At 34.1% G+C, this 72,089-nt stretch overlaps 7 pseudogenes; 4 read left to right on the top strand and 3 right to left on the bottom strand.

Moving 5' to 3' along the window:
* The first annotated feature begins 31,076 nt into the window (after nt 1-31,076).
* Nucleotides 31,077-41,493, top strand: LOC145989126 (cytochrome c oxidase subunit 2 pseudogene; annotated as a pseudogene).
* LOC145988911 (cytochrome c oxidase subunit 3 pseudogene) lies at nt 32,743-41,493 on the top strand (annotated as a pseudogene).
* On the bottom strand, nt 34,355-37,494 carry LOC145988909 (NADH-ubiquinone oxidoreductase chain 4 pseudogene; annotated as a pseudogene).
* Nucleotides 39,658-40,607, bottom strand: LOC145988910 (NADH-ubiquinone oxidoreductase chain 1 pseudogene; annotated as a pseudogene).
* A 4,867-nt stretch (nt 41,494-46,360) lies between the features above and the next one.
* On the top strand, nt 46,361-47,051 carry LOC145989125 (cytochrome c oxidase subunit 2 pseudogene; annotated as a pseudogene).
* Nucleotides 47,052-48,026: 975 nt separating this feature from the next.
* On the top strand, nt 48,027-48,815 carry LOC145988912 (cytochrome c oxidase subunit 3 pseudogene; annotated as a pseudogene).
* Nucleotides 48,816-49,638: 823 nt separating this feature from the next.
* Nucleotides 49,639-53,116, bottom strand: LOC145988908 (NADH-ubiquinone oxidoreductase chain 4 pseudogene; annotated as a pseudogene).
* Nucleotides 53,117-72,089: the final 18,973 nt, after the last annotated feature.

Genomic DNA, 72,089 nt, shown 5'->3' with positions numbered 1-72,089 from the left:
AGTTGTATGTTCTTATTGAAAAAAATACAACAATTTATCAGCAATGCAAGATAGTAATAGTCGTAATAGTAATATAAAATCCCTTGTATTGTATTATGTATTTCTTTTAATATTTCGAAAGCAGAAGAGAACATACAAAGATAGCTGTAGTTAATTCAAACACGAAGTGCATAAAGTAAGAAGAGTAATTGAAATAATTGAAAACATTTTACAATTACGTTTGAAGCGAATGCTGCATTGACTGTAGAATTCACTTTATATGACAGTACTTGAACAAATTTATATATTTTATCGGTGACGTTAGCAGATTTTCTTCATAAATTTGTAGAATTTCAGTGAACATCTTGTAAATATTTATAAATATTAGCGCTCTCTAACGATCCTCAATCTTTTATCCTACAAGTGAATAAACATGTAATTCTGCACCCTTATTTTTACTGAGTTTTAATATCGCGATTTTGAAAGAAAAATTGTCAGAAGAATCCTGGATACACAATAGAAGACATATTTGTTATTTTTATAGTAGTTAAATATTAAATACAATTTTGTAGCGCATCTAATTTATTTGCATGTCATGTCACCACACAATGTCCTGTTTCATAGTTCCTTATGGATTTGGTCTATTCTGGTTTTCAGTTCTGCAGCTGATGTAGAATCTTTGGAAGTATGAGTAACATTTTCAAGTAACAGTAACTGTAAAGTACTTACGTTATGAAATTAGTAATTGTAACTCAGTTATTTTTCCACCTGACTAGTAAGTTGTACAATTACTTTACTGCATGGATAGAAATATTAACTTGAACCAAATGTTCTCCTCAAAGAATGGGTAAATTGACGATTATTAAAACCGGCCCCCGTGGCGGAGTGGTTAGCACATCGCGCCACGACGCCAGGGGTCCCGGGTTCGAATCCTGGCCTGGACATGGATGTTCGTGAGTGTCCATTCATCAATTTCATCATATCCACTCATCTCCATCATCGTAAACTAGCCAAAAGTGGCACAAAAAACGAAGTAAAATAAAGCAAATCAATCAATTGATGATTATTAAAATCTCGAGACCATGAGGACAATTTTGTATTTCTTTCGTCAAAAGCCAGGATGAATCCCAAGTTTATTTGTATTGGAACTCTTACCATATAAGATTACATACATAATCTCCAACAATTCTCATGGACACACAGTAATTTTATAGTTCAACAAAAATTCTAAAAAATATTTGGTTTGCTCAACAAAATGAAATGAAATGTTAATCGTCATTGCTTTGTAACAGAAGTTTACTGTGAATTTTATTGCCTCAATGTTTGTACATGAAATGTAAGAAATAAGTTATAATTTCATGAAACTTAATGCTTAGCCTTTAGTGGTCATCGGTGGTGAAAAGGACATCGCGCTTGGAACTCATGATCCGAACAACGTCTTACGAGATGAAACAAATCTAGAGTAAAATAACTGTAATAATAACTATGTCAAGTACTTTCTAAAGAACAGTAATAACAGTAATTATATGCGAATTACTTTCTCAAGTGATTAACTAGGAGTTACTTTTAAAGAGTAACTATTCAAACACTGCTGATATATCATCGAGTTCAGCAACATATTGGTATGAATTGCGAGGGAAGTTGAGCCTTCCCCTTGGCAAAGTGGTAACGTAATCGCCTTGTAATACAGGAGTCCCAGGTTCGATAGACGGTGAGTGTACAGTGATCGTCAAATAAAAATGGGACAACTAGATCCTGAAAGTCTCCCTTCTCTGCAATGCGTCTTGTGTGTTGTCTAAATCTATGGCGATGAGTGAATTGTAATAGCAAATTTTCATTGGCAAGTTCTGTCACTGCCGTTGAGTTAGGGATACAGGTATTTCAGAATATAGGTGTCCCATTTTTATTGCCGGTGACTGTATATAGTGGTTTGGATCCCACTTTAAACTGTAGGTCCAGTCCCAATTAGCCTTTCTGTGTATAAAGAAGATTTAAAAAACGTATTTCGAGGGAAGATACAATACAGTAATAACTTAAATACCATTAGAATAGAAGTTCAATAGCTTACAAAATAATTGTTTACAGGGACTACTAAAACTAGATTTTCGGGATATATAAAATCATATTTACGTTGTTGTTTCAATGCATATTTATTATTTTCCTTTATCGTACCCTGCAAAACATTATTGCGTTCTCTGAGAGCAGTGTTGGCGATTGGGTTCCAAAACTGGGAGAGGGCAAGGACACTTTAATTTCCATTGGTAAATGAGGTTTTGTATAGTATTGGGGTAAAAGTGGGGGCCATTTGCCCCTCCCTCTAATTGCCGCCACTGTCTGAGAGATATGCTTTTTGCAAATCATCATCGCATTCAGGAAGAAATTTATTTTCTTAGGATTTTTGAAAATACCTCTAAAAATTTAAACTTGCAAGAATATCAATGAATGCGTACCAATGCTTGACAGGCAAGACAAGTAAGTCACACCCCTGGCACTGTTTTTTTCTCCTGTTTCCCCTAATATACAATTTACAATTGATGGCCACTTGCTATCAGTAGTGTTGCCCACGAGACGAGACGAGACGAGACTTTGGTCTGTCCCGTCCCGTCTCGTGAAAATGCTGTCTCGTCTCGTGTCTCGTCTCGAAAATATTCGTTTGTCCCGTCTCGTGTCCCGTCTCGAAGGGTTCTGTCTCGTCTCGTCTCGTCTCGTCCCGTCTCGTCTCGTAAAAGTGATCCGGGATATCATGCCAACAAAAGTCAAAAGTAGCAGAAACACGAAATATTTTTCCGGAAAGTGGGATAAAGCTCCAAATATTTTACCCATTGCGTGGTGAGAATAAATAAGGTTCGTTAATCATGAGGACATTAATATTAAAAATGCAGTTTGTTGGTTACTGATTGCTAGGAGTAGTTATGTTCCCGGATATAGTCCGATAAATCAATTGATTGGAAAAGATCGATCAAAGATCAATTGATGATAAAGGGCTGTGGACAAGCAAGCATTGTTTGTTTTTGGAGAGAGTCCAGAAATGGGCAGGGTTTGAGATATGGGGATGGATTTTGATTGGTTTTGGGGTATGGGGAGATGATGGCGTGGGATGGTGAGTGAGAGTGTTGTCCGAGAAAGGTGAAAGGTTACAGATGAGCGGTTGGAATGACGAAATCAGGATGTGAGTGTGGGACTGTTGGGTGATATGGAAGTGGGGTAGAACAAAGGAGGTATTGTGGACGGTGTAAAGGTTAGAGATAAAGTTCGTTGTATGTTTCCGGGAGATGTTTTTGCGTGTTTATCGATAGTGGCGTCATTGTATGTGTGGTCGGTATAGGGTAACGACCGTATAGGGTAACGACCGATGGAGGGAGAAGTGAAAAAGGAAAAAGTTGTGGAGAAACAGGGAGTAAATAAAGTAAATAGAAAAAAAGTACAATTTGCGGAAGGGGATAGTGTGTATAGTATTCCGGGGAGGGAAGAGGATAGGAGGGGTACGTGGGCGTTGGACGCTTTGCGCGAGAGGATGCGCAGAGAAAATAGGTGCGTGATAAACAGGGAGGATGAGGTATATAAGGACGATTGATCTGTTTATGTTTACATCACAGTGAGCACCCTGTGTGACCACCGTCTTCTTCCAGAGATCCAGAGACTACCTTTCAGAGTCGATTTCGAAGTGATTTACCAGGTATATAACGGTATCCGGAGGTAAGTATAAAATGGGTATAGTATCGTGGATGATGAAATTTATTGGAGGAATGATCGGGATGACTTCATCTCCTGATCGATCAGAGAAACCGGTAACTAGACAGAATTCTCGTCCGTTACCGACTCCTCCACAATCACCACGATCATCGATACGGTCAGGAATGTTATCGAAAAAAAAGACATATGTGAATGTCCCTAAATATTTTACGGAGAATGAATTTCGAAAGTTGTGGGAAGAAAAGAACGCTGCCCAACACGGGTACGAAAAAATTAAACGTTATAGAAAGAACAGTATCGATGATGCTGGTGAATTGTCGAGGAAGAGAAAACGTGATATGTATAATGTAAAGTGTAATCCTATGTATGGGTATACAGAGTGTTCTCCCGAAAAGACTGTGTATCAGACATATCCTGTAACAGTTAATAGATCAAAGAAATTTAAAAGTTGTAAATCGGAAATATTTGGACATCAGAATACAAAATTGATTATTTTTGACGCCCCTGTAAGGTTCAGAGAATCCTTTTTAATTACCGTCTACAATCAAAATTTAGTGTCTGAAACGTTTTTGGAAGTTGAAACTAACGGTTTTCCGATCAGTATGCGTTTTATTAATAATCGCAGAGCCGGTTTATGTGAGACACACTATCTGTTCGAAAGAGCACCTGTATACGGGCATTTGTCGTACGGTATATGGACGAGTCGTGTAGCTAGTGAAATAGCGACACACGGATACAATGCAGGACCTTTTATTTTAGTATCAGGGCTTTCCTCATTGGATTGCATCTGTATAGAAACAGAATCGGAATTAAATTCGGAGTATTTAGATACATCTGAGTTACATGCTCCTCCACGTTGCCGGGCAACAAAATACATCATCATGGCAAATGAAAGACTGAATTGCGACCGTACCGATGTCGAATTGACACGGTACGAAAATTTGGAAGATCTGCTGAATAACGAAATTCCTCAATTATATAGGGTCGGCTGCCACGGTAAGTATATGATGGTAGATCATTGCGATGTTGCAACGTTAATGCAGATATTTCGGAGAGAGTACCGAGAATCTGTATTAACACTGGGGGAGATATTCCGGTGGTTCCGATACAGTGTGTCCCCTGAGGACCTGATAGGTGAAATATTAGGAGTAAAAGGCCCTACATTGGATCTGGAAGAATTATCGGATTATTGTTACAATCCATTACGACGAGATGATGTAAGAAATAAATATTTTTTTATTTCTAGCCTTCACAAAGTAGAAGAAAAATTTACCAGAACTTTGACCCCACCTCACCGTGAATTCCCTAACATCATCGAGGAGACCGATACATCAGAAGTGGAAGACGTGTAAAAATAAAAGGTAAGAAAAAATATTACCTATATTTATTGATAGATTATAAATCGCCGTCCTCTTCATCCGTGACATCTATAATTGAAGGCGTAACAGGAGGAGACGGTGACGCCACAGCAGGAGAAGGTGGCGTAGCAACAGGGGACGGTGGCGTAGCAACACGAGGGACCGGCACAACGGCGGGAGGAACAGGCACAGCGGCAGGAGGGGGTGGCACAGCAGCAGGAGGAGGTGGTGCAACAGCACCATTCCGGACGAGTTCCAGGAGAGGCTCCGGCACCAACCCGAAGAACTGAACGCCTCGTTCTTCGTGAATACGACGGAGCCTGAAAAAAAAGAAGGGAGTTAGAATAATAATATTTCATATTCACACATAAATCGGAAATTGTATAGATAGGGGTGATGATGTAATAGATATAATTGAAAAAATATATTACCTTTCCTGGATCTCGCTGATCTCTGCCTCCAACTCTCTCCTAAACTCTTCCCGCCTGGCTATGAATCCGTTGTTCGCGGTAACGGCACGTTGGAGTGTTTCCACCAAACGGTGTCCGATACCCTCTAATTCAGCGCCTAAACGGTCACCAGTTGTCTGCGCCTCCACATCGACTCCTGCCACTCTATCCGTGTACCGGCGAAATGCCCTCTGCATGTTTTGGATTTCTTCCTGCACATCGGCGTTAGCCATATACAGAAGGAAGGCCTCTAAAAGAGCCAACCCCCGATTGTTCTAAAACAAAAATGTATAACTGTAATCAAGGTGTACGTGCGATATATCTAACATATTTTCTTTATATTTTCAGATATGGCATCCCTACCATTTGAATTCAATGTATTGCATGGGAATCTTAAAGATGCAGAACATTCCGGGGAACGAAGGAATCTGTGGAGCAAGGTCCAAGCTCGCCAAGTGGAGAGACAGATCGCATGCTACATAGATTTCTGCGAGGAGAACGGGTTAGCAGAGAACCTGATGAAGAACCTGGAGGAGGTCTGCCGTGATATGGAAGTCCAAATCGACACGCTCACTAAAATGTTTAGTTACATATCAGAAAAAAAGAACACGTCCCCAGTATTTGGGGATTTTTTGGAAAATGTAAAACAGGCACAGTATGTGCCATCTCATTTATCCCTTCGTGTATGTTTCGAAATGATGGAGGTTTTCAAAAATATTAGAAAACAAAAAACTGAGGAGACAAAAAAGAACGATGAAAAGGAGATGGAGAGTAAAATGTCAGAACTTCTAAAGAAAAGAAAATTGGACAAATAAATACTAACACCACTAATACACTAACACTTTTGTCCGATTTTCGTTTGTCTACACCCGAAAAATTAAATGAGAAAGTGTATAGGTGATTTAGTAAATGAAATGTATATATTTTAAAATATAACTAGATGGATATGAAATGTTTGTAATAAAATATAATCAGAAAATATGTTATTTTTATATTAATATGAAATACCTGTATGTTAATTACGTTTTTCTCATAATACATTGGTGACATAGCTGTTTTATAATCAGAGTTCCGGATCTGCTATTCCATAAAAATGGTTCGAATCCGATTTTACTATGGTGACATGTCTCATAATTAAGGTCCCGGGTTCGACACCTGGTAAAAATACACAGTAATTCGAACTCTTGATTTTGATTGGTTGTTTAAAGTCCACTTTATGCACATTAAGGCTAATCGGAACTAGACCTACAGTTTAAAGTGGGATCCGAAATGTGCCTCCACCGGGAATCGAATCCGGGATCCTTGATTACAAGACGACGACGTTACCACTGTGTCATCGGGGAGGTCTAACAATTCGAACCCCGGTGTAAACTGGAGGTCTAGTTGTGATTAGTCTCTTTACATAAAATAAGTTAGAAACAGGCAAACATGCAAATTACTTACCAAGTTTCCGTTCTCCATTTCTGTTCTGTTGCAGACGGTAAAATGTGAAGAAAGACTGCTATAAATATTCCATATATTGACGGTATAGTTTGATCCAAATTTTGTAACATCCTCCGTGTATCATTTAAAGGTTAGCGGTCAAATTATAATTGGGAATCAGGAAACATATTTTACAAGTCGTTTTGACATTCTAAAGGTTATAGAGGTCACGTAGCAATTAGTGGGAAACATATTTCACAAGCTGTTTTGACGTTCTCTGACGGTATCTCTATGTATCATTCTAAAAGGTTAGAGGTTACGCAGCAATTGGCAGTCTCGAGAAGGTTCTTTGTCACATTTGAGAGTATTGAGAAATAATGAAGGAGTCGATAAACTCTCGAGTATTTTTCATTCTCCGGTGTTTATAAATTCTGTGTTTCAATATCTCGGTAGACGTAGTAATGTTTAAAAGTTAAGGATGAAATTGTAATCAACAGTTTTGAGATGAGGGTTAAAGGTTTACAAGAAGAATAAACCCTAAGGAGGTTATTTGCGGTCGATCTTTTACGAAACTACACAGAACAGACACTTTAAAAATATGGAACCTTGTGTGAAATGATGTTTATTGAAAACCAGGGCCGGCCCGGGCCCCCTAGGAAATGATGAATAACGATTCCTGAAGTTATCACTGCATGTTAAAACCAGGGCCGGTCCGGACCCTTGGGAAATGGTGAATAACCATTGTAACGTTATTTCTGTATGCATATCGAAAACCAGGGCCGGCCCGGGCCCCCTAGGAAATGATGAATAACGATTGTTGAAGTTATCACTGCATGTTAAAACCAGGGCCGGTCCGGACCCTTGGGAAATGGTGAATAACCATCGTAACGTTATTTCTGTATGCATATCGAAAACCAGGGCCGGCCCGGGCCCCTAGGAAATGATGAATAACGATTGTTGAAGTTATCACTGCATGTTAAAACCGGGGCCGGTCCGGACCCTTGGGAAATGGTGAATAACCATCGTAACGTTATTTCTGTATGTATATCGAAAACCAGGGCCGGCCCGGACCCTCTAGGAAATGATAAATAACGATTCCTGAAGTTATCACTGCATGTTAAAACCAGGGCCGGTCCGGACCCTTGGGAAATGGTGAATAACCATCGTAACGTTATTTCTGTATGTATATCAAAAACCAGGGCCGGCCCGGGCCCTCTAGGAAATGATGAATAACGATTCCTGAAGTTATCACTGCATGTTAAAACCAGGGCCGGTCCGGACCCTTGGGAAATGGTGAATAACCATCGTAACGTTATTTCTGTATGTATATCGAAAACCAGGGCCGGCCCGGACCCCCTAGGAAATGATGAACAACGTTTGGTGAAGTTATCACTGTATGTTAAAACCAGGGCCGGTCCGGACCCTTGGGAAATGGTGAATAACCATCGTAACGTTATTTCTGTATGTATATCGAAAACCAGGGCCGGCCCGGACCCCCTAGGAAATGATGAACAACGTTTGGTGAAGTTATCACTGTATGTTAAAACCAGGGCCGGCCCGGGCCCTTTGGAAAATGGTGAATGACCTTTGACCCCGACCTTTGACCTTTTTTTTTTTTTTTTTGGAATTTTTGGCAAATTTCCAAATCGTTATATCTCCGTGCCTATTTGAGATAGAAGGATGATCGATAGGTCGTTGAACTCGGAATAAAGTCCTCTTTCTATTGGAAAAGGTTTCATCATTCTAGGATCAACAGTTTCCTACTTCCTTTATTACCAATCGAAGACTCCCCTTCCGAACACTCTACTAAAAGGTCTCGATGTGCAGATTCCAAATCTGTAACGGTTTTCAGGCTAACTCGATCAGCAACACGACTATGCCCCTTTGAAATGTTTAGGTTTTCTGAAATTTTGCCAAGTTTTAGGTTATCAGGCAATTCGACCTCTACAATTGTTGTTCTATTTTATTACAAATATCTTTTCATTATCGAAGACTTTAACCTTGTTTATAGATAAGAACCAGGAAACCGTTACACATTTCTAGAAAGTTTACAATACAACCAGGAAACCGTTAGATAAATCATTAAAACAAAAGGGGTCGTAGATACCGGAAAGATTGTTACTCATTTCCTGGAAACCTATAAATCAGACAGTAAAACCGTTAAAATCAGTATTGTGATGCTGAGGTATATAACATAGACACCCTCTTTCGTGAGTAGTTTCTGGAATACTATTATCCTCCTATCATGGACTTACAGTTATCTGCTGACGAATTGTTAGTGTTATATCGTAACGGGTATTACAAAACAGCTGACCAGTTACGAAAACTGCTGGCGTACATCGCACAAAGGATAATTGAAGGAGAGAGTGTCTCTTTAGTTGAAGAGTATGATCAATTACTACGGGCAGTAACAACAACAACAACAACAACAACACCCGAACTTTTCGGAAAAGGAGTATCATCGCCACCGAATATTCACACATCCGATACTGCATCATCTCAAAGAACTTCAAGGAATGCCGTATCCAGACCAGACCCGGAACCTCTACCTGGACCGTCTTGGAGAGAGGACCCCTTACCGACAGTTGAACAGTCACCTCAGAATATTTCTGAATCACATAGAAGAGGTAAGAAAAGAAAACGTGATACAATACCTCGTGAACACATAGGAAATATATTGTTACACAATATTCAGGAACGTGAATACCCTAAATTTCGTTCCAAGGGACAACGTGTGGAATTCAGTTTCTCACATCCTCCAGAAAATGTTGACCCTCATAGTTGGATTCGTCAAGGTGTTGAAAACCTTCTCACCTATGTGAAAAAGAATGCTAAGGACGGAGATAAAATAGGTTTAACATTATCTAACATATCCGACCCAAATGTAAAAGATATTTATATCGGATGGCATAGAAGTGATCAGTTACATAGTGATATGGTATGGACTGTTATGCATAAAATACTACAAAGTGCAAAAACATTTTCAAGTACAGACCGTCTAATTTTACGGGCTGACCGTGTTGATATACCTGTCGGAGGAGGAGGAGACGGTAAGCGTGCCTATTGTTTACCAAATTATATCCTAAGTACACTGAAGAGAAGTGTTGTCAGTGTACCAAATAGAAAACAACCTCTTTGTTTAGCTGAAGCTTTGGTTATAGGGAAAGCCTATGTAGATAAAGATCCATCGTATACACAATACAGAAAAAATAGAAATCTTCTTAGACCTGTTTTTGAACTAATGCGAAAGGCAGGTGTAAATCTAACAGACAATACGTGTGTCGGAAGTGGAATTCCTGAACTCAAAAAATTTCAGCAAGTTCTTACAGAATATAAAATCACTGTGTACAATAACCTTCGTGATGTTAAAGATATTCTTTTTGAAGGAGAGGTCGAGAATGTCTCCAAATACATATATCTTCTATACGACAGTACTCGGCAGCATTACGATGTTATTGTGAACCGTGTTGGAGCTTTTGCAGCAAAACAGGAATGCCAGGGATGTAACGAACTTATATTTTGTAAACCACATATTCATCAGTGCAAACAAATGTGTTCCATGTGCCGCGCAATCCCTCCATGCGTACCTGAAACAGGAGTTTATAAAACATGTCAAACATGTCACAGGATTTTCAAAAATGAGAAATGTTTTACAAATCATGTTTCTACACTATTTCGAAACGGTACAGTATGTAGTGAAATCCAACAGTGTCCTCGATGTTTTAGAATTGTTCTCACAAATAATTCGTATGAGAAAGTACATAGGTGTAACATGAAATACTGTACTGTCTGTAACTGTGTGAAACCTATAAATCATATGTGTTACATGTCCATTCCAAAAGCTAAACAGAATTCGAAATTTCTATTTGTGTTTTATGATTTCGAATGTTATACTGATATTCCGTACTGTGATAAAGAAAAAACTTTTCTTCATGTTCCGAATCTAATTGTGGTACAAACAGCCTGCCATGCATGTCATAACGAAGAGGATTTAACAGTTTCGTGTTCTGTCTGTGGTACAAGACAGTTTATATTCTGGGATGATCCTGTAGAAACATTTCTCTCCTATCTCGAACTGCAACATAAGTTTTCCAATATAACTATTTGTGCACACAATGCACGAGGTTATGATTGCACGTTTATATTGAGAAAAATGTTGGAAAAAGGGATGAAACCTCGTATAATCTTGGATGGAACCAAAATCATCAGTATGACGTACCAAAATCTCTACTTTATCGACAGTCTTAATTATGTTCAAACGAATCTTGCAGGATTTTCAAAACTGTTCGGTCTTCCAGTGCAGAAAGGATATTATCCGCATTTGTGGAACACATACAAAAATCGAAATTACATAGGACCTACACCTCCTCCTTCTGCATACGGATATGAATATATGAAAACAATTGAAGATCAGACAAATTTCATGTCTTGGTATGATACTGAATGCAAAAAAATATGCCTTTCAACAACAAAACAGAACTACTCCAATATTGTATTAAAGATGTTACTCTGTTAAGACAAGGATGTCTGAAACTGAGACAGAATTTTCTGGATATATGTAAAATAGATATTTTTAGGAATTGTATCACTATAGCATCAGCGTGTTCATTAATTTACAGACATAAATTTATGCCCGCTGACACTATAGGAATAATTCCTAAAGGAGGTTACCATCATGCAGATAAAATGTCAAAATTTGCGTTGAAATGGTTGACCTATGTTGAAGAACAAAATCACATAATACTTCTCCACGGCGGACGTACTCGTGAAAAATATGTTTTAGGAGGACGTTATAAAGTAGATGGATATCACGAGGAGACAAATACAGTGTACGAAGCGCTTGGTTGCTTCTGGCACGGCTGCAGACGATGCATATCAACAAACAGGGATATGTATCCTAAAGATATCACGGAAGATGAAAACACCCAGGAAAATGACGGTCAAACCAATAGTGACATGCTAAACACTGCAGCTTTTAGATACGAAACAACATGTCGTAAACTTGCAGCTTTACGTTCTGAAGGTTACCATGTTGTCACAATGTGGGAATGCGATTTTGATAGAATATTAAAAACTGATCCTGTACTCGATAGACATCTATCTACACACCCTATTGTCTGCTGTATTCCTTTAAATCCGAGAGATGCCTTATATGGCGGAAGAGTTGAAACAGTCAGAACTTATTACAGAATCAAGGAAAATGAGAAATTACAATACAACGATTTTACAAGTTTGTACCCTTATGTGAACAAATATTGTACCTATCCTGTAAGGCATCCTACCATATTTTTAGGAAATTCTATTCCTCCAGTCGATGAAGTTTTAAACATGGAAGGACTTGTTAAATGTACAATTCTACCCCCTACAACCCTTCTCCACCCTGTTTTACCCTCCAAAATAAATGGAAAACTGATGTTTGTATTATGTAAAGAATGTGCTATCACACTAAAATGTGAAGGTATTTGTGAACATTCAGATGAACAGCGTGCACTTTCAGGAACTTGGGTTATCGCAGAAGTACGTAAAGCTTGCAGTTTAGGTTACAGAATGTTGGAGATGTCGGAAGTGTGGAAATATGAAACATCTATGTACAATCCTGTTACACAAACTGGAGGACTGTTTGCTGAGTATGTCAACACATTTTTGAAAATAAAACAGGAAGCCAGTGGGTGGCCTACTTGGTGTCAAAACAGAATGGATAAAGAAAAATACCTACAGGACTATTTTGATAAAGAGGGGATTCTATTGGAGGAAGACAATATTGAGATCAATCCTGGAAAACGTACTTTGGCTAAACTCTGTCTTAATTCTTTATGGGGCAAATTTTGTCAACGAGATAACCTTTCCCAAACATCTATTATCAAGGAGTCGAAAGATTTCCTCGATAAAATGACCGATCCTAATATAATTATCGGAGGAGTTATATTTATCAATCAGGATACTGTTATAGTAAACTGGAAATATGTTGAAGAGGCAATCACCCTGAATAGAAAAGTAAACGTTCCTATTGCAGCTTTTACATGTCATGCTCGTTTGAAACTGTATGAACGTCTTGAAAAATTGGATGACAGGGTATGTTATTGTGACACAGATTCGGTGATTTACATAGATAGTCCTGAAATGGAATATCATCCCCGAACAGGTGATAAATTAGGGGATCTCACCAATGAATTAAGTGATTTCGGTCCCGATGCAATTTGTGAAGAGTTTGTCTCAACAGGACCAAAAAGTTACAGTATGAAAATTAAAAAACCTCTTTCTGAACCCCAATATATCTGTAAAGTTAAAGGGATCACTTTAAACACTTCCACATCAAAATTGGTCAACTTTGATACTATGTGTGATATGATGAACAATGAAAAATCTGACGTTACAGTAGAAAATATCTTTAGAATTAGAAGAACAAAACAGTTTCAAGTTATCAGTACAAATGAAAAGAAATTGTTTCAGCCAGTATTAATGAAACGTTTTTTTGACCACCAACATTTATCATTTCCTTTCGGATACCGTACAGATTAGGTTATAAATATGTCTGTAATTCTAATCTGTAATAGGTATTGTAATAGGTTTTAGGTCCAAAGTTCAAATTTTTGTTTCAGTATTTTTTATATTGTATACTTGTATTATATAATCTTGTACAAAATAAATATAAAATGTAGTAATAGTCTGGTAAACCGTCATTTTCTTTCAAGTTCCTGGATACAAATCTGTAAATTTTTGCTTAATATAAAATGTTTCCTAAACTTATCCATCCTTTTACAATGATGGTTTGTGGAGCATCAGGAAGTGGAAAAACTACTTTTGTAACAAAACTTGTCAATTCTATTTTTTCTTTTGTCGAAAAACCTGTTACAAAAATAGTGTGGTGTTACGATCAGGAAAATAGTATCCCAAAAAATATTGGTGATGTGGAATATCATAAAGGAATTGTTAATTGGCAATCATGGAACGGAAAAACTCCTACCCTTATAGTGCTAGATGATCTTATGATGGTTGCTGAAGGAGAAAAAGTTGCAGATCTTTTTACGAAAGGTAGTCACCACAAAAATATTTCAGTTGTTTTTATAACACAGAATCTTTTTCACCAAGGAAAAAATTGTAGAGATATTTCTTTGAACGTAAAACATTTTGTTATATTTAAAAATCCACGAGATATGAACCAATTTACTGTTTTTGCACGACAACTTCAACCTCATCGCATGAAAGAACTTGAAAAAGTATATATAGATGCAACAATAGAACCTCACAGTTATTTGTATATTGATCTTTCCCAGTCAACACCGGATCCTTTACGTTATCAAACAGATATTTTTAATACAGATCATTCAACCATATATCTTCCTCAGGAATGCCTGAAACCTCGAGATGAAGAAAACGAGGAAGAGACGTACCAACTTACGTTCTAAACAGAATATTTCTTTTAAAACACATTCACCTTTTTTGCACATATTGAAAAATTCCCCAACAAAAGTTCGTAAAACATTATTGAAAAGTGCTCCCAAAAAAACAATCCGTTTTATCAGTGAATGTTGTCTGAATGTTTTAAAAGGCAATATAAAACTTCGGCCGTCTGTAAAGCATCGTCTCACACCTTACAAAACTGTTTTACGTAGACTTGTAAAACCTAAGGTAAATATCGAGAAACGAAGAAAAATTCTTGTTCAAAGAGGACGGTTTCTACCCCTACTTTTAGGATCTCTACTATCAGGTCTTCTCGGAACTCTCATTCCACATTAATAATGACACCTGTTTACAAAAAAATGATTGTTCTTTCACCAGAACAATTGAGACGTATTCGCGGTTCCGAACAGTCTATAAATCAAAAATTATCTGTTCTGGATAAAAAAATGAACGAAATTTTTAAAATGAAAAATATACCAGATGACCAAAAATGGCGTCTTTATAGAAAAGAATTGGATGAGTATTTATGGTTGAGTCGAAAATCGAAAGAACCATTAGAGATTCCTATTATCCAGGATAATGGTGATTCTAGTATTTCACCAGGATCAACATATTTTCCTCCAAACCTGGTAGAAACATTACCACGTAATACAAGACAGCAGTTAGAAAATATTATTGATGAGTATCAATCTACAGCCCAACGTCTAATCGAAAAAGATCAGGAAAAAACGCTTCCGGAACCGAGATCTTTAAATTTTTCATCGTCATCATCACCAACGGAGATTCCTGGTCCGTCTCGTAAACGAAAACCTGCGAAAAAAAAGAAGAAAAATGTTGTCTTACGTGTTTCCAGAAAAACTTCACCATTTTTGAGAACACCTGATGCATACAAACTCGTTCCTTTAAGAAAAAGTCGTAGACAGAGAGACCAATCATGGGAGTCCCTAAAGTAAAACATGATAAAATTCTTGCTAGAATATATTACGATCCTCAACACAGAGCCTCATTTTCATCTGTGGATCGTTTATGGAAAGCTGTACGAGATAGGAATATATCTCGTGATACAGTAAAAAATTGGTTAATGCACCAGGAAACATACACTCTCCACAAAAGTGCACGAAAAAGGATTCCTCGAAACCATTACAATGTATGGAACATAGATATGCTCTGGGAAGCCGATCTTAACGATATGACATCGATACAAAAACATAACGACGGATTTAAATATCTCCTAACAGTGATTGATGTATTTTCAAAATATGCTTATGCATTACCCCTAAAAAATAAAACAAGTAATTCTGTAACCGAAGCTTTCAGAACCATTTTTGAACAAAGCAAAAGAAAACCTGTCACATTACAGACAGATCAAGGAACAGAATTTACGAATTCTGTGTTCCAGAATTTTCTGAAAAATGAACAAGTAGACTTTTCGATCGCGATTAACCACCCTGTAAAAGCAAGTATAGTGGAACGTTTTAACCGAACGTTAAAAGAACGAATGTGGAAATATTTTACAGCAAAACAGACAAGACGTTACATAGATATTTTACCTCAACTTCTTGAAGGTTACAATACTGCGATCCATCGTTCCATAGGAATGGCACCTCAAGATGTAAACGAAACTAATGTTTACACAGTGTGGAAACATCTCAATAGACACAACAACCGTATCTCACACACAATTTCAGATTTGAAAGTTGGGGACATTGTGCGAATTTCTGTTGTTAAAGGACATTTCGAAAAAGGATACGAACAATCGTGGTCTCGAGAACTTTTTAAGATTCATTCCGTCGTTCAACGACAGCCTGTACCTGTTTACATATTGGACGACTTAAATGGTGAACCTGTAAAAGGAACATTTTACAAACAGGAGGTTCAGAAAGTATATTCGAATCCTGACGAAGAGTATAAAATTGATAAAATTTTAAAAACACGAGGTAAAGGTAAAAATTTAGAATACCTTGTTCGTTGGCTGGGTTATCCCTCCAGTTTTGATTCGTGGATCAAGGCATCATCGCTAAAACCGATAGCAAACAACTAAACCTCAATATATATCGAAATATATCATCATTTCGAATCAGTGAGTTCTTCTTGTTCAGTCAGAATGGATGATAATTTCTATATCTACCTCCCATCGTCTTCATCAGAAAAATATTTTTCAAACAACACATTAACTCATTTTACTGTAAAATTGGCAAAACGTATCGATCTACCTCCAGATTTGTGGGAAGTCGGTTTAGCAGAATTATGTCATTCAACTCTTTATGATAACGTTCTGGAAACAGATTCAGGACAACTAACATTTCCTGTTCGAACATACACAAATGTTGACGACTTGATTTCGTCGATCGTAACTTCCCTTCCCGATAATCGAGAAATACGAAAATCTGTGCTTTACAAATTCTGGCATCTTCTGGCTGACCCGCAATGGAGTTCATTCGAGTCATCTGTTTCTACAGATAACACACTATATATTAACGATCAACCGTTTTATTTTCCTGCAGCTACTTATACAATAGATGATCTTATTTTTTTCCTGAAAACCAACCCTGCAAATGTAGCTATTCCTACTCATCTTCGATTCTATTTTAAAGCTGCCGTATATAAACACTTGTCCGAAACAGGAATGCTCGACCCTGAACCCGATGCCTCTGTAGACAATACAATAACACCAATAGATTTAACAGACGACTATGCTAAATTTCGATATGATATATTAAAATCTATCTACTCTTCGCACGTAATATCTAATAACATTGTCGATAAAAATCCTTACATATTTGTATATTCAGATATTGTAAAACAACAGTTGGTCGGTGAAGAAATGATACGTCTTTTACGTCTTACTCGAAAACAATGTTCAGAAGTAGATACCACATGTACGATACCTGTAGCTCATCACACATTCAATCCGATTCACTATGTTTCTCTGGATAAAAGTTCTTTTGAAACAATAGAAATTACTTTAAACGATCAAAAAGGAAACTTTTTACCTTTAAGAAACGGTTCCGTTCCTACTATCGCTGTTTTACATTTTCGTAAAAAAACAAAATCCTTTTAAAAAACCGACATAACACTATTTTCTCAGTCTATATTGGTAAACGAATGAGTCATCATGAATTCGCAAGCAGAATATTACACAACCCAAATACATGGAGGAATCGGACCCATTTTTCGTTCTAACAGAATTCAGAAAGGAAGAGGATTAGGTTCTCTTTTTGCTGGACTTTTCAGAATGGTGAAACCTCTTCTCTGGAGTGGTGCAAAAGCTATCGGAAAAGAAGCTTTAAAAACTGGTGCTAATATTGTTACAGATATTGCGACAAGTCAACAAACCCCGAAAACTATTGTTCGTCAGCGAATACGTGAAGCTGGTCAGAATCTTAAAACTAGAGCACAACAAAAAATCGATTCTCTGACAGGTTCGGGTATAAGAAGAAGAATTGCAAGAAAAAATACCCATTCGGTGTTAAAACGTTCAGGTACCCGTGCTAGAACCTCGAGAATCAAGAAAAAACGTACATCCGTAAAACGTCGAAAAACATCATCGAAATCTAGGAAAACACGTAAAAGAAAAATTAGACAAAATATCAAAGTCAGAGATATTTTTACATCATGATACAGAACAGCACCTGGGTAATTTCACAGTTCGACCTTTTTCAGAAAAAACATACTATTCCGTACAAACCTATTGCTTCCTTCGATAACCAGAATGTAACTTCGTTTCTCGAACCTGTCTATCTTCGCTTACAGCTGAAGATGATTAAACAAGATGGAAGTCGTATGAGAACTCTACCGTCCGATAAAAAATCGATTCTCTGACAGGTTCGGGTATAAGAAGAAGAATTACAAGAAAAAATACTCATTCGATGTTAAAACATTCAGGTACCCGTGTTAGAACCTCGAGGATCAGAAAAATCAAAAAGAATATCAAAGTCAAAAATATTTTTACACAATGATGCAGGACAACACGTGTATGATTTCACAGTTCGATCTTTTTCGGAAAAAACCTATTCAACAAAATGTCGAAAAAACCTACACTGTTACCTACAAACCTATTGCATCCATCGATAACCAGAACGTGATACCATTTCTCATACCTGCAACAGCAACAGATTTTCTGGATCTTGCATCTGTTTATCTTCGTTTACAGGTGGAGATGGTCAAACAAGATGGGAGTCGTATGAGTGCTTTGCCGACCGATAATGCAACCACAAAAAATTGTGGGGTAGTAAATTATCTCCTCAATACTATATTTTCACAATGTAACGTTGCTATCAACGGTATATCTGTAACAAATGCTGACAACAATTATGCATACAAATCGATTTTTGAGGTACTTCTCAATTACGGTACTGATGCTGCAAATACACATCTTACTAATGCTTTATGGTACCTGGACACGCCTGGAAACCAAGATAAAATCACAACCAATAACGAAGGTTTCACCACCCGAAAAATTTTTTTCCAATACGTTCCGTCATCAGGAAATCCTATGGAAGTAACAGCCGAAATGGAACTTATGGGAAAACTCCACATAGATTTTTTCAATCAGCCTAAATATCTACTCAATGGTGTGGAAGTACGTATCGAACTTATCAAGTCACGTGATGCTTTTTATATCTGGGGAGATCAAGATTCACCTAGCGTACAAATAAAAATTTTAAAAGCTGCTCTCGAAATAAATCACGTCATTCCTACTCCTAGCACCAGTTTGGCTATAGACAGAGCACTTTCTTACGCTCCTGCACATTATCCGTTCACAAGAAGTATTATCAAGGCATACTCTTACGTTGCAGGAACGCAGCAGATTTCTATCGACAATGCTTTTCAAGGTCCTTTTCCGAATGTTATTCTTTTTACTATGGTATCCACCGCCAGCTTTCTCGGAGACAGTAAAAAAAATCCGTTCGACTTTAGAAGTTTTAACCTATCTTCTTTCCATCTTGTAAAAAATGGAGAGCTCACACCTTCTGAACCTTTACGAATCAGTACAGGAGGAAATAGCGGTTTAGTAACACGTGCCTACCAAACTCTCTTTTCCGGCACAGGTATCCATCACAATAATTATGGACATCAGATAACAAGGAAGATGTTTGAAAACGGATCATTTTTTCTAATTTACGACATTACACCAGATTTTTCAGGAAACGATACACACATCAGTCTACAGGAACAAGGTACCTTAGGAGTAGAAATGCAGTTTTCTCCACAACTGTCGGAAAATGTTACCTGTCTTCTTTATGCTGAATTCGAAGTGGCCTTGGATGTGACAAAAGACAGAGGTGTTATCCTTCATTAATAAACCTAACAATTTTACTCTATAAATTTGGTGTATTCCTGTTTTCTGCCACAGAAACCTACCTGTATCGTAATAGAAAAAGACTATCGTGTTTGTGTACTTTATTATAAACGTATCCGACATGAACACATCACAGATCAGACATATTTTATCTCACAACTGTTCCACCAAAACAATTTTTTATGGTGTTTACCCGAGAGATCTTCTGCCTCGAACGTTCTCCACCCCTGCTTTGATAATCGCAAACACGGATACTTCCGATTCCAAAGGAACACACTGGGTTGCTTTCTATTTCGACAAAAACAATAAGGCAGAATATTTTGATTCATACGGTTTCCACCCCTATTACCCAGAATTCATAACATTCTTGAACCGTCATTCCTCTATCTGGACTTACAATAATACCCCCTTACAAGGAATATTTGCTACAACTTGCGGACATTACTGTTGTGTATATGCTTATTATAAAGCACATCACGTCACAACCAGGGATTTCATCCGGATATTCCCACCAGGTGTCAGTAAAGATGAATATATTTTACACCGTTTTCGTCAGATCTTCAAATGTTTACCGCATTCAAAGTGTCCTAAAGGAGCACAAGTGTGTCGTTCCATCAAACCAGTTCGGGAGTGTATAAGGTGATTTCCATATAAAATATGTATGATGATTCTGCTCACTCTCAGTATCATCTTGACACCTTTAGTGAAAACATCATGGAACCGGTCAAAAATTCTACAATGGAAAAACATGATCAGCTTCTAGACCGTATTACTCATAAGGATGGTGTTTCTAGATGTAAAAAACGTAGACGTCTGCCCCCTACCAAAATTGAGATTCCTGTTATAAAAACTGAACCGATCGAGAGTGAACCGGATGTGACAAAGGATTGTGATTTCATGAAAATACGTCAAGAAAACAGTTCTTCCCAAAATAAAACCGAATGTTCGGAACTGCACAACATAGATGTCTGTTTGGATCTTTATCTTGCAAATATATACTTTCTGAACACAGAAAAAACCAAATATGTAGCAGTAGGATTCGAAAAACAAACACCTTTCAATCTGGTATGGGAGTTTTCGCAACAAGGAAGATTACCCGTACGAATTAATTCTTCACAGATTAGAGAATTGTGTGTTTTGAAATCTGATGTACTTAATTACATCGAAACAGGTCGACGATTTAATTATCTCGTCACAGGGAATGTTACTGTCAGTGCTGTAAATTTTTTCGGAAAACGTTGTATTTCCATGTATCAACATTCCTCACCGGATGCTTTTATTTTTACACCCCCGGAACTACATTTATTTTTTTGTGAACTTTTCACACCCTTAAGAAAATTAACGAACGAACGTTATCATAAATTACAGCCACATATACAGACTTTTGTGCATTGTATCGAAAAGAATATGTTTTCAGAAAGAAAAGAAGTACCGGAAAACCTGATAAGCCATTTTCACGTTCTCTGGTACAACGAATTGATGATTGAAATATATCTTCAACACAATCTTGGACATTCATTGATATTATAAATAATTTTATTATCCATTATGTATTTTTACTGTAAATGTATATCTTTATATGTATATTATTAAATTGTAAATAAAACATTTGAAAAAAGGTTAAACATTTTTTATTTTTCTCTATTACAGTAGAAATGGTACATTTTCCAAACATTTTCAACTGCACAGGTTTTGTTCACATTTTTTGATTCACTATGTTCTCTACATTTCTTTTTCTCTACCGAAAGTTTCACACTCTCCAATTTTGGACACCCAAATTCTTCAATATTATCTACGGTTAACGTACTCATACGTTTTTCTCCGATACATTTTTCCAACCATTTAGTTTTTTCAGTACCTTTAACATACACATTTTCATTTACAAGTACAGAATATAAAAGATCTCCTAACTTCTCACACGGTACCCAACCATTTTCCCAGGAGAGTCCGTGTTTGTTTGCACGGAGCCAATAATTCACACGACGATATTTTTCACTTAACAAATGTAGACCGTATGGAGGTTTTACTAAATAATCAAATGTACATTCAAAAGGAGACTTCAATATTCCGACTTCTTTCCACACAAATTCACCGTCTTTTCCTCGTAAACCTTGAACGTCCAAAAAACATACATCCATTGTTCAACAGGTAAAAACTGTCAATGTATTTTTAATAGATCCACGACATATAGCACACTTATCAAGTTGTGAGGCACAGGATCGACAACTGACAAAATGTCTGCACGGGAGAAACACTATATCGCAAACATTCAAAAAACAGATTTTACAAATCATTACAGAATCTGCATTTTTTTCAATAACTTTTTTTGCAGACTTTTCTCTATTAGCACAATATTTACATTCGACCTTATAATGTAGTAATGCAACACTTTGTATAAAACTACAATGGGGCACTGCTGCCAGATGTCTTATAACAGGACAATCTTCCGGTGTCCAATCACAAAAGCCATAAAAACAATATGAACACAGTACTCTATCACCGTGGCCTGAATAGTAACATCCTGCAGTCACTAACTCTTCAGGTGTCTGTTGTAATCCTACAGGCCACTTTTCGTAAGTTTTGTATCGAGAATCGACTGATAGGTAGTTATTACAATGCCCCGAAAATCGGTAGCAGGGATAACTGAACACTTTCATAAATCAGCCAAAGAAAAACAATCTGATACAATAGGTGATGGGGTTCCAGGTATTGGTGATAACGGTACCGGCACAGTATCTTCTACATCACTATCGAACAGGGCTCTGGAAAAACCAAGACGATTCGAAGATACCACTGGAAAACAGGGATGTCCTTCTAATTTACGTAGTAGAGAACGGTTGCAGGTAGTACACCACAAAATAGTTTTGTTCACTAACACGGCAAGCCACTCTTTCACTCTTTGTTTTAAAGCTTCAGCAATCTCATCTTCATCCTTCCTCTGAATGAGTTCACACGAACATTTGTGACTGGGAAATCCTGTTCTCCCATCCGTAAACTTTTTTCTTTCCACTATCTCCTTCAACGTCTCGCAGGAATGATGGACTGCTTCTCCCGATCTATTGAACAGGTAACATCCGCACCATGGAGCTTCACGTAGTGCTACGTACATAAACGGGAACTGTTTCAACACTCGCTGTACAGCCTCACGATCGGTATCGATATCGCCGCAGGATTCTATGACTTCCCAAAACTCTTCGTAACTTATCTCGTAGAAATTCAGAGCTTTCTCCGGGAACGTTATGCAATACTCTGCCATTGTGACACACTCTCGTTCTTTTATACCGTCTACATATATATACCCTTCTTCCTATTACGTCATTTTCCTTAAACATGTCCAAATAAATACTTTTTGTATTCTTAAATTAATACAACAATCTTTGAATCAAATGAGTCAGCAACATTTTCCCAGCTTCTGAAAGACAGGTTGTTGACCTCTATACTGAATGCGTCATTAAATTCGAAAACCTAAATCAACCTCTGTACCGAAAAACAAACATAATAAAATAAAAAACAACAGTAAAACATTCCCCAACCGTTATCTATAACCTTTTAACCTCTATCTCAAACTCCACACATTTTTGGAACCCTGCCAAATAATAACAATGTCTGCTTGTTCACTCGAACATTAACCCGAGCCGGGAATTTCCGGTCACGTGACTTTCACGTGATTTTGGCGGGAAATTCTCAGAATCGACCCGAATCAACAATTTCCTATCACGTGATTTTCACGTGATTCACACAACATTTTCTAAACCTCGACCTCTTATCTATAACCTTTCACCTTTCTCAGACAACATTTTAATCATCATTCAACTGACTCAGTAATTTCCTGTTGAAATCAAGCTCGGGAATTTCCCGTTCCGGGGTCAAAAAACTCTTCAACCAATCAAAACTCAAAACACCTATGACGTCATCATCTCCTCATCCAAACAACCAATCAAAATCCATCCCCATATCTCAAACCCCGCCCATTTCTGGACTCTCTCCAAAAACAAACAATGCTTGCTTGTCCACAGCCCTTTATCATCAATTGATCTTTCATCGATCTTTTCCAATCAATTGATTTATCGGACTATATCCGGGAACATAACTACTCTAGGTATCTTATGAAATCTACTTTGTGGTTTTTCTCGCTTCATACAACTGTCTATCCATCGTACATTTATACCAAGTTTGTTAGAACCTGTCCCGTTTCCCGCGCTAGCGATCGCTCGACAGTTTTGGTGCCTATGAGAAACGAGAAAAAAGTCGTCTGCTGGGCAGCGAGGAGCGAATGGAAGCCAGAAGAGAGGAGCTTACGTAGACGTTGTTGCCACGTTGCGTATTTTAATTTGCTGCCTGGCTTTGGCTTTCCCCAGCACGGAGTTCAGGCGGTCTTCAGCAGCAACACCGCTTGGTTTATGCTAGAAAAGCCAGCGATCAGCTACCGCGGGAAGCCGGACAGGTTGTAACAAACACGGTATAAGTGAGTGCTCTTTTTCATTACTGCTATACCTTTTGGAAGTCTTGAAATATTTTCCAATAAACCTTCTTTCTTTCTGAATGTCGAACTTCCGTGCACTATGAAAACGTACATTTTTTCTTTAAATTCTAATCTTGGCGCTGGGGAGCAACAAAAAAGTTTTTAAATGTGTAGTACGAACACAAAATACTATTTAAAATTTCAATATTTAGTATATTACAAATAGAAAGCATTTATTGTTCTTAATATTGTTAAACATCTCCTTCTATGACATAAGTTTCATAAAGTGTTTCTTTGTGATATTGTGCTGTTTCTTATGCCCAGCTTATGACGCACATACTTCTTTGTTTTCTCTTTAGCCTCTAAATCCGGTACCACCACCGCTTGATCTAATTTATCCTTCGGCAGGCACGCATCTAGAAATATATGTCGGGGGAGGGTGTCTGAGCCAAGTCTTTCAGAAAAAAATATAATAATAACATTAACGACAACAATTAAGCAAATGTTTAAATTAATGCATTAATATAATTCATAGGTCTATTCAATTGAATATGTAAATTAATCAATTGTTATTGCATGACATGTTACAAAGATGGTAGAAAAATAGTAATATAACAGCACGAATATTAGCTAATATCTAGCTTACGTGTAGTTAAGATCGTCAAAATCTGCATAAAAACAGCTGTCCTGGCAAGAAAATTAATGTCAAAAAGGTGATGAATTGAATATTTGCTGAATAACAAAAAAAGATGTTACATCCAGTTGACGAAAAATAAAGTTCCTGATTAATATTTATGCTCATTATTATAAGTAGTAGCGTACATAAAACTTCATTGATACTGTCATTCAAAGCAGTATGATCCCAATAGAATCCTTGTTTTCTAGTAAGTTCGGCAGGAATATGTAACCCTCGATTATGCTAAACAAATATATTTTTTGTTTAGCTAGAGAAAGGCCCCAGGAGGATGCAAGAAGCCTTTCCTGCAAAAGTGTATGTTTTACGAAGCGAAGAAACGTGACAAAACCACCACGTATGGAAGGCAAACCTGCATTAAGTTTATATCGCACGTTTACAGAGCCGTGCCTACTGAAGTTATAAAAATCCCAACTTCATGATTCTTTTAGACATGCTATAGTTGAAAAAAAATATGTTTAGATGCACCCAAAGTGCATCATTATCAGATTATGCATATAACGTGTTATTGGAATCAACATATTTGTGTAAATTGGGTGCCTCCCCAATGGCGTAGTAATAACGTCGGGGTCTTGTAATGAAGGGTCCTCGCGTCGATACTCAATGGAGGCACAAGGTGGATCGGATCGCACTTTAAACTGTAGGTCGGTTCGCGATTTAGCCTATTTGCGAATCAAGTGGACTTCTTCATCCTCGTTCATAGACTTCCTGCAATACTCTTGTGTTGCATCCCACCAGGTGCGAAAAATTTGAAGTTATTATTTCCCCGTACTGCGTTATTTCTTTTCATAACAGTAAGGCTAAATTCTCGTTTTGTCTGAACTTTTAAAAATGTGCAAAATACGTTTCTATCTTTAAACAACCACCCTTTCCCATGTATGTGTAAAATAATCCCACTCTGTCTCAGAAAACCTCTTCTTAAGATCAAATGAAGGAACCAACTCTCAAGTCTCAACAATTATAAATTTTTGCTTAAATTTCCTATCATTTATACAAACAGTAGCACATATCACGTCCTTTGGTGCAACACTGTCAACAGCTAATGTTACTTTCCTCGTCCTAATAAATTTACTTCCAACCAGTGACGGCGCCAGGGAAATTTGACTGGGGGGGGGGGAGCCTGGCAACAAAATATTGTAAGGGGGCAGTCACATTAAAACGCCCGAAAACACTACACATATATATACTTATGGTTGGTTGGTTGATTTGTTGTTTTAAGTCCACTTTATGCACAGTAAGGCTAATTGGGACTGGACCTACAGTTTAAAGTGGGATCCGAACCACTTGTGCCTCCACCGGGTATCGAACCCGGGACCCCTTGATTACAAGGCGACGACGCTACCACTGCGCCATCGGGGAGGCCCATATATATACTTATATAATAATAATTATAATAATAATTATTATTATTATAATAATTGTTATTATATTCATGTATGGTGTTTTGTGTGTGTCTTTTATTTAGAGTGGACGTTTACTGCCTAAATTTACTTCTTGATTACGAATTTATCTCCACATGATTCATTTTAATAAAGACATTAATTCTTTTTTATTGGTAAGTTGCGTTGTCTCTAGTGGCCCATTTCAGTATTGAAAGACATTCATAATTTTATAATTCATCGTCTTTCTTGAGATGAAACTACTGATATAAATATTTAAGTTATAAGATAATAATATAAATGATGAAAATAATGCTTCTAAGAGTTTAATTTTCTTGCAAAATAAACGTGACGTTGGAAGAGATGAATCTTCTTAAGTATTAAAAACAATGTGAGGTACTTAGTGAAGTGCAATTCTCCTGTAGGAGAATTCTGCTCTATGTGCTTTGGAGAACACATTGCGCACCTTTGGTACGTTCAGGACTTGACATTTCTTCTCAATGGCAAGAACAGCCAAATGAGGCAGTCTGCATCCAGCATCCTGTTTCGAGCAAGCCTTTTCAAAGATTTTAAGGACAACCATCTTCGTAACGCTGAAGAGTTTTGGGCAAAATTTGTGTTTCACCTTTCAGGGAAATGTTATCACACGATAAAAAATCAGACAAAGGTTACAGTTATCTCATAATTCAAGAAATATTCTGACCCTGGCATTACTTACTCTTACTCTACCACTCCAACGTACGTCTGTGCTACCCAATTACAGGCACCTATGGAGTTCGTGGGAAGAAGTTCTTCGATTTTTATATGTACGAGAAAGAGCGAACCTGCATCTAATGATTGAAGAGTGGCAAATCCTAATAAGCGTTCTTTTACCTGCCCGCGATATGTTTTGAATCGAATTTTAAGTGTAATTTGGATTTTAAGGTTCACGTTCAATACATTTCCAAATAATATCCCCTCATTAGTTTCAAGAGTATCGAAGAAATTCCCTTTGTTAAGATTTCCTCAGACTCATCATCTCGAAATTCAAGTCCCTGAATAGTAAGAAACCGCGATGAATCCACAACAACTGACATGTAGTGTCGGGTTTTCTTCGATCACCTTTGGTCCTGGGTTCGATACCCAGTGGAGGCACTTTAAACTATAAGTCCAGTCCCGATTAGCCTTACTGTGCATAAAGTGGACTTAAAACGCCAAATCAACCAACCAACCAAATCTGGAATCAACTTTGAATGTATTTTAATAATTAGCGTTGTCACTAACGACCACGATTAGAATAATTTGCCCGTACTACAGATGATGTCTTGTGGTCCTGAAAATATTCGTGATGTTTTAAAATCATCCACATTCAACACTTTTTCCCAGTTCTTAAGACTGGTTAAAACTTAGGTTAATCTCGGCTATTACAGGACATAAATGAATGAGAAATCACCTATGCCCAGGTCGGCGCTCGAATCTTTGACGAAGCAAATTAATATTTGTTAATCAAGTTGGTATTATAAGCAGGAAAGTGATATCATGCAGATTACACCACTTTGAAAAGGTGAAAATCGTCATACTCTTATAAATTAACTCTCTTATTATTCGATATTTAAATAACTTCAGTTGGGGGGCCCGGGTGGGTGGGGCGAAGTGTCTGACATGGGGCGTCCCCTGCCCCTCTGGCGTCGTCACTGCTTCCAACCCTCTAATAACTTCGCTGCTGATAGCCTCACCTTCGAAATGGAAGCTTGTGTGTCGGCGAATAATACAAAGAACTTGTGTTCACTGTCCCTCTTTCATTCAAAGTCTGCCGTTTTCCTTTTCAGCTTTTCCTGCAAAACTTCCTGTCAGCAAGCAAACAAAATTACAGAATTTTTATTGCCCCTACCTTGCATCAACTTTCATTCCTACTTTAGGCCTGGATTTATGGCACGTACCCGCTATTGCAGGTCAACGTCGCCCTATGTTTGGTGTTTGCCCCCTGAAGCAACGGTGTCCATTGTTCAAAACGAAACCTTTGTCAGTGGGGAACGGCGAAAAATAGTCTCGGAATACACCCTGTTCGTAAACAAGCTCCCGCCACCCTGACATTGCTGTCAGCTTCCCTCTGAAGTTCGATAAAACTACTTTGTGAAATGTGTTTAATAACGAGTGAAAATGTAGACAGTAGATACTACATGTATTTTGCTCATAAACTTGAAGGCTAAATTTACAGAATAAAAAGAACAGTTACAACATTCCTTCATCTGATTTACAGAAAGGCTAATCGGGACTGGACCCACAGTTTAAAGTGGGGTTCAAATCACAATGTGCCTTCGCCGGGTATTGAACCCGGGACCCCTTAATTACAAGGGGACGATGCTACCACTGTACCATCGGCGAGTCCCCTCATAGAACAAAGTTTCCTTCTACGACGATTATACAGAACTTAGTGCACTTCCTTCATTTGAAATCTATTCTATATCAGCCTCAGTATTTCGTTATTACAATCCAATAGTATTCTCCTTAAATAAGAAATAAAGAAATAAAAAAAGAACATTGGAAATAATCTTCAAACTGACGTAAAAAAATCGAATCCAACCACCTGCAGAATGCCTGAGGGAAACAACAAGATTTTTCTCAACAAAGACATATCCGAAATTTCCATAACATTCTAATAATTTCGCAACCCGTGCAAATAATCATGTGGTAAAATCTTGTCGTGGTTCCCTGTCAACACTAAAATCACCAAATTACTTCTTTCCATATTTCCCGTATTTTCTCCTCCTCTTTAACTCTCAGCTGTTCGGAGTGGGATAATGCAAGATTATTTGTCCCTAATTATCTCCTTCTCTTAGTCTTGCTTATATCTTGGACTCCTTAATAACTTTCCCAACAACTCCTTATCAATTTGTACTGCCATGTTTCCTACAATGCTTTTCCTACTTCCTAATAACAATTAGTATATCACTATTAACCCTATATTATTACTTACGAACCTCACTTACATCAATTTTAATAAATTATAAAACTAATATATGAAATATTACTAACAACAAACCGTTAAATTTAAAAGAACAAGTATTATCGGTAATTACAATTTTTCTTGCAGTGTGTGGACTACCTATAATTCAACCAATTTATATATCTTTATAAAATCTTTATAAGGTCTTAAGTTAATTTTAAACTAATGACCTTCAAAGTCATAAATAAGGGGTATCTTTTAGGCCTTAATACATATAGTGTATCACCCTGAAATTGCAGTTCAAAATTATTATTCTTAACTATAAAGCCAAAATTTAATGAGAGAGTTTAAAACTCATAAATAAATTTACAGTTTATCACCTATAAAACTTCAGTCATCTCATTCTTGCAACGATGATTATTTTCTACTAACCATAAAGATATTGGTACAATATATTTAATTTTCGGGGTATGATCAGGAATAGTTGGAACATCATTAAGAATCTTAATCCGTATAGAATTAGGCCAACCAGGAAGTTTAATTGGAGATGACCAAATCTACAATGTAATTGTAACTGCACACGCATTTATTATAATTTTTTTCATAGTAATACCCATTATAATTGGAGGATTTGGAAACTGATTAGTGCCTTTAATAATTGGGGCCCCAGACATAGCCTTCCCACGATTAAATAACATAAGATTTTGATTACTACCCCCATCACTAACTCTACTATTATCAGGAAGAATTGTAGAAAGTGGTGCAGGAACTGGTTGAACAGTATATCCTCCTCTATCTGCAGGAATTGCACATGCTGGAGCCTCTGTTGACTTATCAATTTTTTCATTACATTTAGCAGGAGTATCCTCTATTCTAGGGGCAGTAAACTTTATTACGACAGTAATTAATATACGAACTATAGGAATATCTATAGAACGAGTACCATTATTTGTATGATCAGTAGTAATTACTGCAGTTCTACTGTTATTATCACTACCAGTCCTAGCAGGAGCAATTACCATATTATTAACAGATCGAAACTTAAATACCTCATTTTTTGATCCATCTGGTGGTGGAGATCCAATCTTATATCAACATCTATTCTGATTTTTTGGACACCCAGAAGTATATATCCTGATTCTACCAGGATTTGGAATAATTTCACATATTGTAACTCAAGAAAGAGGTAAAAAAGAAACATTTGGAGTTCTAGGAATAATTTATGCAATAATAGCAATTGGATTCCTAGGATTTATTGTATGGGCACATCATATATTTACTGTAGGAATAGATGTTGATACACGAGCATATTTTACTGCAGCCACAATAATCATTGCTGTACCAACAGGAATTAAGGTATTTAGATGAATTGCAACATTACATGGGACACAAATTAATTACTCCCCATCAATATTATGAGCATTGGGGTTTATTTTCTTATTTACGATAGGAGGATTAACAGGAGTAGTATTAGCAAATTCATCACTAGATATTGTACTACATGATACATACTATGTTGTAGCACATTTTCACTATGTACTGTCCATAGGAGCAGTATTTGCTATCATAGCAGGACTAGTACATTGATTCCCACTCTTTACAGGAGTAATAATAAATCCAGATTGGTTAAAAATCCAATTCATCTCGATATTTATTGGAGTCAACCTAACATTCTTTCCACAACATTTTCTAGGATTAAGAGGAATACCACGACGATATTCGGATTATCCAGATGCATATGTAATATGAAATATTGTTTCAAGATTAGGGTCAATCTTATCATTTACAGCAGTAATTATTATAATTTTTATTACCTGAGAAGGTATAACAAGTGCCCGACCAACATTATTTAATCTACAACAAGCATCATCAATTGAGTGATATCAAATGTCACCTCCTTCTGAACATACATATTCAGAACTTCCAATACTCCTTACTAACAACTAATATTTAAGGTGGCAGAGAAGTGCATTGAATTTAAGCTTCAAATATAAGGGATATCCCTTACTTAAAAGTGGCAACCTGAAATCAAATAGGACTACAAGATAGATCCTCCCCACTAATAGAACAGATAATATTTTTCCATGACCACACAATATTAATTTTAATTATAATTACAGTATTAGTAGGATATTTAATAGCATCATTATTTAGTAACAAATTAACAAATCGAATACTTTTAGAAGGACAAACATTAGAAACAATATGAACAATCATACCAGCAATTACCCTAATTTTTATTGCCCTACCCTCTTTACGTTTATTATATTTATTAGATGAAATTAATCAACCTTCATTAACACTTAAAACTATTGGGCATCAATGATATTGAAGTTATGAATATTCAGATTTTATAAAGGCAGAATTTGATTCATATATATCCCCAACAAATGAAATATCTTTAGACTCGTTTCGATTATTAGACGTAGATAATCGAACAGTACTACCAATTAATATAGATATTCGAGTGTTAACTACATCTGCAGATGTATTACATTCATGGGCCATACCATCTATAGGAATTAAGATAGATGCCACTCCAGGGCGACTTAACCAAGCAGGGGTAAACATTAGTCGAATTGGTCTCTTTTTTGGACAGTGTTCAGAAATTTGTGGGTCTAATCATAGATTTATACCAATTATTGTTGAAACTACAACTCACAAATCTTTTATTAGTTGATTAATAAAAATTATACAAGAATCATTAGATGACTGAAAAGTAAGTAATGGTCTCTTAAACCACAAAATAGTAATATAACAACTACTTCTAATGAAAAGAGTTAGTTAATATATAATAACATAGGAATGTCAAACCTAAATTATCCTCGTAGATACTTTTTTATCCCACAAATATATCCATTAAACTGAATTATTTTATTCACAATATTTATATTAATTTATTTTTTATTTTTAATTGTCAACTATTATAACTATAATAAATTATTAAATAATAATAATTTTAGGATAGAAAATAAGCCAAAAATTAAATACTGAAAATGATAACAAGATTATTCTCATCATTTGACCCAACATCATCAATTATAAATATATCACTAAATTGAATAAGAACATTCTTGGGATTATTAATAATTCCAACCCCATTTTGGTTAATACAATCACGAACCTCTATATTATATAATATAATAATAGTAAAACTACATGAAGAATTTAAAACATTTTTAGGAACAATTAGTCACCAAGGAAGAACTCTAATATTTATTAGTATATTTTCAATAATTCTATTTAATAATTCAATAGGATTATTACCCTATGTATTTACTAGATCAAGCCACTTAGTCTTTACCCTAACCCTGGCCCTACCAATATGATTATCATTTATATTATTCGGGTGAATTAATAACACAAAACATATATTAGCACACCTAGTGCCGGAAGGTGTGCCAGCACTATTAATACCAATTATAGTAGGGATTGAAATGATTAGAAATCTAATTCGCCCAATGACTCTATCAGTACGATTAGCAGCCAATATAATAGTTGGCCATTTAATAATATCAATAATTGGAAATGCAGGAACAATATTAGAAGTTATTGGGATTTCAATACTAATTTTAGCACAAGTTATATTAATTATCATAGAAACAGCCGTAGCATTTATTCAGTCTTACGTATTTGCCTTATTAATTGCTATTTATTCTAGAGAGTCAAAATAACTAATGTCAGCAAATCAAAATCACCCATATCACTTAGTAGACCAAAGTCCATGACCAGCAACAGGAGCCCTTAGAGCAATAATATTAACAACAGGAATAATTAGATGATTTCATCAACAAAATATAATACTATTATTAATAGGGGTAACAACAATACTCCTTACAATAATTCAATGATGACGAGATATTTCACGAGAAGGAACATATCAAGGATTACATACAAATCAAGTTATAATAGGGCTACGATGAGGTATAATTTTATTTATTATTTCAGAAGTACTATTTTTCGTATCATTTTTTTGAGCATTTTTCCATAGAAGTTTGTCTCCAACAATTGAACTAGGAATAATATGACCACCAAGGGGGATTACTCCATTTAACCCAATACAAGTACCTTTATTAAATACAGCAATTCTGTTAGCCTCAGGGGTAACAGTAACATGAGCTCATCATAGACTATTAGAAAAAAACCATTCACATACAATGCAAGCACTTATATTAACATTAATATTAGGAGTATATTTTACTATTCTTCAAGCATATGAATATTATGAGTCCCCATTTACTATTGCTGATGCAGTATATGGATCTACATTCTTTATAGCAACAGGATTTCACGGACTTCATGTTATTATTGGATCAACATTCCTAGGAGTATGTTTAGCTCGACACATCTCATGTCACTTTTCACCAACACATCACTTCGGGTTTGAGGCAGCAGCATGATATTGACACTTCGTAGATGTAGTATGATTATTCCTTTATATTTCAATTTATTGATGAGGTAGATAATTTACTTAGTATATTTAAAGTACATTTAACTTCCAATTAAAAAGGTTATAATAAAATAAAGTAAATAATTAATATAATTATAAGTACTTCATTATTAATTATAATAATCACATCAATTGTAATAATATTATCCACACTACTATCAAAAAAAATAATTACAGACCGAGAAAAAAGATCACCATTTGAATGTGGGTTTGACCCAAAATCCTCAGCACGAATTCCATTCTCTATAAAATTTTTTCTAATTGCAATAATTTTTCTAATTTTTGATGTAGAAATTGTATTACTATTACCAATAACAGTTATTATTACTAATTCAAAATTAATATATTGACTATGTGTTAGACTCCTATTTCTATTAATTTTACTTTTAGGCTTATATCATGAATGAACCCAAGGATCACTAGAATGAGCATGCTAGAGTAATAGTTAATAATAACATTTGAGTTGCATTCAAAAGGTATTGAATTATTCAATTTACTTTATTAAGCAAGAAGCAAGAGCAATCAGTTTCGACCTGAATAAATTGGTATATATTACCCTTGCTTACTTGACTGAAGCCAAAGAAAGGCGGCATATTAATGTTAATAATAAAATTAGGATTATCTCCTCAGTTAAGGGGTATCTTATTAAGTGGGGGCTGCTAACTTCCATCCTTAGTGGTGAAATTCCATTAATACTCTTAACATTATTTCTTTAGTATAAAGTTACATTATCTTTTCATGATAAAGCTGAACTTTAAATAAGTTCAAGAAATGTTTACAGAATTATTTTATTCTTCCTAATAACTTCAATATTATGCTTTATTATAAGCTATATAAACACACATAAAGTATTAATAAAACTACTATTAAAAATGAAAATATAAAATAAATATTAAAATAATTAGAATGTATTAGTTGAATATTTAAAGAACCACTCCTTATATATTTATACACTCCCTGCCCCCCCATAAGTTCACTTCATCCATAATCAATAGCCTTAATATATACCCCCCCAGTAATAAATGAACTACCAATTAATCCACCAGATGATAAATAAGGTAAAAATCATATTCCTCCTAATAAATAGTATATTATTTTATTATTAAAAAACGGATAAACATCAAACAAAAAAGATGTAATATTATATCCAATTCATCCCCCCAATAAAATACAAATAACTGCCCCTATTTTCAAATTAAGGGGGATAATAACAACAAAAATAGAAGGAAAAAGTAATCATATTAATCCAGAACCCCCTACAACGGATAGTAGTAGTAATCCTAATATGCCTTTAAATATACCTCACCCCCCCTCATCAGAAAAGAATTGAAATGATGTACCTCTATAAGACTTACCAGCTAAATAATAATTTAATCGAAAACTATAGGCTATTGTTATACCCGTAGAAATTCATAATAAAACAAATATTACTAAATTAAAAGAAGATATACTTAATATTTCCAAAATTAAATCCCTAGAATAAAATCCAGCCAAAAATGGTATTCCACATAGGGCAAGTCTAGAAACTATTATACAAGAAATAGTTATTGGTATTTTATTAATTAATCCCCCCATACAACGAATATCCTGAACATCCCCTATAATATGAATTACTACACCAGCACATAAAAACAATAAAGACTTAAATATAGCGTGCGTCAACAAGTGAAAAAATGATAACTCCTTTAATCCCATAGATAATGTTAATATTATTAAACCAAGCTGTCTTAATGTAGACAAAGCAATAATTTTCCTTAAATCATATTCAAAATTAGCACCAACCCCAGCTATAAATATAGTTAGTCCAGATAACAATAAAAGTATCCTACCAAAAACAGTATATATCAATATATCCCCAAAACGAATTAATAAATAAACCCCAGCAGTAACCAAAGTAGAAGAATGAACTAGTGCAGAAACTGGGGTTGGTGCAGCTATAGCTGCCGGCAACCACGCAGAAAACGGAATTTGTGCACTCTTTGTTATTCCAGCAATAATAATAAATCTAGTAATTAATATTATATCAAAATCAGAAACTAATCATAAATAACAAATATAATTCCATCTACCATAATTTAATATTCAAGCAATAGATAACAAAATAAACACGTCACCAATTCGATTGGACAGAGCAGTTAATATCCCAGCAGAATAGGAACGGGCATTCTGATAATAAATTACTAGACAATAAGAAACTAACCCTAGACCATCTCATCCTAAAATAATTCTAATAATATTAGGAGAAATAATTAAAAACATTATAGATCCAACAAATAATAAGACTAAAATAATAAATCGATTTATATTATAGTCTCCCTCCATATAAGAACCTCTATAATTAATAACCATAGAAGAAATATATATAACTAAACCTATAAAAATTAAAGATATTCAATCAAATAATATTGTTATAATAATGCTAGAACTATTCAAATTAACAATATTTCACTCAATAAAAATTGTAACATCCTTAATTAAAAATATTATCCCCAATAACAATAAAATTATTCTACTAATCAATAAAATAATAGATACCATGCTTGTAATAAAAAAATTAAAAACCATTGATTTAAGAACTTTTAGTTACCACTAAGCCCACAACTTACCATTCTATTTAAACTACTTAAATATTTTAAATTCAATGAAATATTGGAGAACAAAAAATAATTAAAAAATTTAATGGGAATAAATGACAAAATAATAATAAATATTCACGAATATTACTTCTTCAACAAGAAAATACACCAGAATAATATATTCCATGCTGAGTATAAGAATATAAATATAAAGTATAGCCAGCACTTAAAAAAGAAAGTAATGCAACACCCACAAAACTAAAATAAGATCACCCAATAATTCTATTTAATAAACTAATTTCACCCAGTAAGTTAATAGAGGGTGGGGCAGCCATATTAGTAATTCTTAATATAAATCATCACAAAGATAATCTAGGAATATAATTAATTATTCCCCTATTAATTAATATACTACGACTACCTAATCGTTCATAAGTAATATTTACCAGACAAAATATCCCAGAAGAACAAAGGCCATGTGCTACTATTAAAATAAGACCACCATTTATCCCCCATGTTCCTATAGTTATAATTCCTATTAAAACAAGGCCTATGTGTGCTACAGATGAATACGCAACCAAGGCCCTTAAATCAATTTGACGTATACAAACAAGACTAATTATTCAAATTCCAACAATTCTAATACCAAATCAAAAAATATTATACTTAATAGCTAATCTCTCGATACAAGAAATAATTCGCAAAATACCATATCCACCAAGCTTTAATAAAATCCCAGCCAAAATTATAGATCCACTAACTGGAGCCTCAACATGAGCCCTAGGTAATCACAAATGAACCAAAAACATAGGTATTTTTACTAAAAAAGCAAACACCATTCTAACATACCAAACAAAATAATTTATATCAACATTAATATATCTAAATATATACATATATAACCCACCAATCTTATAATTTAATATAAAAATACCAACCAAAAGGGGTAAAGAAGCAAGTAATGTATAAAAAAGTAAATATACCCCCGCCTGTACTCGCTCTGGTTGATATCCTCACCCTAAAATTAAAAATAAAGTAGGTACTAATGACCCCTCAAAAAACAAATAAAATAAAAAAAAATTTATTCTTATAAAAGTTAATATTAATAATAATAATAAAATAATTAATAAAAATATAAATCTACAAGGATAAAAATAAATAGATATAATACTATTTCTAGCCACTATTATTAAAAAGATAATTCAAATACTAAGCAAAATTAAAGAATAGGATATTACGTCTAATCCAATAAAATAACCAGCCCCCCATACTCCTATACCAAATCACACTATTAATAAAAACAAAAAACAACCAAAAACAATAGAAGTTTGAACCACCATTCATAAAGAACTATTAAATCTCAAAAGGATTAAAAATATAAAATAAAAAATATATTTTAACATTTTAATAATACAAAAGAATTAAAATAATCATTACCATGAGTGCGTGTAACTGATACTATAATAGAGAGACCAAGGGCCCCTTCACATACACAAAATGAAATAAATAATAAACAAAAGTAAGCTTCTTCCTGATTATTAATAAAATAATAAGTTATATATAAATATAAGGATAATACAATAAATTCAAGTCTTAATAGAGTGACTAATAAATGCCTACGCTGAGAAATAAAACATAAAAATCTAATAAATAAAATAATTAATATAAATAATATGCTTAACATAAGTTTTTATAGTTTAATAAAAACAATGGTCTTGTAAATCATAAATGAATTAATAATTCTAAAAACATCAAGGAAGATATAATTATATCATCATTAGCTCCCAAAGCCAATATTTTTATTAAACTACTCCTTGATATTAAAATACAATTAATACTAATTACCATTATAATATTATTAGCACTAATAATACTATATATAAAACATCCACTATCTATAGGGGTTATACTAATTATACAAACTGTTACTGCATGTTTAACAATATCAACATTTCTAAAATCCACATGACTTTCCTATGTATTATTTCTAGTATTTTTAGGAGGAATATTAGTTCTATTTATTTATACAACAAGACTTACACCAAATGAAATATTCAAAATAAGAATAAAAATATTAGCTTTAGGTATAACCCTAATATTATTATGTTTATTTATATTAATAATAATAGATCCATTATTAGCCCCCTCAATACTACAAAATATAGATACCTATACAACCTGAAGAAATACCCCCCCACTGCCAGGAATAAAATTATATAATGAATCTATTATAATAATAACTACTATAACAGTAGCATATTTATTTATTACATTAATTGCAATTGTAAAAATTACTAGACTTTCACACGGCCCCCTAAAAATAATTAAATAATTACAAATGACAAAGCCAGCACGGATCTATCACCCCCTACTTAAACTAGCAAATAATGCATTAGTAGACCTACCAGCCCCACTAAATATTTCATACTGATGAAATTTTGGTTCACTTATAGGAATGTGTCTCTCAATCCAAGTCTTAACGGGTCTTTTTCTAGCAATACATTATATTTCAAGAACAGATTTAGCCTTTTCTAGAGTAATACACATCTGCCGAGATGTAAACTATGGATGAATATTACGAACTATCCATGCCAATGGAGCCTCCATATTCTTTATTTGTATATATATGCATGTTGGACGAGGGATATATTATGGATCCTACTTATATTTTCACACATGATCTATTGGGGTTATAATTATATTAGCAACAATAGCAACAGCATTTGTTGGATATGTACTACCATGAGGTCAAATATCATTTTGAGGTGCTACAGTAATTACTAACTTACTCTCGGCAATTCCATATTTAGGAACTATATTAGTTCAATGAATTTGGGGTGGATTTGCAGTAGATAGTGCCACACTAACTCGATTTTTTGCCTTCCATTTCTTATTACCATTTATTTTAATAGCAATATCCATAGTTCATTTACTTTTTTTGCATCAAACCGGATCTAATAATCCACTATCTATCAACAGCAACATGGATAAAATCCCATTCCATCCATACTTCTCCATAAAAGATATACTAGGGTTTATACTTATAATTTTAATATTAATACAACTCTCATTAATATTTCCAACAACCTTAGGAGATCCTGAAAATTTTACCCCTGCAAATCCACTAGTAACCCCTGTACATATTCAGCCAGAATGATACTTTCTATTTGCATATGCCATTCTACGATCAATTCCAAATAAGCTGGGAGGAGTAGTAGCACTAGTATTATCTATTATAATTTTATTTATTATACCAATACACCATAAAAGAAATTTTCGTGGTCTACAATTTTACCCCTTAAATCAAGGATTATTTTGACTAATATTTGCAACCTTTATTTTATTAACCTGAATTGGGGCCCGGCCTGTAGAAACTCCATATATTACTACTGGACAAATCTTAACAATTATATATTTTATATACTTCATTATATCACCGGCAACCCTACTACTATGAGATAAAATTTTAAAAAAATGACTTCTTGACTGAAATTTTAAGTGTATGTCTTGAAAACATAAAATAGAATATGAATATTCTAGAAGTCTTCACATTCTAATTATTATGCAACTAAATGTAAATTGATACAATCAAACCCCTAAAACCAACAAAAAAAAATAAGTAATTCAAAGAAACCGGAAGAAAACTCCTTCAAGCTAAATACATAAGTTTATCATAACGAAATCGTGGTAGTGTACCTCGAACTCAAATATAAATAAAGCCTAAAAAAATAACCCTTAAATAAAAAAGATAAGAAAAATGATATCCCCCCAATAATAAAATTCTAAATAAAACACTTATAAATAAAATACTAGCATATTCAGATATAAAAATTAAAGCAAACCCACCAGCACTATACTCAATATTAAACCCAGAAACAAGTTCAGACTCCCCCTCAGCAAAATCAAAAGGAGTTCGATTAGTTTCAGCTAAACAAGAACTCAATCAGGCTAGCGCCAATGGTATAGCAATAAAAATAAACCATAAATAGTCTTGAAAGACATTGAATAAAAGTAAATTATAACCACCAATTAAAAAAATAAAAGATAATAAGATTAGTACTAATCTAACCTCATAAGAAATAGTTTGAGCAACGGCTCGAAGCCCACCAAGTAATGCATAATTAGAATTAGATGATCACCCAGCAGATATTACTCTATATACTCCTATTCTTATACAACATAAAAAGAAAAACACCCCCAAATAAAAATTAAATAATAAGGTATGATATGGAAAAACAACCCAAACAACCAAAGATAAAAATAAACTAAAAACTGGAGATATATAATATGGGTAATAATTTCTTAAAGTAGGTAATGTTTGCTCCTTAGTAAATAACTTAACTGCATCAGCAAAAGGCTGAAAAATACCACAAATACCAACCCGATTAGGTCCCCTACGAATTTGAATATAACCTAACACCCTACGCTCAAATAAAGTAAAAAAAGCAACTCTAATTAAAACACACACAACTAAAATAATAAAAGAAATAATTCCAATAAATAAATCTAATATCATCCACTATAAAAAGAAATTTATCTTCATTATTGAATTCTAAATTCAATGCACTTCTCTGCCATAATAGTAATTATTATTAATCAATATTACATATATAATATAAGTATTTGGTCCTTTCGTACTAAAACACTCTTAATATTAAGAGATAGAAACCAACCTGGCTCACGCCGGTTTGAACTCAGATCATGTAAGAAATTAAAGGTCGAACAGACCATCAAATTTGAAATGCTACACCCAAATGATATCTTAATCCAACATCGAGGTCGCAACCCCTCCTGTCGATAAGATCTCTCAAGAAAGATTACGCTGTTATCCCTAAGGTAACTTATTCTTTAAATCACTAAAAATGGATCCCAAATAACAAAAATTATTGAATATTAAATAAAAAAGAGCTAATTATTATCTTCCCATCACCCCAACGAAATATTATTAAATAATATATATAATTATACTACTAATCAAAACATCATTAAAATAATATAAAGATCTATAGGGTCTTATCGTCCCCTTAAAAAAATAAAGCCTTTTCACTTTAAAGTAAAATTATACATTAATTAACTAAAGACAGTCTATTCCTCGTCCAACCATTCATTCTAGCCCCCAATTAAAAGACTAATGATTATGCTACCTTCGCACGGTCAAAATACCGCGGCCATTAAACAAGTGTCATTGGGCAGGTTATACTTCATATAAAAATCATGAAAAGATGTTTTTGATAAACAGGCGAGAATAAATTTTGCCTAATTCCTTTAATTAATTAAATAAATATACTAATAGAATCATAATTTCAAAATAAAACCAATTAAAATATACAATTAAGTAAGAAAGTAAAACCAAACTAAATTTTTAATAAAATTTCAAATAAATTATAACAAAATTACAAAAACTAGCAATCTCCAAACCAATAAATATAATAGTTTATTATAAGGTTATAACCAACATATTAACTAGAAGCACATCCCCCTAGTCATAACTAAGCATTAATATTATAATATATATATTAATATAAAAAATATTAAAATGTAAAGCTATATTAAATATAATTCCCTAATAACTAGATATAAGGTAAGTCGAATAACATTTTATTACAAGTAACAATTTTAACAGAAAAATATAACACTTTTACCTTAAAATTAATTCTACTAGCTCCTCACCTTTCGAGAAAACAGAATATTCAATTAAAATTTAATCCTCCCTGATACAAAAGGTACGATTATTAACATCTCCTATAATAAAAATTAATATTTCATATATTTAATAAGTCCAACACTGTACTAATAATCTATAACAAAATAATTCATATGTACTAATCATATAACCAACCACAATAAAATTCCTTTTCATATATAAACAATTTATAAACAAAATTCAAATAGTAATAAAATTTCTATCAAAATATATCGAATTGCACGACTAACTACTCAATGTAAATGAATATTCTAACTAACAGAAATATTTTGATACTACTCAAACTAGGCACACCTTCCGGTACGCCTACTATGTTACGACTTATCTCACCTATATAAATGAGAGCGACGGGCGATGTGTGCATGCCCTAGAGCTAATAAACCAAAATGCTATTCTAAAACAAAATTACAATTAAATCCAATTTCAAACATAATTACAACACATTATCCAAATCAACATAATGTAACCCATCTCCACCTACTAATAAGCTGCACCTTGACCTGAAATATATTTCAATAGAAAAAAAAACATATATATTTAAATATTCAAACTACGGCGGTATACAAACTGATATTTTACAATAATAGGTCAAATAAAACGCGGAATATCGATTACGGAACAGGTTCCTCTAAATAGAATAAAGCACCGCCAAATTCTTTGAGTTTCAAGATCATAACTAATACTACTCAAACCAAATTCACAATGATAATAATAGGGTATCTAATCCTAGTTTAATATATCACCTTTATAGAATTAATAAAAAATAAAGAACAAATTATATTAAAAATTTCACCCAATAAATAAAATATAAACAACCAAAAATCAATTATTACTACAATTAAGTCAACAGCCCTCCACTTATGTCCCCACGTCTAACCGCGGCAGCTGGCACGAATTTAGCCGGACAAAATAAATATTAAAATTCAAAATCCTGTAATCTAATTTACATTAAAATTAAACAAACCCACACACTGCGAGCTAAATCAAAATACACCGTTTCAACCCATAAAAAATTGACGGAAATTTTTCCTCTCTTTAATAAATACATATGTAAAATTTAACTAGGGAGATTTAAGCTAGAATAAAACTTTAATTTAAAAATATAAAGAGAGGTTCCTTATTATTACATATTATGTATTATATTAAATTAAATTATAATTAGAAATTATCTCACGAAAATTTCCCCCATTATATTTTTTAACTCACTTTCCCGTACTATATAGAACACAATTTTTTTTTTCCCTCAAAATTGTGTTCTATATAGATATATTAACTTCTTTTTTCTCTAGACTCAATAAGTGTTAAAATGACATGTTAATTAAGTCAATTACTTTAAGTTAGACTACAAAAACTTAAAAAAAATTAGATAAAATTAAAATCAATTCTGAAGTATTTTATATTATTTAATAAATAGGTTCTACTTATTGATCATAACAATAAAAATCTAATAAATAATATTATTAACCCACTATTATAATTTAATTATAAATAAGATGTCTGAAAAAGAATTACCATGATAGGGTAAAGTATACATGAAACTTAACATGTTCTTATTAAATTCATTTTTTATAAAAAATGAATTTTTATAACTGAAAGAATTAAACTTTCTCCAATGGTATCAAACCCCATAGTGCATCATACACCAAAATATAATAAAAAGGTAAGCTAATTAAGCTAGAGGGCTCATACCCCACATATGAAGGTTTATAATTAATCCTTCCCTTTTTAATGCTCACAACCCCCAAAAAAATAATATTCCTATTGACCCTCACAATAGGAACCCTCCTTTCCATTTCTTCCACCTCATGATATGGAGCCTGGATAGGCTTAGAAATTAATTTAATATCTTTTATTCCATTAATTTCCACACCAAATAATCAACGAAATACAGAAGCATCACTTAAATACTTTCTAATCCAAGCATTAGCATCATCAATAATTTTGGCCGCAGCATTAATTATAATTAATGCCGTAAATTTCAATATACAAACCCAACTTCTAATTACAGCTTTATTAATAAAAATAGGAGCTGCTCCATTTCACATTTGAATACCAGAAGTTATAGAAGGAATGACATGAATTAACTGTTTAGTAATAACAACTATTCAAAAAATTGCTCCATCAACATTACTTAGATATGTAATTGACAATTTAAGTATAATTCTAATTTTAACAATTAGAACATCAGCAATTATTGGGGCAATTGGAGGATTAAATCAAACCTCATTACGAAAAATTATAGCCTTTTCATCAATTAACCACATATCATGGATTATCCTAAGAATAGCATCAGAAGATAACACCTGATTAACATATTTATTACTATACATCCTTATAACCACCTCTACCATTATGCTATTTTCAATAAACAAAACATACTATATCCATCAATTGTTTATATTGAAACTTCCCCCCACCAAAAAGATGTCTTTATTTATATCAATGTTATCTCTTGGTGGACTACCACCCCTACTAGGATTCTTACCAAAATGACTAGTTATTATTCAAACAACCAACCTTAAACAATTAATTATAATTATAATTCTAATTAGTATATCACTATTAACCCTATATTATTACTTACGAACCTCACTTACATCAATTTTAATAAATTATAAAACTAATATATGAAATATTACTAACAACAAACCGTTAAATTTAAAAGAACAAGTATTATCGGTAATTACAATTTTTCTTGCAGTGTGTGGACTACCTATAATTCAACCAATTTATATATCTTTATAAAATCTTTATAAGGTCTTAAGTTAATTTTAAACTAATGACCTTCAAAGTCATAAATAAGGGGTATCTTTTAGGCCTTAATACATATAGTGTATCACCCTGAAATTGCAGTTCAAAATTATTATTCTTAACTATAAAGCCAAAATTTAATGAGAGAGTTTAAAACTCATAAATAAATTTACAGTTTATCACCTATAAAACTTCAGTCATCTCATTCTTGCAACGATGATTATTTTCTACTAACCATAAAGATATTGGTACAATATATTTAATTTTCGGGGTATGATCAGGAATAGTTGGAACATCATTAAGAATCTTAATCCGTATAGAATTAGGCCAACCAGGAAGTTTAATTGGAGATGACCAAATCTACAATGTAATTGTAACTGCACACGCATTTATTATAATTTTTTTCATAGTAATACCCATTATAATTGGAGGATTTGGAAACTGATTAGTGCCTTTAATAATTGGGGCCCCAGACATAGCCTTCCCACGATTAAATAACATAAGATTTTGATTACTACCCCCATCACTAACTCTACTATTATCAGGAAGAATTGTAGAAAGTGGTGCAGGAACTGGTTGAACAGTATATCCTCCTCTATCTGCAGGAATTGCACATGCTGGAGCCTCTGTTGACTTATCAATTTTTTCATTACATTTAGCAGGAGTATCCTCTATTCTAGGGGCAGTAAACTTTATTACGACAGTAATTAATATACGAACTATAGGAATATCTATAGAACGAGTACCATTATTTGTATGATCAGTAGTAATTACTGCAGTTCTACTGTTATTATCACTACCAGTCCTAGCAGGAGCAATTACCATATTATTAACAGATCGAAACTTAAATACCTCATTTTTTGATCCATCTGGTGGTGGAGATCCAATCTTATATCAACATCTATTCTGATTTTTTGGACACCCAGAAGTATATATCCTGATTCTACCAGGATTTGGAATAATTTCACATATTGTAACTCAAGAAAGAGGTAAAAAAGAAACATTTGGAGTTCTAGGAATAATTTATGCAATAATAGCAATTGGATTCCTAGGATTTATTGTATGGGCACATCATATATTTACTGTAGGAATAGATGTTGATACACGAGCATATTTTACTGCAGCCACAATAATCATTGCTGTACCAACAGGAATTAAGGTATTTAGATGAATTGCAACATTACATGGGACACAAATTAATTACTCCCCATCAATATTATGAGCATTGGGGTTTATTTTCTTATTTACGATAGGAGGATTAACAGGAGTAGTATTAGCAAATTCATCACTAGATATTGTACTACATGATACATACTATGTTGTAGCACATTTTCACTATGTACTGTCCATAGGAGCAGTATTTGCTATCATAGCAGGACTAGTACATTGATTCCCACTCTTTACAGGAGTAATAATAAATCCAGATTGGTTAAAAATCCAATTCATCTCGATATTTATTGGAGTCAACCTAACATTCTTTCCACAACATTTTCTAGGATTAAGAGGAATACCACGACGATATTCGGATTATCCAGATGCATATGTAATATGAAATATTGTTTCAAGATTAGGGTCAATCTTATCATTTACAGCAGTAATTATTATAATTTTTATTACCTGAGAAGGTATAACAAGTGCCCGACCAACATTATTTAATCTACAACAAGCATCATCAATTGAGTGATATCAAATGTCACCTCCTTCTGAACATACATATTCAGAACTTCCAATACTCCTTACTAACAACTAATATTTAAGGTGGCAGAGAAGTGCATTGAATTTAAGCTTCAAATATAAGGGATATCCCTTACTTAAAAGTGGCAACCTGAAATCAAATAGGACTACAAGATAGATCCTCCCCACTAATAGAACAGATAATATTTTTCCATGACCACACAATATTAATTTTAATTATAATTACAGTATTAGTAGGATATTTAATAGCATCATTATTTAGTAACAAATTAACAAATCGAATACTTTTAGAAGGACAAACATTAGAAACAATATGAACAATCATACCAGCAATTACCCTAATTTTTATTGCCCTACCCTCTTTACGTTTATTATATTTATTAGATGAAATTAATCAACCTTCATTAACACTTAAAACTATTGGGCATCAATGATATTGAAGTTATGAATATTCAGATTTTATAAAGGCAGAATTTGATTCATATATATCCCCAACAAATGAAATATCTTTAGACTCGTTTCGATTATTAGACGTAGATAATCGAACAGTACTACCAATTAATATAGATATTCGAGTGTTAACTACATCTGCAGATGTATTACATTCATGGGCCATACCATCTATAGGAATTAAGATAGATGCCACTCCAGGGCGACTTAACCAAGCAGGGGTAAACATTAGTCGAATTGGTCTCTTTTTTGGACAGTGTTCAGAAATTTGTGGGTCTAATCATAGATTTATACCAATTATTGTTGAAACTACAACTCACAAATCTTTTATTAGTTGATTAATAAAAATTATACAAGAATCATTAGATGACTGAAAAGTAAGTAATGGTCTCTTAAACCACAAAATAGTAATATAACAACTACTTCTAATGAAAAGAGTTAGTTAATATATAATAACATAGGAATGTCAAACCTAAATTATCCTCGTAGATACTTTTTTATCCCACAAATATATCCATTAAACTGAATTATTTTATTCACAATATTTATATTAATTTATTTTTTATTTTTAATTGTCAACTATTATAACTATAATAAATTATTAAATAATAATAATTTTAGGATAGAAAATAAGCCAAAAATTAAATACTGAAAATGATAACAAGATTATTCTCATCATTTGACCCAACATCATCAATTATAAATATATCACTAAATTGAATAAGAACATTCTTGGGATTATTAATAATTCCAACCCCATTTTGGTTAATACAATCACGAACCTCTATATTATATAATATAATAATAGTAAAACTACATGAAGAATTTAAAACATTTTTAGGAACAATTAGTCACCAAGGAAGAACTCTAATATTTATTAGTATATTTTCAATAATTCTATTTAATAATTCAATAGGATTATTACCCTATGTATTTACTAGATCAAGCCACTTAGTCTTTACCCTAACCCTGGCCCTACCAATATGATTATCATTTATATTATTCGGGTGAATTAATAACACAAAACATATATTAGCACACCTAGTGCCGGAAGGTGTGCCAGCACTATTAATACCAATTATAGTAGGGATTGAAATGATTAGAAATCTAATTCGCCCAATGACTCTATCAGTACGATTAGCAGCCAATATAATAGTTGGCCATTTAATAATATCAATAATTGGAAATGCAGGAACAATATTAGAAGTTATTGGGATTTCAATACTAATTTTAGCACAAGTTATATTAATTATCATAGAAACAGCCGTAGCATTTATTCAGTCTTACGTATTTGCCTTATTAATTGCTATTTATTCTAGAGAGTCAAAATAACTAATGTCAGCAAATCAAAATCACCCATATCACTTAGTAGACCAAAGTCCATGACCAGCAACAGGAGCCCTTAGAGCAATAATATTAACAACAGGAATAATTAGATGATTTCATCAACAAAATATAATACTATTATTAATAGGGGTAACAACAATACTCCTTACAATAATTCAATGATGACGAGATATTTCACGAGAAGGAACATATCAAGGATTACATACAAATCAAGTTATAATAGGGCTACGATGAGGTATAATTTTATTTATTATTTCAGAAGTACTATTTTTCGTATCATTTTTTTGAGCATTTTTCCATAGAAGTTTGTCTCCAACAATTGAACTAGGAATAATATGACCACCAAGGGGGATTACTCCATTTAACCCAATACAAGTACCTTTATTAAATACAGCAATTCTGTTAGCCTCAGGGGTAACAGTAACATGAGCTCATCATAGACTATTAGAAAAAAACCATTCACATACAATGCAAGCACTTATATTAACATTAATATTAGGAGTATATTTTACTATTCTTCAAGCATATGAATATTATGAGTCCCCATTTACTATTGCTGATGCAGTATATGGATCTACATTCTTTATAGCAACAGGATTTCACGGACTTCATGTTATTATTGGATCAACATTCCTAGGAGTATGTTTAGCTCGACACATCTCATGTCACTTTTCACCAACACATCACTTCGGGTTTGAGGCAGCAGCATGATATTGACACTTCGTAGATGTAGTATGATTATTCCTTTATATTTCAATTTATTGATGAGGTAGATAATTTACTTAGTATATTTAAAGTACATTTAACTTCCAATTAAAAAGGTTATAATAAAATAAAGTAAATAATTAATATAATTATAAGTACTTCATTATTAATTATAATAATCACATCAATTGTAATAATATTATCCACACTACTATCAAAAAAAATAATTACAGACCGAGAAAAAAGATCACCATTTGAATGTGGGTTTGACCCAAAATCCTCAGCACGAATTCCATTCTCTATAAAATTTTTTCTAATTGCAATAATTTTTCTAATTTTTGATGTAGAAATTGTATTACTATTACCAATAACAGTTATTATTACTAATTCAAAATTAATATATTGACTATGTGTTAGACTCCTATTTCTATTAATTTTACTTTTAGGCTTATATCATGAATGAACCCAAGGATCACTAGAATGAGCATGCTAGAGTAATAGTTAATAATAACATTTGAGTTGCATTCAAAAGGTATTGAATTATTCAATTTACTTTATTAAGCAAGAAGCAAGAGCAATCAGTTTCGACCTGAATAAATTGGTATATATTACCCTTGCTTACTTGACTGAAGCCAAAGAAAGGCGGCATATTAATGTTAATAATAAAATTAGGATTATCTCCTCAGTTAAGGGGTATCTTATTAAGTGGGGGCTGCTAACTTCCATCCTTAGTGGTGAAATTCCATTAATACTCTTAACATTATTTCTTTAGTATAAAGTTACATTATCTTTTCATGATAAAGCTGAACTTTAAATAAGTTCAAGAAATGTTTACAGAATTATTTTATTCTTCCTAATAACTTCAATATTATGCTTTATTATAAGCTATATAAACACACATAAAGTATTAATAAAACTACTATTAAAAATGAAAATATAAAATAAATATTAAAATAATTAGAATGTATTAGTTGAATATTTAAAGAACCACTCCTTATATATTTATACACTCCCTGCCCCCCCATAAGTTCACTTCATCCATAATCAATAGCCTTAATATATACCCCCCCAGTAATAAATGAACTACCAATTAATCCACCAGATGATAAATAAGGTAAAAATCATATTCCTCCTAATAAATAGTATATTATTTTATTATTAAAAAACGGATAAACATCAAACAAAAAAGATGTAATATTATATCCAATTCATCCCCCCAATAAAATACAAATAACTGCCCCTATTTTCAAATTAAGGGGGATAATAACAACAAAAATAGAAGGAAAAAGTAATCATATTAATCCAGAACCCCCTACAACGGATAGTAGTAGTAATCCTAATATGCCTTTAAATATACCTCACCCCCCCTCATCAGAAAAGAATTGAAATGATGTACCTCTATAAGACTTACCAGCTAAATAATAATTTAATCGAAAACTATAGGCTATTGTTATACCCGTAGAAATTCATAATAAAACAAATATTACTAAATTAAAAGAAGATATACTTAATATTTCCAAAATTAAATCCCTAGAATAAAATCCAGCCAAAAATGGTATTCCACATAGGGCAAGTCTAGAAACTATTATACAAGAAATAGTTATTGGTATTTTATTAATTAATCCCCCCATACAACGAATATCCTGAACATCCCCTATAATATGAATTACTACACCAGCACATAAAAACAATAAAGACTTAAATATAGCGTGCGTCAACAAGTGAAAAAATGATAACTCCTTTAATCCCATAGATAATGTTAATATTATTAAACCAAGCTGTCTTAATGTAGACAAAGCAATAATTTTCCTTAAATCATATTCAAAATTAGCACCAACCCCAGCTATAAATATAGTTAGTCCAGATAACAATAAAAGTATCCTACCAAAAACAGTATATATCAATATATCCCCAAAACGAATTAATAAATAAACCCCAGCAGTAACCAAAGTAGAAGAATGAACTAGTGCAGAAACTGGGGTTGGTGCAGCTATAGCTGCCGGCAACCACGCAGAAAACGGAATTTGTGCACTCTTTGTTATTCCAGCAATAATAATAAATCTAGTAATTAATATTATATCAAAATCAGAAACTAATCATAAATAACAAATATAATTCCATCTACCATAATTTAATATTCAAGCAATAGATAACAAAATAAACACGTCACCAATTCGATTGGACAGAGCAGTTAATATCCCAGCAGAATAGGAACGGGCATTCTGATAATAAATTACTAGACAATAAGAAACTAACCCTAGACCATCTCATCCTAAAATAATTCTAATAATATTAGGAGAAATAATTAAAAACATTATAGATCCAACAAATAATAAGACTAAAATAATAAATCGATTTATATTATAGTCTCCCTCCATATAAGAACCTCTATAATTAATAACCATAGAAGAAATATATATAACTAAACCTATAAAAATTAAAGATATTCAATCAAATAATATTGTTATAATAATGCTAGAACTATTCAAATTAACAATATTTCACTCAATAAAAATTGTAACATCCTTAATTAAAAATATTATCCCCAATAACAATAAAATTATTCTACTAATCAATAAAATAATAGATACCATGCTTGTAATAAAAAAATTAAAAACCATTGATTTAAGAACTTTTAGTTACCACTAAGCCCACAACTTACCATTCTATTTAAACTACTTAAATATTTTAAATTCAATGAAATATTGGAGAACAAAAAATAATTAAAAAATTTAATGGGAATAAATGACAAAATAATAATAAATATTCACGAATATTACTTCTTCAACAAGAAAATACACCAGAATAATATATTCCATGCTGAGTATAAGAATATAAATATAAAGTATAGCCAGCACTTAAAAAAGAAAGTAATGCAACACCCACAAAACTAAAATAAGATCACCCAATAATTCTATTTAATAAACTAATTTCACCCAGTAAGTTAATAGAGGGTGGGGCAGCCATATTAGTAATTCTTAATATAAATCATCACAAAGATAATCTAGGAATATAATTAATTATTCCCCTATTAATTAATATACTACGACTACCTAATCGTTCATAAGTAATATTTACCAGACAAAATATCCCAGAAGAACAAAGGCCATGTGCTACTATTAAAATAAGACCACCATTTATCCCCCATGTTCCTATAGTTATAATTCCTATTAAAACAAGGCCTATGTGTGCTACAGATGAATACGCAACCAAGGCCCTTAAATCAATTTGACGTATACAAACAAGACTAATTATTCAAATTCCAACAATTCTAATACCAAATCAAAAAATATTATACTTAATAGCTAATCTCTCGATACAAGAAATAATTCGCAAAATACCATATCCACCAAGCTTTAATAAAATCCCAGCCAAAATTATAGATCCACTAACTGGAGCCTCAACATGAGCCCTAGGTAATCACAAATGAACCAAAAACATAGGTATTTTTACTAAAAAAGCAAACACCATTCTAACATACCAAACAAAATAATTTATATCAACATTAATATATCTAAATATATACATATATAACCCACCAATCTTATAATTTAATATAAAAATACCAACCAAAAGGGGTAAAGAAGCAAGTAATGTATAAAAAAGTAAATATACCCCCGCCTGTACTCGCTCTGGTTGATATCCTCACCCTAAAATTAAAAATAAAGTAGGTACTAATGACCCCTCAAAAAACAAATAAAATAAAAAAAAATTTATTCTTATAAAAGTTAATATTAATAATAATAATAAAATAATTAATAAAAATATAAATCTACAAGGATAAAAATAAATAGATATAATACTATTTCTAGCCACTATTATTAAAAAGATAATTCAAATACTAAGCAAAATTAAAGAATAGGATATTACGTCTAATCCAATAAAATAACCAGCCCCCCATACTCCTATACCAAATCACACTATTAATAAAAACAAAAAACAACCAAAAACAATAGAAGTTTGAACCACCATTCATAAAGAACTATTAAATCTCAAAAGGATTAAAAATATAAAATAAAAAATATATTTTAACATTTTAATAATACAAAAGAATTAAAATAATCATTACCATGAGTGCGTGTAACTGATACTATAATAGAGAGACCAAGGGCCCCTTCACATACACAAAATGAAATAAATAATAAACAAAAGTAAGCTTCTTCCTGATTATTAATAAAATAATAAGTTATATATAAATATAAGGATAATACAATAAATTCAAGTCTTAATAGAGTGACTAATAAATGCCTACGCTGAGAAATAAAACATAAAAATCTAATAAATAAAATAATTAATATAAATAATATGCTTAACATAAGTTTTTATAGTTTAATAAAAACAATGGTCTTGTAAATCATAAATGAATTAATAATTCTAAAAACATCAAGGAAGATATAATTATATCATCATTAGCTCCCAAAGCCAATATTTTTATTAAACTACTCCTTGATATTAAAATACAATTAATACTAATTACCATTATAATATTATTAGCACTAATAATACTATATATAAAACATCCACTATCTATAGGGGTTATACTAATTATACAAACTGTTACTGCATGTTTAACAATATCAACATTTCTAAAATCCACATGACTTTCCTATGTATTATTTCTAGTATTTTTAGGAGGAATATTAGTTCTATTTATTTATACAACAAGACTTACACCAAATGAAATATTCAAAATAAGAATAAAAATATTAGCTTTAGGTATAACCCTAATATTATTATGTTTATTTATATTAATAATAATAGATCCATTATTAGCCCCCTCAATACTACAAAATATAGATACCTATACAACCTGAAGAAATACCCCCCCACTGCCAGGAATAAAATTATATAATGAATCTATTATAATAATAACTACTATAACAGTAGCATATTTATTTATTACATTAATTGCAATTGTAAAAATTACTAGACTTTCACACGGCCCCCTAAAAATAATTAAATAATTACAAATGACAAAGCCAGCACGGATCTATCACCCCCTACTTAAACTAGCAAATAATGCATTAGTAGACCTACCAGCCCCACTAAATATTTCATACTGATGAAATTTTGGTTCACTTATAGGAATGTGTCTCTCAATCCAAGTCTTAACGGGTCTTTTTCTAGCAATACATTATATTTCAAGAACAGATTTAGCCTTTTCTAGAGTAATACACATCTGCCGAGATGTAAACTATGGATGAATATTACGAACTATCCATGCCAATGGAGCCTCCATATTCTTTATTTGTATATATATGCATGTTGGACGAGGGATATATTATGGATCCTACTTATATTTTCACACATGATCTATTGGGGTTATAATTATATTAGCAACAATAGCAACAGCATTTGTTGGATATGTACTACCATGAGGTCAAATATCATTTTGAGGTGCTACAGTAATTACTAACTTACTCTCGGCAATTCCATATTTAGGAACTATATTAGTTCAATGAATTTGGGGTGGATTTGCAGTAGATAGTGCCACACTAACTCGATTTTTTGCCTTCCATTTCTTATTACCATTTATTTTAATAGCAATATCCATAGTTCATTTACTTTTTTTGCATCAAACCGGATCTAATAATCCACTATCTATCAACAGCAACATGGATAAAATCCCATTCCATCCATACTTCTCCATAAAAGATATACTAGGGTTTATACTTATAATTTTAATATTAATACAACTCTCATTAATATTTCCAACAACCTTAGGAGATCCTGAAAATTTTACCCCTGCAAATCCACTAGTAACCCCTGTACATATTCAGCCAGAATGATACTTTCTATTTGCATATGCCATTCTACGATCAATTCCAAATAAGCTGGGAGGAGTAGTAGCACTAGTATTATCTATTATAATTTTATTTATTATACCAATACACCATAAAAGAAATTTTCGTGGTCTACAATTTTACCCCTTAAATCAAGGATTATTTTGACTAATATTTGCAACCTTTATTTTATTAACCTGAATTGGGGCCCGGCCTGTAGAAACTCCATATATTACTACTGGACAAATCTTAACAATTATATATTTTATATACTTCATTATATCACCGGCAACCCTACTACTATGAGATAAAATTTTAAAAAAATGACTTCTTGACTGAAATTTTAAGTGTATGTCTTGAAAACATAAAATAGAATATGAATATTCTAGAAGTCTTCACATTCTAATTATTATGCAACTAAATGTAAATTGATACAATCAAACCCCTAAAACCAACAAAAAAAAATAAGTAATTCAAAGAAACCGGAAGAAAACTCCTTCAAGCTAAATACATAAGTTTATCATAACGAAATCGTGGTAGTGTACCTCGAACTCAAATATAAATAAAGCCTAAAAAAATAACCCTTAAATAAAAAAGATAAGAAAAATGATATCCCCCCAATAATAAAATTCTAAATAAAACACTTATAAATAAAATACTAGCATATTCAGATATAAAAATTAAAGCAAACCCACCAGCACTATACTCAATATTAAACCCAGAAACAAGTTCAGACTCCCCCTCAGCAAAATCAAAAGGAGTTCGATTAGTTTCAGCTAAACAAGAACTCAATCAGGCTAGCGCCAATGGTATAGCAATAAAAATAAACCATAAATAGTCTTGAAAGACATTGAATAAAAGTAAATTATAACCACCAATTAAAAAAATAAAAGATAATAAGATTAGTACTAATCTAACCTCATAAGAAATAGTTTGAGCAACGGCTCGAAGCCCACCAAGTAATGCATAATTAGAATTAGATGATCACCCAGCAGATATTACTCTATATACTCCTATTCTTATACAACATAAAAAGAAAAACACCCCCAAATAAAAATTAAATAATAAGGTATGATATGGAAAAACAACCCAAACAACCAAAGATAAAAATAAACTAAAAACTGGAGATATATAATATGGGTAATAATTTCTTAAAGTAGGTAATGTTTGCTCCTTAGTAAATAACTTAACTGCATCAGCAAAAGGCTGAAAAATACCACAAATACCAACCCGATTAGGTCCCCTACGAATTTGAATATAACCTAACACCCTACGCTCAAATAATATACTAATCGCCCTATGTTTGGTGTTTGCCCCCTGAAGCAACGGTGTCCATTGTTCAAAACGAAACCTTTGTCAGTGGGGAACGGCGAAAAATAGTCTCGGAATACACCCTGTTCGTAAACAAGCTCCCGCCACCCTGACATTGCTGTCAGCTTCCCTCTGAAGTTCGATAAAACTACTTTGTGAAATGTGTTTAATAACGAGTGAAAATGTAGACAGTAGATACTACATGTATTTTGCTCATAAACTTGAAGGCTAAATTTACAGAATAAAAAGAACAGTTACAACATTCCTTCATCTGATTTACAGAAAGGCTAATCGGGACTGGACCCACAGTTTAAAGTGGGGTTCAAATCACAATGTGCCTTCGCCGGGTATTGAACCCGGGACCCCTTAATTACAAGGGGACGATGCTACCACTGTACCATCGGCGAGTCCCCTCATAGAACAAAGTTTCCTTCTACGACGATTATACAGAACTTAGTGCACTTCCTTCATTTGAAATCTATTCTATATCAGCCTCAGTATTTCGTTATTACAATCCAATAGTATTCTCCTTAAATAAGAAATAAAGAAATAAAAAAAGAACATTGGAAATAATCTTCAAACTGACGTAAAAAAATCGAATCCAACCACCTGCAGAATGCCTGAGGGAAACAACAAGATTTTTCTCAACAAAGACATATCCGAAATTTCCATAACATTCTAATAATTTCGCAACCCGTGCAAATAATCATGTGGTAAAATCTTGTCGTGGTTCCCTGTCAACACTAAAATCACCAAATTACTTCTTTCCATATTTCCCGTATTTTCTCCTCCTCTTTAACTCTCAGCTGTTCGGAGTGGGATAATGCAAGATTATTTGTCCCTAATTATCTCCTTCTCTTAGTCTTGCTTATATCTTGGACTCCTTAATAACTTTCCCAACAACTCCTTATCAATTTGTACTGCCATGTTTCCTACAATGCTTTTCCTACTTCCTAATAACAATCACTTCTGTACACCCTTTGATGTAAAAATTAAATAATAAAAATAAACCATATCCGTCGGTCCGTTTATCTTTCCAACCTATAGAGCTGAGACTATTTTTACAAGATAAACCTCAGACGCAGACATTCCACGATCTTTTGGCCCCTCCTTCCTCCTTCTCTACCTGCCCTTTTACTTGATGTTATTCAGAATTGTATTAGTATCTGGAGTACTATCGTAACATAAAGTTATTAACCTGGAATATTTTTTTTAAAAAAAAATGGGGAGTAACGCTGTGTTTCGAAAGAGTATAGGAAATAAGTTTAGGTATTCATTCATGCCTCTCTCTAGAATAGTCTTCTTATTTTGACTTAACACACGCTTATCAACGTTTCTAATTGAAATACTTTATTCCAAGCAAACAAGTATTTGCAACTGATTAAAAATTTTGCTTTTATTTTTTCGAGACATTCGAGACGAGACGAGACTTTTCAAAAGCCGCCCCGTCCCGTCTCGTGTCTCGTCTCGAAAACGAGACGAGAAAGGCATTCCGTCTCGTCCCGTCTCGAATTTCAAAAGGCTTGTCCCGTCTCGTATCTCGTCTCGTTTTCGAGACGAGACACGAGACGAGACGGGACATGTCCCGTCCCGTGAGCAACACTAGCTATCAGATATTATTAAGGCTTGAAACGTAATTTCTTGAGCATATTTTGGACTCTTGATTTCTAGTAAATCATCACCATTCAATCAAGTGTCTACGCTAGCAAGCAAAAATGTATGTACTCTTCCATGTAAAGTTCAAACAGTCCACTTTTTGATTTACAGTATATTCTGTAGAAGCTTATACACCAACTGCCATGGTATACAACTGCCATTGTCGGTCAAACCTATTGTCCTTTTGTACAAATTTCAATAGTGCTCTTTACTATTGGTAGAAGACAATTCGATTAGTTTCTCAAATGCTCATCTGCAAAAGGAACAAATAAAAATAGTTTTAACATCGTATATGAGACTATGAACTTACAAAACATGTTTAAAAAATATTGATATTACATTGTTACAACTTAGACAAGTTGAGTTAATAAATGAACTTACAGATGTTGAATAAATGGAATTGAAAATAATGGATCCAATTGGCACTATAATGCTTAACGATATCGTCCTGTTATTAAAGGGCAGTTTGGTTCACGATATGAGCTCACTTCAATGATCTAACTTTATAATGAATGTTAAATATGATGAGCCTAAAACAGAAATTGGCAAAATAATTGTTAGAAATATTTTCATAGTAGAGTGATGATTGCAACGCTATATGGAGTGAGGTTCCTCCAGGTTCGAATCCTGGTTTCATGTATGTATTTATTCATTATCTTTGTTCAAATCATCCATTTTATCAAATCATTATTCATCATCATTGTTCCAAGGAGCAGAAGTTGGAGGTAAAATAACAGAAATACATTATGAAATGGAAATTCAGTTCCTACTATATTTTTATTTGAATTATTATAGTAGACCAGCCAAGAAGCAAAAAAGCTTTAAAAAAAACTTTTATCTGCATGGAATGTTAATAATAGGCATCCATGCAAAATCAATCAGTCATAGGTCTAAGAGAAAAACTAGTCAAGCTTCAAACATACTGGTATTCGAAGTAAACTATTTAGTACAAACGGCTACTGAAATCCAATCTGATATTGAACCAAATATACGTAGCATAATCAGGACAAATTATCATTTCTATGAAGCTCTGTGCCCTTGTATTGCAAGTATGGGAACATTTATCTATACCGGTACTCATTTTGAAATTCTCAGTAAACATACAGACTTGTGTTCGATAGACGGTAAGATTTTAGTCTCATAACTGTTAGGGTGTACTTTTACACTTTAAATATATACAGCATCAGGTTATTGGACGAAATGCACTCTCATTATGAGCGTCCTAAATTATAAAAGGACAAGAAAACAGAAGAGCTTCATACAGTTTACAAAACCGGTTTTCTGACGCGTTTCTGTAAAGGAAGATAACAGAACTTTGTCCGAAACTTGCAAACATTCAGGGATCTCACATTACATCTATTCGAATCAAACCTAACTTAGCCTGACCTACTTAATACATATGAATATTTGCGACCTGCTTCAAAAATAAAAAGAGAAAAACTCTTGTAGAAAATAGGTCAGCAAGTACTCGTTTCAACCATGTACAGTGGCTCTCAAAAGTTTTAGGACAACGACATTTTAAACTAGGCAACCCAACTTACCCAAGGCGTTGTTGGGTTGCGTGTAGAGTTAGGCTAAATTTCAGGGTTGCCACATGCACAATAGATATTTATAAAATACGCGAAAGAAAGAAATCCAAGTATTATTGTATAAAACTAGAATAGAAATATCAGTATTACATTTGTTGCAAATGAGAAATACGTACTTTCTGAAAGAAAGAAAATCGATTTTCTAGTATTTCATAGCTGATGAGTCTACACAAAGGAAAAGATGAGAGATGAAACAGAAGGAGACAACAGAGAGGAGAAGAGGGAAAGCAAAAGGGGAAAAGGAAAAGCAAAGGAGGGAAGAAAATGAAGGACAGAAGTGGATAGGAGAAGTAATGAGGAGAAAGGCAAAAGATGCGAGAAGAGATGAGGAAAATGGAGCAAAGAGGAGAGAAGAGAGGAAGGCAAACAGAATGAGAGAAGAGGAGTTTGGAGAGAGGAGAAGAGGAGTTTGGAGAGGAGAAAAGGAGAGAGAAGAGGAGAGTGTAGAATAGAGTGAAAGAGAGAAGAACGAAAAGAAGAGGAGAAGAGAACAGTGGAGTCGGAAATATAAGACAGGAGAGGAGATAAGATGAGTGGAGAAGAGTGGGATGGAGACAAGAGGGGAGAAATGGAGGGAGGGCGATATGAGATAAAGCAGAGGAGAAGGAGGGGAGAGAAGAAGGAGAAGGAGAAGAGAAGAACAGAAAAGACTGGAGACGAGAGGAGGGAAGATGTAGTTGCAGAAAATATCGTCTCGGCGTCAAGAATTGATGCATTGATCAAATTATCGACATGAAACATTCAATAACATTTTAAAATGTATTGGAGAATGTATTAGATGTGTGCGAAATGCCTTTTGGTTGGGTCAGAGCAAGATAAAATCTTCCACGTAAGATCTTTGATTTTACCTGCGATTATACCACTAAAAACATGAATGTAAAATTAATATTTATAAGAGTTTTCCAATTTATCTCCACTTCTCGGATCGTTGAAATGGAGATTTTGTTATTTCCCCTCCCCCAATCGTTATTTCCAAACTGAACAATTCCGTTCCACACGGCGTGGACAATGAGCACAATGGGATATGTCTAAAACTTATGAAAATTTTATGCCACCGGAGGGGTTTGAACCCACGACCGACAGGTTGACGATCCTTAACGGTAACCACTACCCTACAAGCTTGCGCTGCTGAAAGCAGGTAGAAGCAGCTGACGAATGTGAAATGTAGATCAAACTCTCCTCCTACATGTAATGTGCAAAGAATACTTGTTTGTAACAAAGAAAACGAAGGTACTACGAATCGGCGAAAACATTGAATGGAGAATTGCACTTGATGAAAATTGTTCATTCGATATTTACGGAGGTATCCCTGCATTGAACTCGAGTGGGAAAATGGGTAAAATTAGTATGTCCTGAATTGCCACAAACATAAATAGTTTTTTCATTAATATTTGTCAATGCCTTTGAAGCAGTAAACAATTATTGTTAGAGTATCATAATTCACGATCTTATAAATGAAAATATTCCTTTGAACGTGTGTCAATTCATTTATTTGTTTATATATTTTTGTCAAATTCCAGATGCAGAACAATGTAGCCAGCGTACACTGGTATTACAAATAATCTTACCATGTTCTTGTTTAATAGAAGGCGATTTTTTTAAAAGAAAGAACACCTCGTATGGAGGGTCAAACCTGGGACAGCTTACAATGCTATCAAGAACTCTGAATAATACACTACGCCCTTGGTTTCCCTTGGAGCAATATATATCTTAATTATTCTGTCGCCTCAATATTGTAAACTTTATCCTGCAAGAAAAGAAAAGTTCAATACTCTCATATAGCTCTTTACTTATAGAATTACTTTATACACATACATTTGAAATTTAACTCTGAATTTCTTTCTTCGTATTAGTATATCTAAGCTTGTGGATATTTTATTAGCAATTTTATTGGAGTTACATGAACATCTACGAAATAATTCGTTATAACTTGGAATCTAGTAAATATATACTATCAAGTCTTCAAAGGAATTTAGACCATTAATCTTTGGCAACAGAATTATGTATGATCAGTCATGCATTGCTGAAGCAAACGTTTTAATACTCTCTGGAATTTACATTCTGAGATAAGTTTCTTTACTTGCTACATGTATGCAAACTACACTCTGTCCCACTTATCTCTGGAGCACGTGAACGAAAACAAGTATCTGAGCAGCGATGAACAAGTGAGAGGAACGGGATTGCGTGGAGGGAGAAAAGCCACAGCAGTTACCAACCTTCGCATCAACGTGTACGGTTTCGCTGTCCACTCGATCCTCCCCTTTCCCCCTCTCCTTCTCTTCCACTATGCGCGGCTTTTCTCCAGAGAGGCTGGGTCAGGGTACAGTTAATTGATTTCGCAAAAAGTATCTCTGTGTGCCACACATTTAATTGTTACTCACATGAAAAAAAATACTGTCAATTTGCATTCAGGTGGTAGTTTCACAGTTACAAACTATTTTGGCCTTGATGAGAAGTTTAGTGTAAATAGGCATTTTGTTTATAATTTTGAAATTGAGGTCTAAGGTTGAAATCCTCATATTTAGGGCTTGAACTCGTCACCTAAGAGGTTGAAGACCCGTCCTGTCCTTTGTGCGTGACCTTCTTTATATTTTAAATTCATTATTCATCCTCATCCTCGCGATTAGCCAAAAGTAAAATAAGAGAAGTCCTCCTCCGTGACCGTGCGGTCTAAGGCACTGTGCTTTGGACTCCGACTGCGGGACGGCATGTGTTCGAGTCCGGCCTGGGTTCAGTCTCTTATGTTCTCGGCCTGTGTATAGGATCGGTGGCAACCCACCATCCTGAGGAAATTGGGGAGCTACGGGTGAGTAGGGTAACCAGGTCTCGGAAATCTCCTATGGAGGATGTTCCTGGGTAATCGATCACACAATTCGATTATCGAAGGCGATAAAAGAATTTCCGGTTTGATCAAGTTTCCAATATAAGCAAATGGAATACAGATTGTCTCCGAGCTTACTTTGTTAAAAAGTAAGTATATATACATGTATATTAAACAAGAAAGTTCATTCGCTTATAGATTAAAATATTTTTTACGATAAAAATGAAATAAATAAGAATAAATTCTTAAAGGTAAATAGAAGATTAAATACACCAACGCAAAACAAAGATATTCTACATAATAGTTATAAAGTGCACATTTAATTTCTTCATTAGTAAAACTACAGATCAATATTTACATAAACGTGTATTTTAAGTTGGTTCTAATTTATGTATGACCATTTATCATTCTTCATAATTATCATTCCAATTAATCATTAACATATATATGCCAGTTGCATTCACGAAAACGAAAAAAACGGGCACTTCCACGAATAATATGCAGGTAGTTTACTAAAATTTACTAAAAAAAAAATGAATTGACACACGTTCAAAGGAATATTTTCATTTATAAGATCGTGAATTATGATACTCTAACAATAATTGTTTACTGCTTCAAAGGCATTGACAAATATTAATGAAAAAACTATTTATGTTTGTGGCAATTCAGGACATACTAATTTTACCCATTTTCCCACTCGAGTTCAATGCAGGGATACCTCCGTAAATATCGAATGAACAATTTTCATCAAGTGCAATTCTCCATTCAATGTTTTCGCCGATTCGTAGTACCTTCGTTTTCTTTGTTACAAACAAGTATTCTTTGCACATTACATGTAGGAGGAGAGTTTGATCTACATTTCACATTCGTCAGCTGCTTCTACCTGCTTTCAGCAGCGCAAGCTTGTAGGGTAGTGGTTACCGTTAAGGATCGTCAACCTGTCGGTCGTGGGTTCAAACCCCTCCGGTGGCATAAAATTTTCATAAGTTTTAGACATATCCCATTGTGCTCATTGTCCACGCCGTGTGAAACGGAATTGTTCAGTTTGGAAATAACGATTGGGGGAGGGGAAATAACAAAATCTCCATTTCAACGATCCGAGAAGTGGAGATAAATTGGAAAACTCTTATAAATATTAATTTTACATTCATGTTTTTAGTGGTATAATCGCAGGTAAAATCAAAGATCTTACGTGGAAGATTTTATCTTGCTCTGACCCAACCAAAAGGCATTTCGCACACATCTAATACATTCTCCAATACATTTTAAAATGTTATTGAATGTTTCATGTCGATAATTTGATCAATGCATCAATTCTTGACGCCGAGACGATATTTTCTGCAACTACATCTTCCCTCCTCTCGTCTCCAGTCTTTTCTGTTCTTCTCTTCTCCTTCTCCTTCTTCTCTCCCCTCCTTCTCCTCTGCTTTATCTCATATCGCCCTCCCTCCATTTCTCCCCTCTTGTCTCCATCCCACTCTTCTCCACTCATCTTATCTCCTCTCCTGTCTTATATTTCCGACTCCACTGTTCTCTTCTCCTCTTCTTTTCGTTCTTCTCTCTTTCACTCTATTCTACACTCTCCTCTTCTCTCTCCTTTTCTCCTCTCCAAACTCCTCTTCTCCTCTCTCCAAACTCCTCTTCTCTCATTCTGTTTGCCTTCCTCTCTTCTCTCCTCTTTGCTCCATTTTCCTCATCTCTTCTCGCATCTTTTGCCTTTCTCCTCATTACTTCTCCTATCCACTTCTGTCCTTCATTTTCTTCCCTCCTTTGCTTTTCCTTTTCCCCTTTTGCTTTCCCTCTTCTCCTCTCTGTTGTCTCCTTCTGTTTCATCTCTCATCTTTTCCTTTGTGTAGACTCATCAGCTATGAAATACTAGAAAATCGATTTTCTTTCTTTCAGAAAGTACGTATTTCTCATTTGCAACAAATGTAATACTGATATTTCTATTCTAGTTTTATACAATAATACTTGGATTTCTTTCTTTCGCGTATTTTATAAATATCTATTGTGCATGTGGCAACCCTGAAATTTAGCCTAACTCTACACGCAACCCAACAACACCTTGGGTAAGTTGGGTTGCCTAGTTTAAAATGTCGTTGTCCTAAAACTTTTGAGAGCCACTGTACAAGGGCAAAGTAAAAAACATTTAAACAAAGTACTAATTTGTAATAAACATTCCGATGTTGTACATGTGAATAGCATGAGTTTCGTAGGTTGGAAATTAACTTACAGGAATGAAAATAGAGCATTTTATGCAATGTTGATTTAACGATATCAGATATAATCTATATTAAGCTACGTATATTTTATGCTATAGTAATGATCTCAAAACGGTAGTTATTAGGATTATGCCTAACGTAAAATATAACATTCTATTCTGATTTTACATTTACAAAGAATTATGAACTTCGTTTGGAAGTTAAAAAAGTCATGCAGTGTCAAGCGATATTCTCACCGATATTACATCAGAAGATATTTGTTCAACATGTAAATAAATTATACATTTTGCCTATATTTCAAACATTTTGCCTTTGATGGATAATATTAAGCAACAAGCAATTAAATATTAAGACTTACCTTCGAGCTTGTTCAGCTTTTTTACATCCTCCGTGGAATATTTGTTCCCTTGTTCTCGTATCTGTACGGGATTCGATATCATCTGGTAGCGTGGTTTGATTTTCACTCTTTCGAGAACTTGCATTCATCATATCGTTAGAAAGCACGGAGTGAAATCTCGGCAACAGTGTTGGCTAAAATCTGCATCACGAAGTATATTGCGACAAAACGCCACTTCAAAAGTTTTAATGATAAGCACTACTCTCTGAAGGTACCACAGGGGGCAGGGAGGCCATTGCCCCCCCCCCCCCCAACCTTGGACGGAAGTGAGTTCAAGGGGACAAACATTGACGACCAAGTGTACCTGCAGGGGGCAATTACCGCCAACAACTTCAAATTTTATGCAAATAAAAATACTTTTAATAAAACTTTCTTGCTCGTTTCGCTCACAATGCCTTTTTTTTTTATTCTTATCAAGTTCAGGACCGTAGCTAGGGGGCGGCGGGATTCGGTCCTGGGCGCCGAACGATCTAATTTTAAAAAAATTGTAAAATTGATTGATTGATTTGTGGTTTTAAGTTCACTTTACGCACAGAAAGGCTTATCGGGACTGGACAACAGTTTAAAGTGTTACCAGTACACCCACCACAGGGGCATGGGCGTCCGGAAGGAGGGGGCAAGGGGGGGGCCGTGGCCCCACCTGGAAAATGAAAGTCAACCAAAAATTATATATTTGTCACATATAATTTCATTTCAGCCACAATTATATGTCTTAATTATTGCATGAATAGGATAAATTCAAATTTAAGCAATGTTTTCTGAGGGAACAACACTATTTTTGGGGAAAATTTACCTTGTTTGCCCCCCTGGAAAAAAAATACCTTCCTTGCCCCTTCCTGGATAAAGTCCTGCGGACGTCCATGCATAGGGTAGGCACAAAAGTTGTAAAGAGAGAATGCATTGGCGTCCCGTGAAATTATTTGCGTCCTATTAAATCAATAGTGATTTCAGCCTGCAAAAAAATTGGATCCAAAAATGTTCTTGCTCACTTCGCTCGCAATATATCATTGTTTTCTGTAATGCATTGTAAATTACCAGAAGGGGAATAAGACTTGTTATCATTGATTTTGTTTTAAATCGATGAACAATAGTTCGGAGGAAAGGGAGCGTGAGAGAAAATGTATGGAATTTTTGCTGTTGGTTTATTGTGAGATGGATGAATTGGTTGTGAAATGTATTTAAATAATATAAGTTGTATATAATATATATTAAATAAACTTTGAATACGTACACAATTTAGTATCCACGTCGCTCCATGTTGCATATATGTGACATATATATCGTGCATGAAAGTTATACATGTTAACAGTGGCGGTGATTGGGTGCCAAAACTGGGGGGCGGGCGGCAAGGATTATAAAGAGAGGGGGGAGACTGCTCAAATATCTGAGCTATACATGCTCGCCATGTATCTTCTACTCTGGCGGACTAGTCATTAGGTAGGCACTATAAGTACAGAAATCAAATTACAATTCAATTACGTATTTTATTCTATTTCATTTTTAAATAAATTAATAAACATGGTCTTACATTAACAACCCATAAATTTAATAACCTAGAATACCACACTAAAGAGCTACTGTAGACACTACACTTACATAACATCTCAGGGTCATCCTCAATAAGCATAGGCGTACTGATAAAAAAATATTTACTTATCGAAACCGATGTAGGTTAAATTAGAGTTTTGGAATGTTAAGGTAAGATTATGTTTATTGTTAATTTAATACAACAAGCAATGGATATTCTGTAATAACTATCTGTTTTTAGTTCCATACAAAATGTACAGGGAAATAATTAGATTTGAATTTGAATTTGAATATAAAATTATGGGTGCGTCAGCACTAAGGCTATTTTGCACCCGTCACATTATACGGGGTCCAGCCCCTTATCGTTACACATAACAACCCTAACGTTGCATAACTAAAATCTTAAAATATTCTGACTTTTGTTAAAAACTGAGGCTGTAAAGGGGCACTCAGCACACACACACACACACACACACACACAAGGACAAAAACAGGACAACACAAACAAAATTATACTGGCCATGGGGCCAGTCGCCAGAGCCTCGTTAGTCTGCAGTCCAGGGTGTACTACGTGGAAGTGAGGTTGACTATTGGGTGCACTACGTGGAAGTGAGCACCCCTTACACCCCGGAAATAATTAGATATAACAGTTTGTTACATATAGTATTTAATGCCCCAAATGCTAAAATTCATAAACGTGGTACATTATTAAGTGGAAATATTGAATGTTAGCAAAAGAGGTTACAAATATTTTACTTCAAATTACAAATGCAATTGTTAAAATAAAAAGTAACTTAAAAGTCTGAGAACTCATGAGTGAGACTTAAAACGATGATAAGTGCCTTTGTTTCTTTCTAGCGTACATTTCTACACATTCATCTAAGTTTATTTGCGTTTTGTCAATGGTTAGCAATGCCAGGTGTGTTAAACGTTCTTGTTTTGTTGTGTTCCTTAAATAGTTTTTTACCCTTTTGAGGACACTGAAAGATCGTTCTGCTGAAGCTGTAGTCACGGGAACTGTTAAAAACAATTTCAAAAGTTTCACAATATTTGGGTATACAAGTTGAATGTGATATTTTTCAGATTTAAACTCCAACACCAATCTGGAAATTGATTTGTTTCGATCAGAGTTTAGTCTTTCTTAGAAAATACATCAATTTCTGCAGATAAGCTGTCACATTCAATCTCATAGACTTTCTCAACAACAGAACATGCTTCTTTGAACTCTTCGTTGTTGACAGAGTCAGGTTGAAATGAAGCAGTCAGTGCAGTTTCCATGTGGCATAGCAATGTTAGTTGATTTTTGTCGAAGCGCGACTTGATGTTTTCAACTATACTGTCAAGAAATGGGTAGTATGCTGTTTTTTATAACAGGTGATGAGATGAATTAACAGCTGGATGATCATCTCCTCCACCAATTTTCTGTGGAACTTTGCGCTTACGTGGAATGACTGGTTCTTTAAACCCATGATATTCACAAAATATATTCGCCTGAGACCAAATAATGTCAAATTTGTTTTCATTACGAAGATCTGCAATACTTGTTACAATCTGCTTGGCAACATCAACAACTTCGAGGACTGAAATATCGTGATTTTGAATGTATTTTGAAAGAATGTTAGTCCAAATACAAATTTCTTTATACACAAGATCAACCCATGAGCTCACCACCAACCCTTGGATAATTCGCTTCAATTTCTTCCAGTGTCTGCATTATTTGTGGCAAATGCTGTTCAACAGCTCGCAAACTTTCATATCTACTGCTGAATCTAGTGTCACTCGGTGACTTAAGAGACAAGTTGGTTCTAGATTCTATTGTATTATTTTCACCAGTAGCCCCTTCCTTTACCTTTATAAATATTGCATGGTGCTTTGGTGATGCTTCAATGAAGCAATAAAGTTGCTGAACAGTACAGAAACATTTCGAACCAAGAAAACACTGTCACATTCACAACTACAGCAGTAATAACCGAACACAAAGCTCTTAAAATTGTGTACGAACAGGGAGTGAGCGATATGTTACAAGAAAAAAATTCCGAATACTGTGAAACGAAATGAGGTAGAAGGAGACTATTTCCATAACATATTTGACTGTTATGCATTTGAAGCTTCGAAACGAGTCACAACTCTCGTAGCAACCAAACAACGAAGTGAGCCACTGACGTCATCTCAACCCAGAACCTATCGCTAAGCCCCCTCCTCAGGCTCTACATACCCACTAGGCTCGCTAGACAGACTCGCGTAGTCCACTGGAGATGTTCCGAAAGTAATTCGACCCTACGCAGCGAGCATTGCAAACCTCTGAAGACGATAAGACCGGATCCCACGTTTGTGTTAAGATTTCCTTAGGAAAATATTGTAAACCCTCTCCCCTCCCTTTTCCCACGATCTTCTCGGTCCCAACCCGAAAGTTGAGCTAAAATAGTCAGTTTCTTTGGAGCCGAAGGGGTAATGTCTTTGTTCTATGTCAATTGTTGACATTTATGTTTACACTAGGAGCAGTGAAGCGTCCAAATGTTTTGCAGCCCTGGGAATGCCTCTTGCTTGACACAAGTGTTATTGTGATTGTTGATATTGAGTGTTGAAGCTTTTAAGTTAGCAATAATTTCTACACGAAGCATTTGTGCTTCCTTGCAGAACCGTTTCGTAGAGTTGCTCGTTCGCGGCTTTGCTCTAACCCTGAGGAATCTTGGTTGTGGCTACACGTGAATTTTTACGAAACAAATTCATAAGAATTTATGTTAAGAAAAATATTATTATTTTAATGAAATTGACCATGAAATTGAATGAATAATGTGTAAGAACAAGGTTTACCATAAAGAGTTAATAGTGCTGAGCAAAAAGTGTGGGGGGGGGGGCAACTGCCTCCCCTTGCTCCCCCTAATCGCCGCTACTGCATGTTAATGTAAAAAAGAATTATATTTGGAATGCATTGATCAAGCATTTGCTATATTTCAAAAATAGTTTGTGTGCTTGTTTTCCATTATTAATGTCAAATTGAACGTGTTGAAAAAGAAATTCAAATCTTTTGTTCGAACACAAATGCTTTAGCACCGACTTCTATCCCCTTTTTGCATAATTTACGAGGATAATAACATATTTGATACTACCACTACTACTACTACTACTACCACCACCACTAATAATAATAATAATAATGTTGGCCCTGGGTTCGAATCCCGGCATGGGCATGGATGTTTATGAGTGTCCATTCATCAATTTAATCATATCATCACTCAAGAAGCGAATAATGATAATGTTATAATATTATTAACATTATTATTATTAGCATTATCATCATTATTAAAATTATAATTTATAATAATTATTAAATTATTATTATTATTATTGGCACGTTTATCCCGGTACTTGCCCCCCAGACAAAAATTCGTGGTTGCGCCTCTGGTCAAACTTATCAACACATTTCTACCAAATAAAACAATAACAAGGAAACGCTACATGCAAGTATGATAAAAAACACCAGTAGTGTTGCCCACAAGACAATACAGGCTTTTTAAAGTTCGAGACACGAGACGGGACGAGACGGCTCCTGAAAAGTCTCGTCTCGTCTCGAAAAAATATAAACAAAATAACTAATCAATTGCAAATATTTATTTATTCGGAATAAAGCATTTTCTTTGGAAACCCAAAACAGCTTCTATTACATGGATAAAGATCTGTAAGATTCCCCCTCGAAAAATCCTAATTTGTTACACGTTGTCTGTAACGAATTTGCCGAGATTTTAGCCTCGTGTCCCAGCTATGTTAACTTGCAAAATCTCTGTATCTTTCTATTGACATTTCCTCAGAATACCTTAAATCTGGCAACTATCTGCTACCCCAAGAGCTCTCTTCCATTCATCCTTGTGCAAAACGATCCGTAGGTATACGACGCACGCTTTTAGAAGCGATATAGGGAGGGGCCACGTAGAGGGTGTGCGTGGCAATGAGCCAATGGCAGGAGTGCAACGTTGTACAGTTAGGAGACTGCGGCGCGGAAGTTAAAAGCCGTGTTCTGTATTTTTCTTGCGCGCAAGATGTTTTCATAAAACTCGCCACTTTAAGGTTCATCATAAGATGGGGAAAGACATTTTGAACCTGACTGTCCAAGTCCCATGAATTTCCGTCGCCTACAGACGGAGTTATCGTTCCTTGAAGAAACAAGGGAAACGTCACCTTTCATTTCCTTCAGCCTTTTTTTTTTCATTGCCACCGTGTTGACGCAGATGAGTTGTTGTGTCTAAGGAAAACTGTGGGTGTTAAATTCGTCTCGATATAAACAATGACCCTTCATTGTTCTCGAACATTGAAAGTCTGGGTCAGTTTGAGTTCAGCGTTTTCGTAGCAAGGCTGATGTAAAATTATTCGCTTATCGTTCACTCGTGCGCCACAAAGAGCAGTTTGTGGAAAGATTAAATACAGCCCTTTCGTACAATAATGTGTGTTCCGTGTGTTCTTTTTATTTTAAGTAATGTCACTCTCGAAACCTAGCACCAGTAGTACAGGCACCAAGGGTGCAAAATCTAATCATTAACATCCAGGAGAGTGACTCGGAAATGAGTGAAATGAGTGACACGGAGACCGAGGAAGACGACGAGAGCTTCTTTCAGGTATGGGTTTCTCGTATATGCTACAGTGATATGATATTATAATCCTGTGTAGAAATATTCACTACAGTAAACCCTCGTTAACACAAACTCGCTTAAGACGAACACTCGGTTAACATGAACAAAATGTTGGTCCCGGCAGGGATGTATTATATCTTATAGAAAGTTTTATCGGTTAACGCGAATTTCGGTTACCACGAATTACGAACTGTTTTTCAGTCCGTTGTGTCATTAGATCTCATTTAACACGAACTTTCAAAGTTTTTCATATTTTTTTTTGTTGTTCCTCTGTCGTTCCTCTGCTAGGTATGTAAGAAATCGCTCAACAATCTCTATCATCTTGCCAACAATCAACTTATACAGTATTGTAACCAACAGATTAAGATCACAATGTGTTCAAAGGTGTTTTTCTATTCTTTAAAACATAGCCAGTACGAGTAACATAAATATTAAAACTTGGGTGCAATTGCTCGACAATCGCCATCACCGCGTCAACAATGAGCTTATACGTATTTAACCAACAAATTCAGTTGTGTGTTCCGATGTGTTTTTCTATTCTTTAAAACGTAGAAGACTGAAACCCCAAGTAGGAGTGTGCTTGATACAATAAAAACTATCACCGCATCCTGGGAATCTGTGTCATCACAACACATACAGAACTGTTTTCACCAGAAAATGATCTGTGAGTACTTTTTTAAAAAATTAATTAATGCAGTAGTGTTTTCTATGGTGACATACAAAATAAGTATTGTAAATGGTTAATGTGTAGAAAGAACTGTATTGCAACAATAAAATTTGAGTCCCCGGTTAGCACGATTTTTTTTTAACACGAACTCTTGATTTTTCGGTCCCTTGGGATTCGTGTTAACGAGGGTATACTGTATATTATTTCACTGTACTCATATATACTGTACATGCATTATCAAAATAATGGATACATCGCGAATTTTCTGTCCTTTCCTTGCGCTAGCAGTTAGTTTGGCAACGGCGCAGTAGCACTGGCCGGGTATTGGCCGAACTCATGTTCCTTCTAAAAGCGTACGCCGTATAGTCACTACCATTGTTTACTACGGCCCTGTTCCAGCCATACTGGCGACAATCGTCATAAAATTTCTCTCCCAAACAGACCCTTCTTTCATTTGCGACCCCTCTTCCCAGGGACGTAGCTAGGTTGATCAGTTCGGGGGGGCCCAAAACTTAAGATTTTTTTTTTATCAAACCATTAAAAAATAACAAACTATTAATATACCATATAGACCTACATAAGTATATGTACAGTATGTATGTATATATGTCCTCCTCCGTAGTCGAGCGGGTTAAGGTGTTCACTCGTCTTGAGATCGTTCGCTGCGGGACGGCGTAGGTTCGAATCCGGCTCTGGTCGGAATTTATTCGGCCTACGTATAGGGCCGGTGGCAACCCACCATCGTGAG

This window comes from Lepisma saccharinum, chromosome 6, assembly GCF_977018435.1.
Source record: "Lepisma saccharinum chromosome 6, izLepSacc3.1, whole genome shotgun sequence".
Lineage (NCBI taxonomy): Eukaryota > Metazoa > Arthropoda > Insecta > Zygentoma > Lepismatidae > Lepisma > Lepisma saccharinum.
Note: the sequence above shows the minus strand (reverse complement) of the source record. Positions and strands in the feature narration are given on the sequence as shown.